Raw genomic sequence first — 70,239 nt, 5'->3', positions numbered from 1 at the left:
CTAAGCCAGATGACAGTCTTGCCTGTCGTTACTCACTGAGGATGATGATAAGTGATCCAGCAGTTTTGGTGAGGAGAGAACAATTTCAATATGTGTGCTTCTCTGTGCTGTTTGGTAATTTCTGGTATGTATCTTGCAGAAATTGGTATTCAGGTTTTGCAGGTTGTAGGTTTGGCAAGACTTATTGTGTCAATGGCATGGTAATAGCAAAACCAATAGGCATCTGTGTAGGGCATTTTGGATTTCATAGAATTTGCAAGAGTACTTGAACAGTTTAATGTTATGTTGAGGTACGGTAGTTGTAACATCATCAGAAGAAAGTGAAGATGACCATGGCAAAGATACTCAAAAGCATTATAACATTTGACAAGGCAAACGTGTCATTTCCAGTTTATATGAACAGTTTCCACCAATATACTATTATTTTCAAAGATTTTCAGAGGAAGTGTTGCTATTTCCATATCAGAACTTAGTGATTTTAAGTTAAAGTTCTCCAGTGAGATATAATAAAATGACTGACATATCCTGAAAGAAGAGTATTTACACAGACTTGATAGTCTTACTCTTGTGGTTTTCAGTTCTCCTTAAAAAGCAAGTGCATGTTTTTTCACTTGTGCTATGCAGTGATTAAAAAAACAATCACCCTTGAAACTTCCTCTGAAATTAGAGGTAGGAGAGATATATCACATTTTCTGCCTCTTCCACTATCCTGCTTTGTCTTAAACTCGTTTGTATCATTATTCTAAATTTTTTGCTTTCACTAGAACCAAGACAACGTAAGAAAATTTTTTCAGGCCGGTTGTCTCCTGTCGGGCAGAGATATCCATGATTGGTCACAGAGGCCTTGCTGCAAAAGCACTAACGGGTGGATGCATGGTTAGTGATGGTTATCCCTAATCAACAGTGCTGTCAGTCATGTCAGTGAATGATGCATTGGAGGGTTTTCAGATCAGTGGTATTTACAGAATATGGTTATTACTGTGGTAGTCTGAGGCTATGAGAAAAACAAAGATTTGGTGGGGGGAAAGGATACTTTTTATTAGCTGATAGATTTTTTTTTACACCACAGTGTTTCTGGGTCACTGATGGCAATCATGGAGGTGCTGGCTGAGATTCTGTAATGGAAATTCTTTTGTTCTGGAACTAAAGCCCAAATAGCCCTTTAAAAATTTTAGTCAGATTACTTAATATGGAAGTATACAGTTTCCTTTCTTAAAACTGAAGATAATTGAGTTAGAGAGAGACCCTTTTTGGAAGTTGTAGTAGTTTGGGGACACAGGCCAGTTTTGGGGCTGGGGCCCTCAGGGGTGGGGGCTGTTTCTGCCCTGTGCCCTTGGCCTGGGGCTCACAGCTGGAAGTGAACTTTCCAAAATCCTGATAGAAAGAGCCAGATGTGGGACCTGTGGCCAAGCTGGTGGACAAGGAGCACCCCTGGCACAGTCTCGGGGCCTGCTGCCAACCTGCCTTCAAATCAGCTCTTCCCAGCTGGACATTGCCCAGGAGTTACTTTGAGTTTTGCTATTCTCCATCAGGAACTATGATACACACCAATCACATCCAGTGGTGTGCCTGTGCAGGGAGAAGACTTCAAGCACTACCGGGGCTGATGGTGACAATTCCCACCAGCTCAGGAAGATGCAGGTACAATGCCATGGAGGGAACACTGACTGATTGTGACTTTTCTTGCAGGAGCAAGGTTTAACAGCAGGAGAGAGGCAGGACAAAAGAACCTATAAGGTCAAAAAATGCATCAAAAAGCCATCAGATGATAGCAGAGAGAGAGGAGAAAGAGATGCAGGTGACAAGGCTGGGACAATGATTTCAAGGTTACATTTGCCACAGAAGCACAAAGACATTAACAGGCATTGGGAGGTCATGGAGTGGGTGAGAAAGGTGCCTGGGAGACAGGACAGCACAGAGAGACAGGAGACAGAGATGGAGGTGTGTCCTGGTTTCAGCTGGGATAGAGTTAGTTTTCTTCTTAGTAGCTGGTAGAGTGCTGTGTTTTGGATTTAGCATGAGAATAATGTTGATAACACACTGATGTTTTCATTCTTGCTGAACAGAGTTTACACCAGTCAAGGACTTTTCAGCTTCTTGTGCTCTGCCAGGTGCATAAGAACCTGGGAGGGAACACAGCCAGGACAGCTGACCCAGACTGGCCACAGGGCTATTCCATACCATATGACATCATGCTCAGTATATAAGCTGGGGGAAGAAGAAGGAAGGAGGGATGTTTGGCGTGATGGTGGTTGTCTTCCCAAGTAACCATTACACGTGATGGAGCCCTGCTTTCCTGGCGATGGCTGAACACCTGCCTGCCGATGGGAAGTAGTGAATGAATTCTTTGCTTTGCTTTACTTGCGTGCACGGCTTTTGCTTTCCCTATTAAACTGTCTTTATCTCAACCCATGATTTTTCTCACTTTTACTCTTCCGATTCTCTCCCCCATCCCACTGCTGGGGGAGTGAGCGAGCGGCTGGGTGGTGCTTAGTTGCTGGCTGGGGTTAAACCACGACAAGGTGAAAAAGACAGGGTGTTGGAAGTCAGGATGCTGCTGCTGTGCCAGTGTTTGTGATGTCACCAGTGTCTGAGTAGCTGATAGAGTAGGAGCATGCACTGGACTTGTGCAGGTGCTTATGTCACTGGTGGCTGACTAGGTGATACAGAAAGAGAATGCACCTGGGTTGTGCATGTGCTTGTGATGTCATTCATGGCTGCATAGCTGATATGGCAGGAGCAGGCACCTGGCTTACACAGGTGCTTCTGATGTCCCTGGTGGCCTAGCAGGTGCCTTTCTTGTGCAGGTTCTTACTGACTTTCAATGAGGTACTCGGAAGCCTCTTTAGTCACTGTCTAAGGCCTTGATGGCCTCCTTTCTCATGTGGTCTCCACTTCCCAAGTAGAATGGGTGCTCCCACTCAGGAGAGGAATAAGAGTCAAGCCCTGTAAGGCAGCAGCTATGCAGAAGAGAACTCACTGAATGAGGTTGCCAAGCCCCCTGGCTTCCCCTGGCATGGCAGGAAGGTGTGTGAATCAGTGCACAGCATAAGATCTAAGACGTGCTGTGGAGCTGCCTGGCTCTGTCCAGGAGAGGCCTTGGAGCCCCTGTCCCTGTACACAGAGGTTTCCCTCCAGCTCACCAGCGACCACCTGCAGAGATCACAGTTTCTTTCTTTCCATGTAGGACAGACACAGTAGAGGCGTGTCTCTGCTCTGACCTCCTACATAGCCCTGCAACAACTTGTGCCTCTCATGGTCAGCTTCAGGCCCTCAGTGACCTGCCCTCAGAGGTGCCTTGCAGCTGAAATTCTCCCTGAGGACTGGCTGCACTCCCGAGGACGAGGGGGACATCAATATGCACGACCAATGCAAGGACAGGATCTTCTGAACCTCTAAAGCTGCAAGAGGGCACTATGGTGTGAGGAAGAACTGTGACTGCTCTCAATGAGATCACAACATCTCACCAAGGGTGAAAAGGAACTCAAATCCAGACAAGAAACTCTGACCATTGTATGGGCTGGGCCTTGGGGTTGCAGCAAGGAATTGAATTTGAACCCACACATGCAGAAAACAATGGATTAGCAGTCCATCGCCTTCACCACTCGGCCACCTCGTCAGCATGCTGCTGCTGCTGCTCCTGCCACTGCTGACACTGCTGCCACTGACACTGCTCCTGCTGCTGCTTCTCCTGCTCCTGCTCCTGCCCCTGCTGCTGCTGTCAAGGCCGCTGCCACTGCTCCTCATCTTGCAGCTCCTGCTCCTGCTGCTCCTGCTCCTGCTCCTGCCGCCTGCACCTTTTTATACTGTTTGACAGGGGCGAGAAGGAACCAGCCTCCACCTTTTGCCTTTTGGGACCGGTCCACTCTCCTGACAGCTGGGCTGAGCTCCAGGGACCTTTGGGAAACAGGGCTCAGTGTTCACATCAGAAAATGACTGAACAGCAGAGCCCCACGCTCCTTCCCAGGAAGGAACATGCGAGAGTGACCCTGGAGTGGCTCAGCGCCTCCAAAGGACTGAGCCTGACTTTGAGATCAATTTGTGACAAATTCCACGTTTCCCCCACATTCTGGAAGGATACCACCAGCTCATATGGGCAGGAGTCACTCACGCTTGACTGGTGGACTTTTCACCAGGACAGAGCATGTGCCTCAGGCTTGGCCGTGGCATCTGTGTGCTGTTCCCCCTGGTGCTCACCCAGGGTCTCATCACAGGCTGCTTCTCTTCCAGCACAGCTCACAGTCAGGAATGAAGAAGGAGCTGAAGGGCACCGGCCCCACTGCACACAACTCCTCTCCTCTTTTTACCTGCCAGAGCTCCAGTGCAGCAGGGAGTTGAAACCACTGCACTGGTCCCCTGAGCCCAGATCTCTCTGTCCCTTGAAGGTCAGACCGTGAGCTGGGGGAAATGGTGCGGAGGCCAGGCTTGCTGCCCCTGGTGGTCCAGTCTACTGGAGTGGTGCCTTCCTGCACTCCCCCAGCCCAGGCCCTAAGAGCTGTTTCCTTGGGAATCATAACTGGCTGCTTCCAGCACTCTGGGTCACCAACCCATGGTAACAGAACTGATAACAATTAATATCTATTCAACATAGAAAGGCTTCCTCAGCACTGCCTCAATACATCACAGAAAGACTTCCCCCCGTGGTGACTCCGAACAATGCAGAAAATCTTCCCCTGCTCTGACTCGGTACAATTGAGGAAGTCTTCCCCCATGGTGCTTCCGTACAACACAGAAAGCCTTCCCCCATGCTGCCTCGGTAAATCACAGAAAGGCTTCCCATAATGCCACAGTGCAGCAGAGTAAGAATTTTCCCCCAGGGACCTGACAGCTCTCATTCGCTGTGTCTCAGAAAGCTTTTCCCTAGAACATCCTGGTGCATGACCCCAAAGAAAACCTTCTCCTTCAGTCTACCATATCAGTGGCCAGGCCACTGCCATTTGCCCGCTGCCCTGACCCATGCTGATTGCTCAGCTCTCCACTCTGCTGCATCTCTGGCCAGCCGCTTACACACTGCCCCACCAAGTGCTTGCAGCTACGATCTGCTGGCCACTGAAATTAGCTTTGTAGTATACTGCAAGTGAAATATGCTGTTGTCATTTTTTTTCTGTCCACCAGGATAACTCTTGGTTTTTTATGCCATCTTTTGAATTGAAATGAGAGAACATAGTATTCTTTGTGGATAACAGAAGCAAATAAAGAGATGAAATGCAGGTGTTGTATCTTTCTGCATCTTTGGAAGCAAAAAAGAAAATAGTGGAAAGAATTTTAAAATACCAAACATTTCTGTAAATGGAAAGGTTTTACTAAGTGTCTTAGAGTTTTATTATAAAAAATATAGTCTTCGATCTTTATCTTAGTTCTTTACTATATCAGGTGCCCTAAGTAAAAGCAGACATAGCTCTGGGTTTTTTTGCCATTGATTTATATCCCCACATACATATTTTTCTTTTTTTTTTTTTGCATTATTTACAATTTTACATGTAGTTCAATCTATCCAGGTACAGAGATCTTAAGGGATCTATCTCAGGCTAATACATGGTGTACAAGGTACCTTTCCAGCTTTGTCAGTTTGTCTCCATCTTGTCTTCACAAAGATACTTTAGCATAGGAAACATTAAACAGCATTCTCTTCAACTGCTATTCCTATTGCTAATTTCCCCTTCTAAAAGCCATTGCATTTCAGCAGATATAAAAGCTCAAGCACACAGCTGTGGTCTTCAAAGAGCTTTTCAGTAAGGGCTGGGAAAACCCAAATCTTAGCATCCTTTTCGCTTAGAGCTCTTCAGTGTAACACTTAGCATTAGCCTGATGTTTACCTGTGCACAGCAAAGGGCTTGAATGTCACGTAGAAAAACTTCATCCCGTAAGTTAGAATTATATCAGTGTTGCCCAGTGACAGGGCCAGAGGCAATGGGCACAAACTGAAAAACACAGGAGGTTCCCTCAACATCAGGGAACACTTTTTCACTGTGAGAGTGACAGAGCACTGGCACAGGTTGCCCAGGGAGGCTGCGGACTCTCCATCTGTGGAGATATTCAAAAGCCATCTGGACACGGTCCTGTGCAACCAACTCTAGATGGCCCTGCTTGAGCAGGGGGGTTGGAGCAGATGACCTCCAGAGGTCCCTTCCAACCTCAGCCATTCTGCGATTCTGTAACAGCTGGGAGTGATCTCTAACTTGCAGGAAGTCTTGTACAAACTCTGGTGTGCAAAGTACATACTCAAGATGAAAAGCACTGATCTGGTATCTCTTTGGGCAGTGTCTGGTGGCCATCTCCACAGCTGGGCAGCCCCAGGGCACTCTCTGGTGGCTGCCATAGCAAAGCCATAGAGTGACATTAGCATCAGGAAGTCCTTGCCAAGGAGCTCCCAGAGCTTCATTTTGAAGCCCTCATCTACTGCTCACCCTAATGAGCCTCCCAGGGCACACAGGGCCCAGAAAGCTACTTCCAGCTCTGTGCAAGAGCAGTTGCCCTTTCGAAGCGGAGTAGCAAGTAGTGCCATGGCTCCCATCTGTTCCCTGTCTTTGCAATGCCTCAGTCCAACTGTCCTGCATGCGGCCCCATAGCACCACTATGCAGACACTGCTTGGGAAGGCTGCATTCAGGGGTGGGGAAATGTCCCCCAGCACAATCCCTACAACAGCCCTTGATGCCCTGTTCCCATCACAGCCCTCCTGCTCTGACAGGTCCCCACCAGCACCTGACCCCTGCCCTGCCATGGCTGTGTCCAACACAGGCGTTTGCAGATAGCCATGACCTGGTGTCCGGTGGGTCTGGGACAGGACAGAGGCTGTTTGGGTCTGGGTATTCAGCTTTGATACAGACACTGAGAACACCAGGAGGACAGAGTTGGCCCTGTCCTGAGGATCCCCAGGGAGGGTGTGAACAGCCAGGAGCTGGGACTCTTCTTTCCACCTCCTTGGCATGGAGTCTCTGCTGCTGGGACTACAGAGAACTGATCACAGAAGGGAGATGAGACAAACGACTTTCTGCAGGTTCCTTTCTTTTGTTTGGGAACACAGGGAGCCTCGCTCCTCATTTGCACAAGTTCTCTGGGTCAGAGAACACAGATAAATATTTAAGGAGAGTCTGGATTAATCAAAACATTTGTATACAAACAAACTTATAGCAGGCAAGATGAGAAAAAAATCCTGTAAACGAACTTGAGCCAAAGATAAGCCTGGCTTGAGATACACTGGAAATCGTTTGTGGAAGAAAGTGATCAGGCTATTTCTGCTGAAATAATGTCCACTCCATTAGTTTCCTATGTGCATATTTGAGCTCCTTGTTCCTCATGCTGTAGATGAGAGGGTTTATTGCCAGAGGCACCACTGAGTATAGGACAGCCCCTGCCAGATCCAGAGCTGGGAAGGAGGTGGAGAGGGGCTTCAGGTAAGCAAACACTGCAGTGTTCATAAATAGGGAGACCACAGCCAGGTGAGGGAGGCATATGGAAAAGGTATTGTGCCATCCCTGCTCAGAGGGCATCTTCAGCAGTTGAGAAGATCTGCACATAGGACAGGACAATGAAAACAAAAGATCCCAAAAATAGCAAATCACCACATATAAGAAAGCCAGCTTCCCTGAAATAGGAGTTTGAGCAGGCAAGCTTGAGGAGCTGGGTAATTTCACAGAAGAACTGATCCAGGACCTTGCCTTTGCAGAAGGGTAGCATGAATGTTGTAGCAGTGTGCATCACAGCATAGAGAAAAGCACTGATCCAGGTGGCTGCTGCCATTTTGATGCAAGCTGTGCTGCCCAGGAGTGTCATATAGTGTAGGGGTTTGCAGATGGCAACATAGCAGTTGTAGGTCATGACACTAAGAATAAAATATTCTGCTGTTATGAAGAAGAGAAAGAAAAAAAAAGACCTGTGCAGCACAACCTAAGAAGGAAAAGATCCTTGTGTTCCAGATTGAATTGGTCATGGATCTGGGGATCTCAGTGACAGAAATGGAGCTAAGGGCCAGGAGAGAGAGGGTAAGGAGAAAGAAATACCTGGGGATTTGGAGGTGGTGGTTGCAGACTATAGCTATGATGATGAGGAAGTACTGCAAGAGGGCAGCTAGGTAGAGTCCCAGTAATGGTGAAAGAAGTGCAAGAGCTGCAGCTCCCTCGTGTCTGTGAATGCCAGGAGAAGGAATTTCATCAGGGAGGTGCCACCAGACACGTGTTCCCTCTGGGCACGGGGCACTGTCAATGTTGTTCTGAAAAACGTTAGGACTTTTCTGAGCAACCCTCTGCCATTTCTCATAGGTGCCCCCTCCACGTGCACACACACATGCACACACATACACATTTGCCCTCTCCTGGCTAGAAGAACCTTCCCTCATCTCCCTTGCTTGAATAGCAAGGAAAAGAAACAGATGTGTGAGGGCAGTGGTGATCCCACCCTTCCTAGATGAGCTGGACCCTCTCCTCACATCCATTTACTACCTGCATCTCTCCAGGCACTGTGCTTCCAAGTCAGCTCCCAAGTGTGGGGCATGACTAGCTCTGCTGTGTGTACCCTCCTTCCAATGAAAGTCACAAAGCTGTTCTCCATCTTTGACAGTTGTTCCTCCAGTTGGTGGGTCTAGCTATACATTCATTTCGTTCTTAAATGCCCCCATCACACCTGGGGAGTGTTCTTTGAAGGGGCTGAAATTGTCTTTCAGTCCTCCTGGTGTAAGCACTAGTGAATCTGCAGAAGCTCCCTATGGCTTAGTGGAAACCTAGGAGACCTGATCTTGACTTGACTGAGCTCGTGGTGGAGGAGTCCAGTTTCAACACACACATCTCCAAACTCCTCTCTCTTTCTCAGGCCAGATATGCAGAGTGTGACAGATGGCATGACATGGCTCCTGACCCAGATGACCAAAGTCCAAAGACTCTGTGACATGGGTGCTGACAACTAAGCAGTGTCTCAGAGCTCTCATTAAAGACAAAGACAGATCAGGATCATTTCAGCTGCCACAATACAACCACAAACATCATTTCCACAGCTTTAGCAACTCTGCAGCTCCTCCACCAGGCTCGCAGGTATCACAAAGATTCTGTGGAAGAGCTGTGCCCTGCTGAAGGGCACTGCAGAACACAGCAGGTCACACCAGTGATGTCTCCTTAAGGAGAGCATTAGCTCATTCCCTATCTTCTTGGGCTGCATTACCTGGAGACCCCCTAGGCTTGGAAAGCTTGCTTCTGTTGAGATGCATCCGTGTAAGGATCCTCAGGATCAGTATATGAGTTGCAGGCAAAAGCTCTGTCCTCAGAGCGCCCCAGAGCAAGAGGAAGAGCAGCATGGACAGGCAGAGAAACAATGAGCAATGCCACGATCCTTCTGCCAGGGGAGGTAAGGAGAGAGACAAGTGCTCAGGAGAGCCTTCACCTGTGCATGATCGCTCCTAGCTGGCAACCATGCAGGGCAGTCACTCTCTGTTAGTGTTTCCATCTAATTCCCTGACCACCACTCTGCTGCCTGAACTGTTTCCAGCCAAGGATGCTGCTCCGAAGTCCAGCCCTGTGAAGGCATTTCTGCACATCCCAGCTTCACACCCTTGCAGCTGTCCACTAGAGACAGTAATGGTGATTACCCATCTCCCTGATGGTATGGCAGGCAATCCCTGGTCTGCAGTACCTGCTTCTGCACACTGTGGTGTGCTAGCTTTAGAAGACCCTGCTGGGAACTTCAGCCACACTGCACAGCAGCCAGAGACTTGCCATATTATGGGCTGTGGAGTTTTCCTCAAACAAGCTCAGCTGTCCTCTGACTCCAGACTGCCTGTAGTCTTGCTCTGTCTCACTCTTCTCATCTTGGCACCTGAGACCTGCTGCTCTTTGCAGAGGACCTGTCTCTGCAGTGCTGCCAGGTTGCTATGGGTTCCCTTAGACCCAGGCACCTGGCTCAGCTCAGGAGCAGAAGAGGCCCAGAGGAAGACATTGCTATCCCTGCCCATGTGCACCTTCAGGGTACCCACAGGGCTCACAGTTCCTGCAAGGCAGCAGAGACACACCTGGGAAAAATTCAGAAGTAGAATAAACTCACCACCTTTGTTCCCTCCGAAACAAGACAGATCCCTGCAACACAATTGGTCCCGGCACAGGATGGGGCTCCAAGAGAGGAGGATTTACTCCCTGCTGCAAGTCCCTATTCCTGTTCTATAAATAGAGAGGATATGTAGACAGTGACAGAGAGGGGGATCATTTATGCATGATTAGGGTAGTGGTTCTGCTGGGTCTACCTTGGCATCATCCTGTGTTCGATGCTGGAGGGGTTACAGCTCCCTCCCATGCACACCACAAACACACAGGAGGGATGTGTCTTGTCCAGCTTTAGGTATGCACAGCATAGATGTCTGCATGAGAGACCCTTGTCTATGCTCCCATATAATCAGTGGAGATAGCGGGCAGAAGTTACGACCATGCAAACACCTGATGACTTTGGAGGTGCCGTAGAGTATTCTAGACACATGCAAGTGGCTGCAAGCTCTCACTGAGCAGTTGTGAGGGACCCACATCCTTCCAGAGTATTAGCTGGGGTCTAGGTGGGGAATATCCTTAGCCACCCAAAGTGATAGCAGGGGCATTAGGGCCTTAGTCCAATAGCTCAGTGGAGGATGGAGAGCTGTTCAGCTGGCCAAACAGGGGTGTGTAGCACTGGGAGAGCTAGGGCTGTCTAGGGTCCATCAACTGTATTTGCTAGAGCTGCCCTGAAGGCAATGAAGGATAAGGCACCCCCTACCTACCCCAACATTGCATGCAAATTTGTAATAAAGTGCAGACACTCATTTTGATGATCTAAAGCCAGGCCTCTATGGCCACGTTAGGTGTCTGGAGTATACAGCACAACCATATGCAGCTGGCAGATATGACACAGACCCTACAAGAAGACCCTGCCCTGAGATGCCACAGGGCATCTCAGATGGATTTGGTGCTTGTGTGCCAGTAACTGAAACACAGCATGGCCATAAGGCAAGGTCTATCCCATCTACCCCTCAGGTAGCAATATAAGAGAAATTACACCCTCTCAAATTGCAGCATACCCTTGTCCTTCTTGCAGAGTGACTTCAGTGACTTCAGAGTGACCTCAGTTGCAGGTCTCAAGATGCTGCAGAGCTTGCCTTGGGCAGCAGACTCCCCTCCTGCCAAGGCTGGTGCTCAGCCCTGGTGCCGCTGTGGAGCTTGGTGCGGTGGGAGAGCCGACTGGAGCCGTGTGGTATAAAAGGGCTGCAAGCATTAGGGAGTGGGGGACTGTTGGGTGTGGGGTGGGCAGGGGGTGGTGCGGTGTGGGGCAGAGCACAGTCAACAGCAACTGATGCATGCTCAAACCGACCCCACAATGGAGGGAGCAGCTGCAGGTGCAGGGCTGAGCCAGGCCTGTGCCCATGCCTTGAGCACAGCAGCTGCAGATGGGAAGGGGCAGTAGAGGGAATGTCACTGGGGTGCAGGGGACAAGATTTCAGATCTAGCCCCTCACAGTGTTTCTGCCATCTGATCGGTGAGACTCTGCCTTTCACTGTTCATGCAGCAGTGATCTCGTGCCTAAACCAATGGCCAAAAAGGGGTTTGGGATCATATTAAAAACTGAAAGAGCTTTCAGTATGATGCCAGAAAGCTTGACTTAGTCCTGCTTTGGGTTTTTACAATTAAATAAAATTAGGCTCAACTTGAATGTCTGTTTGTTTTGTTCTTTTTGCTTTCTGCTTCTTTCAGACCCCATCTATAGGAAGACGCATGCTTATTTTTGCTGTTCTTTCATATGTCAAGGATGACAGGCTGAGAAGCCTGGCAAAGCCAACTAGGCAGGGATGGTTGTTTTTAGAAAGTAAATAGATGACTTTTATGCATCAAGTGTGTTCACCATCTACAGTGTATTTTTTTTCCTAGATGTAAATTTGGGGCAGCCACATTGGAAGGAGTGATTGGTGAGGAATAAGTTGGGGAGAAGAGCTTACTTCTTACTGATCCCCAAGGCTGACTGTTGCTGAATGGTATGAGAGGGAAGCTGTCCTTTCTGTTTCTGAGAGGATAGGGCAGAGAAGCTTGTGGTCTTGGGCTGCCCAGCTGTGATGGAGAGGTTCCCAAGGAGGGCTAGAAGTCATGAAAGCAGATGATGTGCATGTCTGCTTCACATGCAATGTTCAGATCATTGTTCTCCTGTTGTCAGTGTTGCTAGGAGAGAAGCTAGACCAAAGCTTGGTGCTGGGAATGTTTTTTCCTTGCAACTGAGTGTCATCCCACTCTTGCAAAGTGATAGACACTCCTTAAAAAACAGTGTTCAGTCATGCTTTACTGATGATGACCACCCATGTCCACCCTTAATTTTGTGTCATCCTGTGCAATTTTGATCACATCTGGAAAAAAACCTAACAAACCAAAACCACAACGTTCCCACAGGTGTTCTGTTGTGCAGAAATATTTTAGGGCAGAGACTGCTGGTGTGAATTCTGCTCTGTGCAATTTTGTGTTTTTATGAATCTACTGTGATTCATTTTCTGTTTGCCACCCTTCACTTGCCACTTTTCCTTTTATAACCTCTAAGTCATTCCAGCCACTACACTTTCCATTTTGTTTAACATCATTGATTATTTTTCTCCTGACTGCTCCTGCTTCTCCTCTCTGGGTTTTCAGCTCATTCCATGGTGACAACCTTGGAGCCTAGTGCTAGACATACTCCTGGGGCTAGGCTATCACCCACTGCAGCTGCCATAAATGCAGTTTAGTCATTGTCAGTTGTGAAGCCAGCTAGGAGTTGTTCTGTTGTTGTGAATTACCCTAAAAATTCAATTCATTAGCTTTTTGCAAATTGGTCCATTGTCTTAAATCCGTTCATTGTCTCATCTCTGTGGACACTGGTGGACTTCCTGGATCCCCCAGGACTTTATGACTAAGTGCACTGGGTATGCACACAGGTATAGATAGCCCTTTTACCCACCTAAAGCAGAATTGCAACTACCGCATCCTTCTTATATCACAATTAGAACTTAAATCCCATTTAAGTGATCTTCCCACAAACTTTGGAAAGGATGTAAGCAATGCCTGCTTTCACTGAATGGGGTGGGAAAAAGAGCAAGATGTGCTGGTTTTGGCTGGGTAGAGTTAATTTTCTTCATAGTAGCTTGTATGAGGCTATGTTTGGGATTTGTGCTGGAAACAGTGTTAATAATACAGAGATGTTTTTGTTACTGCTAAGCAGTGCTTACACAGTCAAGGCCTTTTCTGCTTCTCACCCCACCCCACCAGTGAGCAAGCTGGGGGGGCACAAGGAGCTGGGAGGCGACAAAGCTGAGACAGCTGCCCCCAGCTGACCAAAGGGATATCCCATACCATATGACGTTGTGCTCAGCATATAAAGCTGGGGGAAGAAGAAGGAAGGGGGGACATTTGGAGTTATGGTGGTTGTCTTCCCAAGTAACCATTACAAGTGATGGAGCCCTGCTTTCCTGGCGATGGCTGAACACCTGCCTGCCGATGGGAAGTAGTGAATGAATTCCTTGCTTTGTTTTGCTTGTGTGCATGGCTTTTGCTTTCCCTATTAAACTGTCTTTATCTCAACCCATGATTTTTCTCACTTTTACTCTTCAGATTCTCTCCCCCATCCCACCAGGGTGGGGGGGAGGGGAGGAGTGAGCGAGCAGCTGGGTGGTGCTTAGTTGCCAGCTGGGGTTAAACCACGTGTCTAGATTTCTCCCCACTCAAGTGTAGTGATCCTCAAGAGGAGTTCGTTTTTCACAGAGTCACAGAATGGATGATGTTGGAAGGGACCTCTGGAGGTCATCTGCTCCAACCCCCTACTCAAGCAGGGCACCTAGACCTGGCTGCCCAGGACCATGTCCAGATGGCTTTTGAATACCCTCAAGGACGGAGAGTCCACAGCCTTTCCTGGCAACCTCCTTCCAGTGCTCAGTCACCCTCCTTTTTTGGAGCTAAGGTTGTTTCTGGGGAAAACAGTGATGCGCATCTCTAAAAGCAATGAGCATCTCCAAAGGTTAAGCAAGCCCATGTACACTGAATAGCACTTTGCAGATGCTGATCCTTCTGCACTGGTTTTAAGAATATCTGAGGGTGACAGACTGGGAATTTGAACATCTCAATTAAGTTCCAAAACTTAGAGACTTAACCTGTAACTATGAGCTTAGTGTTGGGATGACATTGGTCTGTCCCGTGTGTCATCAGAATCACAGTGTCCAGCTGAACGTGTCAAGTCAGGTTGCCTTCATTTTTCAATTGTGGGGAATTTTTGTTGTAATTGTGGGACAAGGGGTGGCGTTTGTGTAAATTGACCACCTTTGTCAATGTCGTGATGATGTTATTTTTACTTCAGCCTGAGGAATTCTTTTTGTTGGTGTAAAAGTGAAGTTTGTGAAGATTGTGTGATGAATGTATATTTTAATGATATTTTGCCTTCATTTATGATATGTTAGGTTGCCTTCACTTACATGAAGAGAAATAGCTGCTGATGGGATGTGATTTTTCTGACCTACTCTGTACATTGGCTTTGGGAGGAGATGGCCTCGTTTTGGCCATGAAATGCCTGTTTCTTTCTACAGACTATGAAGGAACTCTAGGGTTACCAGCTGAGGCACAGCAAACGAATGTCCAAGCAAAGCAAACAGATGCATCCAAAATCAAGATAGCTGACATTGACTAGCAACTTCCTTTCAGGGATCACTACTGGGACCAATGCTGTTTAATATCTTCATGAACAATCTGGATGAGGGATGGAGTGCATACTTACTAAACTGAGGCGGATGGACCTGCTGATACAGTATAGGGCAGGGCTGTCCTTCAAACAGACCTCAACAGGCTGGAGAAGTGAGCCATCAGGATCCTCATGTAAAAGGAGAGGCTGAGAGAACTCATAAAATAATTGGATAATTCACATTGGAGCAGACCTCTGGAAGTCTCTAGCCCAGCCCCCTGCTCAGAGTACATCTCATCAGATCAGGTTGCTGAAGGTCACATCCAGCTGGGTTTTGCATAACTCCAGGGTGGGCAGTGGACTATAAGAAGACACAGTTGGACATTCCATATTGTCAGCAAATGGTGCAGATCCCACAAGCTCCCCAGGCAACCTGATCCAATTTCTGACCACTCTTATAGTAAAAAACAGCTTTCCACATATCTGATTGGAATTGCCCACAGTCCAGCTTGTATCTGTTACCCCTTGTCCTATGTCTGTGCAAGTGTGATACTTAACCAAAGTTTTGGATGAGAAAATGTTACCGTGCCCAACTGAGGCCATAAAACCATCCCTACACCTTGTGTCCTTCTTTATTTGTCAGCTTTGTTCTTTGTCACCTTTGAGAAGAAAAGAACCCAGGTGTCTAGTGGAGAAGGCCAAAGCACCACCATAGGCTGGGATGCCAAGACCTGTGGCTCCTGGTCTAAAAGCATTGTCACTGTCACTCATTGACAGGAAAAGAACCAGCACCTCCACCCAACATGATGATTTATTTGGAGTCGTTCTTAACTTTCCAGTAACACCTTCTTCTTGATAGGAACATCTATCAAGCATCCCTTTGGGGCAGGACGTGGGTACCAAAAGCTAAGACAGTTGCTCCTCAAGTTTGAGGGTCACAAGGAGTGTCCAAAACACTCTAAAGGGTTCTTGTGCAGTACTCGTGCTTGCTTCTTCCTTATCTCTGTGACGTGGCTAAGTGTCTTCCTTACCTCTGTGGCATGGCTAAGTCTTCCCAAACCAGGAGTGCACCAAATGTGGGCTCAGTTCCATGGCCTGACACACTCCAATCTTCTTGTGGAGCCTGCCCCTGTTCTCCCCACCTTATCTTGCTGCACTGTGTAGTAGTTATACGAGATGGCTCAGATTCTTCCTACTATTCAAATTAGATGGGACTAGTTTTATATACAGAGGAATTTAGGCATCTTTCATAGGGTTTCACTTTCTTCTGGTGGAGACTGACAAAATATTTAACAAAATCCTAGTATTTCCATTGTTTTGTAGATAACATGAAAAGCATCTCTTAGTGGGTGGATGAAAGACCAGATGGATGCAGGTCCTCTGTCTGTGGTATTTCCATGTCTTGAGTGAGTCAAAAAATCTTCAAAATATCATCTTGGGTCAAGACGGTACAGGAGGATTGAGGTAAAATAACAAAGCCTATGTCTAGCAGGGTGCTGCTGTGCTCCTTCTGAGGCCAGCACTGCTCAGCGGTTCCCTTAGTGGCCTAGATTGTGGAGCTGACTCTTTACAGATGCCTTAGCATTAACCTAGCAAAGGAACCCATTTTTCTAAAGTTGTGTCTTCTTCCCATGTCCAGGTTTGAGGTTAAGGCAGTATCTAGAAGAGCTAAGAAGTCTTCTGCAGAGGGAGAGATGCTTAAGAAGAGAGTGATGAAGATGAGTGTGAACATAAAAGATAGCTTTAGCTGCTGATTCTTGATAGAGGTTTGTGCTTTTTCTTTTTTTTCACTACTGGTGAGTGCTGAGAACCCAGGCCACAACGGGATGCCTGGGACAGTGGAGTGCACCTCCTGTGCCTCCATTGATCCAGGACAGTAAGACTCCAGTGACCCATTTTGGAACAAGATTCCAGGAGAGTTCAGTGCCACGGACTGCAGCTGATAGTGCTGAGGCACGTTTTGCCCCTGCACACCATTCCCCAGAGTATAACTCTTCACTTTTATGAGTTAGTTTGTGCAGAAGGCAGTAAAAATCCGGGGCAGTCCATCAGCACCGGCTGGCAACAGTCGCGCGGTTACTGCTGGGACTGGCCCCAACCGCCCGCCGTAGCCCCCCCGCCGCGCCCGGGGGGACCGGGCCCCTGCGGAAGTGAGGCCGCGCTGCGGAAGCGGGGAGCGGCTGTCGGCTGGGTGCGGGCCGCGGGCGAGGGGGGCGGCGAGGCTGGGGGGTCCTCGGGCAGCGGGGCTGAGCTGAGGTCTCGGGGAGCGGGGCTGGGGGGCTCCTGGGGCTCGGGGAAGCGGAAGGGGGCTGCGGGGGTGACCCGGGGAGCGGGGCTGGTGTGGCCCCGGGGCTGGGGGGAGCGGGGCTGGGGCGGGGTGAGCCGGGGAGCGGGGCTGAGGGGAGCGGGACTGGGGGTGACCCAGGGAGCGGGGCTGGGCGGGGCTCGGGGAAGGGAACGAAGCTGGGGAAGTGACCCGGGGAGCGGGGCTGGTGTGGCCCCGGGCGTGGGGAGAGCGGGGCTGAGGAGGGGGTGTGTGTGTGACCCGGGGAGCGGGGCTGCGGGGAGCGGGGCTGGGGGGGGGGGGTGACCCGGGGAGCGGGGCTGGTGTGGCCCCGGGGCTGGGGGGTTTCCCGGGGCTCGGGGAGGCGGGGGCTGGGGAGGGAGCCTGGGGAGAGGGTGACCCGGGGAGCGGGGCTGGTGTGGTCCCAGGGCTCAGGGAAGCAGAGTGGGACTGCTGAGGTCCCGGGACTCGGGGAGCAGAGCGGGGCTTCACCTGTGGCCGGCCCTCCTGGCCCTTAGCAGTGGCGGGGTGCCCCAGGGAGCAGCCCCAGCAGCTGCCGTGGGGACAAAGCAGCCCTTTTCTGGAGGAGGGAGGCAAGCGCCAGAGCTGGGCCGGGGGATGCTGGACTGCCCAGCTGGCTGGGAGCGGTGCTGGGGAAGGCATGGGGCTGTAGAGCAGCTGCAGTAGGACAGAAGCCGCCCCCGGTGCCGAGGCACAGATGTGCAACCAGCTTCTGTCCCTTCTCAGTCCTCGTGGTCCCAAGGGAAACGTGCCTGGGCTGGGGAGGGGGGCAGAGATGGTGCCCCAGGGCTGGGGCTGTGCTGGAGCAGGTGCTGTTAACTGAGCCCTGCAAGGGGAACGGCTGCTATCCCCCTCCCTGCTCCTGGCTGAGCCTCTAGCTCTTCTGTTCACCCCTGATTGCTCCTTACACGACACACAGGCCTGCAAGGGTAGCCATAGAGGACTGAGCTGAAGGGCAGAGAGCCAAATATTTGCAGCCTGTAGAAAATGAAGAATGTGAGCCTTATAATGAGGTGATGTGTTGGAAAGTCTCTTTCACTCAGCACATAGCGAGTTCCTGGGGCAAGATTACGTGGGGCTTCTGATGGGCTTGACAGGTAGATGAGATGTAAAATTGGTCTTTAAAGGAAAAAAAAAAGAGCCCACTTTTTGTGCAGTTTCACTCACCTTCTTTCATTACAAGTTCTTGATGAAATGCTTCTGTATGGATGCACTGTACCTGCAGGAAGGGGCTTCTCGTTCCCTGGATGTCACTCTTGTTCCTGTGAGATGCAGAGCTGCAAGCAGGCAAAAGCTGTGGATACAGTGAAAGCTGCATTGGCTCTGGTGCTGTGGGTGGGTGTGCGATCTCCTGAAGCTGTTAGTTCTGCACAGATAGCCACTCTCCACTCACACTAGCCACTGTCTCCAGAAATACAGAGGGTGCAGCCCCAGCCCTGCCGCCGTGACTAGCGCAGCAGGAAGCCCAGGCGTTCCTCAAGTGCCCTGGTTGCTGCCTTTGTTTCTGTGTGGTGCGTATGGGGATACTGCAACAGCCTGCCTTCATATGTCAGCCCTATGCCTGAGGCAGGAGTTGCAGGAAAAGGCTGAGAGAAGTACTGTGGTCTCAGGGAGAGAATTTAGCTTTAAACATCTGTTTTTTTCCAGGGTATTTTTAGCATAGGGTGATGGCAGGAGAGATGAATTCCTGGGATATCCTTTTGGAAGCAGTGGAGGATCTGGAGCTGAACATGTTCAAGAAGTTCAAGCTTAAATTATCGCATATTGATTATGAAGGCACGGACAATCTGTCCAGAGGTTTACTGGAAGAAACCGATGATGCAGTCAGGCTTGCTGACTGCATGTGTGAGCACTATGGACCAGACATTGCTGTGGAGGTAGCCACCTGTGTGCTGGAAGGGATCAATCAAAGAGACACTGCAGCTAAACTGAAGCGAAAGAAACAGCAAGGTGAGGAAATGAGAGGTTATGAATATTTTTTCTTTTTTTCTCTTTAACTGGTCCCTGGAAAAAGTGCAAGTGACTTCTTAGCAGTGGTGAGAGAACAATTTTCAAGTCCTGGGGAAGTGGGAGGAGAGAAATCCAGTGCATTCCTTCCTAGGGGAAGGAACTGCAGGGACTCCTTCCTGCTGCTGCTCTACAGGCCCCTTTCAGGGACTGCTGTTCTGATTCTTCTCTTTCCCCCTGAGGTCCCCCATGCCTGACCCACAGTGTCTGTCCTCAACAGCAGGACAACTCCTTGATCAGATGAGGCGGGTTGAGGCCCACAGCCCAGGCTTTTGTCCTGCTCCAGGAAGGAAGTGTGGTCCTGTGTGGGAGCTGGGGGTCTTCGGTAGGAGAGGGGTTCCCTCCTGATGTGAAGGCAGTGCAGCGGGTGTCTGCTGCCTTCACCCCTGTCTGTCAGAGGGTACTGGGATATGGGATGGATGGTAAGGGTTAGGGCATGAACCCATGTGCTTTCCCTTTGGTTGTGTCTGAGGAGGCTCTGGTTGTACCTGTCTGGGGCCCTGTGCTGCAGGAGTCTGCAGGAGGCCAGGGATGATACCTTTGGCCCCAGGAACATGAGCAGAGAGGAAGGAGAGGCTGTAGGGGATCCCAGACTATTGTGCTCAGCACAGGGGTGGATCCTGATATAGTTTCAAGACAGACGGGGAACAGGCTTCCTGCTTTTGTGACTTTATAACCTTTATGGCCTAAAGTCCAAGGCTCTGATGCATGTGGGAGCTCCTCATGGGGTGTCTCAGGTGAATGGCTTATGAGAAGATGCGGTGCTTGAACTCTGTCTCAGTAGCCTAGTCTTGTGGAAGAGAGAAATAGAAGTTCCCTGGCCTTTGTGTTCTGAGCGAGGCAGGAAGACAACATGGTATGTTTCCAGGCTTTTGTTTTTCTTTGAAACACCAGAATTTGGCACTCTTGGTTTTATCTAGAGAACTCAGGTAGGGAGAATGAAGGTCTAGGGGCTAATCCCAGCCCAAGGCGTGGAGGGAGGTCTTAAACAATGAAAGAGGAAGAATTTTAGCTCGATGTTTTTTCCCGCCCCTTCCCATAAATGACTGCAGAGTGTCCCTTTTACTGGCCTGCCTTTTGATTCCATCATGTCTGCCGGCCTTGCATGCTGTGTGAGCCTCGGAGGCCAGACCCATTCCCAGACCTTCAGTCACAGAGCAGTTTGGGTGCCCACTGTGTGTCCAGCACACAGATGCACCTGCATAGGCACCTTTTACAAAGCCCTGTTGAATGAGCTGGTGTGGAGGGCTTCATGCTGAGCCAGCAGGAGTGGAGAGTTGCACATGGAACTAAGAAAGCTCTTAGAGCAGGTCTCAGCTGAGACCTTCAGGAAAGGCAACATGGAGCAGAGGTGTCAGGCCTGATGTTTCTTTGAGAGAAATAATGGCAGGTTGAAAGAAGAACTCTGGGATCTGCCTGGGTATTCAGGGGGTGGGGAGCATTCACAATGCTGATATGCCAGCATCAGTAGCAAATCACTGACTTTGCAGTGTCCTCTGGGATTTTAGGCAAGCTTAGGCAAAGACTGGGCCCTGGAGGAATCTGCTGCCCCTGAGCATTGTCCATAGGATGCTGCTGCATGAAAATGCTAATACACATGTTCAATTCCTGTTTCAGCTCTGGGTCCTGGAACATCAGCTGAAGGTAAGCGCCACTTCAGCAGAAACCATTGCGCTATGTGATGCCATCTCAGCCAGGAGACAACAGTGCAGAATCATCTGTCCACGTAGGGAATGCAAAGGAAGCTTCAGATTATTCTTCCTTTGCAGAGTTTGAGAGAAGAGAGGTGATTCAATGGGCAATAGCTAAGCAACTTTCATTATCATCTATTTATTGCAGTGGAGATTGGTCAGAGCACTGTTAACCATTCATCTTCTATTTGAGAAATGAAACTGGAAGTCTGCTTCTTTACTAGAGATGCCACAATGCTTTATAGGAAAAGGAGTATGCTTAGCAACTCTATTCCAACTAAATCCTCAGCTGTCTTTCCCATGAAGGCATTCTTTCCCAATGGGTCCCATCCTCTCAACCTGACTGTACCTAATGGAGATGTGTAAAGAGGAGCTGGTCGCCCCCACCTTCCTTAAGTAAAGCATAGAGATGCCTGTTCAGGGGGGTGTTCAGCATGAGCCGTTGTTAAGGTCTTTGGAAGTCATGTAAAACAAGTGCAGTCGAGTGGTAGTGTGTCGTTGGAATAGTTTTAATGACAAGGATCTAATGGGAAATCTGCACTTACTAGGGACTTGTACTTACGTTTCTTACTGTTTTAGATTACAGGAAGAAGTACAGAGACAATGTAGCAAGAGAGTTCCATACATTTAAAGAGGTGAATGCTTCTCTGGGTGAGAATGTGACTCTAAGCAGTAGATATACGAAGGTAGTGATGATTACGAACCCTCTGGGGAGAAGTGAACGAGAACATGAAGTCCTGGGTCTAAGAGAAAGACATGCAGAAGTCAGAAGGGAAGATGCTCACCCTGCAGTTACTATAGAAACACTTTTTCAGCCTGATGAAAGAGGTCAAATGCCACAGATCGTTGTGCTGGTGGGTAGCGCAGGGATTGGAAAGACAGTGACAGCAAGAAAGATCATGCTAGACTGGGCAAGAGGAGCCATTTATGCACAATTTGACTATGCTTTCTACATAAACTGTAGAGAAATCAACCTTTCCCAGCAGGCAGATATGCTGAGTCTGGTGGATCTGATCTCAGCTTGCTGTCCTTGTGGAAAGGCACCACCTGAAGCAATCCTGGCTAGTCCCGAAAAGCTCCTGTTTGTCATTGATGGCTTTGATGAACTGAGGTTTTCCTTGGATCAGCCAAAAAATAAACTGTGTTCTGACTGCGTTGAAAGGAAGCCAGTGGAAATCATTCTGAGCAGTTTATTTCAGAAAACTCTCTTGTCTCAATCCTCCTTGCTCATCACTACAAGACCAACAGCTCTTCAGAGGCTGGGGCAGTGTTTAAAGGAGGAGCGTTATGTAGAAATAATGGGCTTTTCAGATGCTGAGAAGGAGGAATATTTCCACAAGTTTTTCAGGGAGGAAGAGAAAGCAATAAAAGCCATTACCTTTGTCAAAAGAAATGACACTCTCTTTGCCATGTGCCTTGTACCCATCATGTGTTGGACCATCTGCACTGTCCTTGAACAAGAACTTAATGAAGGGAAAGATCTTGTCCAGACTTCTAGAACAACCACAATGCTGTACGTGCTGTACATTTCCAGCTTACTCAAGTGTGGGAGTGACGATCTGAAGCAGGATACGAAGAAGTTCCTGAGCAGACTTTGCTGCATGGCTGCTGATGGAATCTGGAAGCAGAAGATCCTGTTTCATGAAAAGGAGATTGAGGTGTATGGCTTAAATCACCCAGTCCTTCTCTCCCTTCTTCTGAATGAGAGTGTTCTAAGAAACCGTATGAAGTGCGTGAGTGTCTACAGCTTCCTTCACCTGAGCTTTCAAGAGTTTTTTGCAGCATTGTTCTATGCACTGGAGGACAATGAGGAAACGGGAGAATTGAGGACACCAGGAAAGGATATAAAGAAAGTGTTAGAAAAGTATCGTGAGTATGATACAAATTGGATATTAGTGGTACAATTCCTGTTTGGCTTGTTAAATGAGGAAACAAGTGAGTATCTGATGGAAAGAACTGGTTGTAAAATCTCATCTAGAATTAAGGAAGACTTATTGAAGTATATTCAAATAGGCCAAGGAATAACTTCATGTCCTAGAGGAGTGATTGACAACTTGAATGTATTTCACTGTTTGTTTGAGATTCAAGAAGAAATGTTTGTGAGCAAAGCATTGGAACATTTCACTGGGCTAGTTCTGGAAGACTGCAACCTGAGCCAATATGATCAAATGGTTCTTTCATTTTGTGTCAGACGGTGGACTGGACTGGACTGCTTTCATCTTCAAAGCTGCTTAGTTGCACTGGAAGACCATGAAAACGAGTTTGTTCCAGGACCTCCAGATAGGTCACATCAGTAAGTATTGCTGGCGGCCACAGGGGTGGAGTTTCTTGATTACATAAATTGGTGTTCTCCCCGTTTTAAAAACTAAAAATGGTTGGAAGTCTTTCCATTATAAAAATCTCTGTGAAGTTAATGCTGATGAAGAGAATCTTCCTGCTCTCATGCTAACAGCATTCCCCTGCTCCTATCCCCTATCCATGTTATTTATTTTTTTACTGATTGACTAAGCCTATTGTGGAGACCACATGTGGAGGCAGGACCTGCTGTGCGAGCAGTTGCATAAAGGAGGAAGAGAGCAGTGAATGCAGATTTTCTCTTCAAAGCCTTTGCTCCTAGGTGAGGGCAAATATCAGCCTGGAGTGATGTTTTTCTGCAGGAAATACAAGCATCTCTCTCCCCTGTACTACTTTTATAGAGACCCATTCTCTGCAGAAAAGGTTTTTAAAGGTATAGTCATTTGCCTGTCTTTAAAATACAAACCAGTTTGGCTCATGCTGTGGAGGGCTTGTTAGGAGTTGGGTAAAACATCATTGTAAAAGTGCAGTTTTCCTCTATGTCCTTCTCATCTGTAGGGTGCAATCTTCTTATTGTGGAGAGGCTTTCTTGTGATACTAGATGACTGTCAAAGCACAATCCTCTACGCTTTGAAAGGAGAGAGGCCTATGACTGTGGAGCTGTCAGCCCAGCAGGAGTGGTCCCGGTGTGGGGATAGAAAATTTCTTTGAAAATTACACCTTTGCTTAGAATTGTCCAAAGGTGGAACTTGGACTGAGACAGAGATGAAAAGAGGCAGGTAGTGTGCTGTGTATTAGAGGAAGGAGCAGTACAGTTATTTGATGTGTGCTATTTCATCAGTGCGCTGTTTTAAGTAATAGTTTCTTTGTTTTTTAAGGGACAGTTAATATTGAGGCCAGTTACAGAGAAAGTCTCCCACCTTCCTAGACTTGCAGAACCCAGCGTACACAGTATCAATGGGATACTGAAGACAAATGCTGAGAAGTTTTTCAGCTTTGGTTTTTCAATGTCTTGCAAATGAAGAAAGGCTGAGGGAGCTGGGACTTTGCAGCCTGGAGAAAAGAAGGCTTAGGGGGATCTCGTCAATGTAGATAAACACCTGAAGGGACAGTGCAAAGAGGACAAAGCTAGGTTCTTTTCAGTGGTCCTTAGTGACAGGACCAGAGGCAATGAGCACAAGCTGAAACACAGGAGGTTCCCTCTGAACATCAGGAAACCCTTTTTCACTGGGAGGGTGACTGAGCACTGGCACAGGTTTCCCAGGGAGGTTGTGGAGTCTCCATCCTTGGTGATATTCAAAAGCTGCTGAACATGGTCCTGGGCAACCTGCTTGAGGTGGCCTGAGCAGGGAAGTTGGAGCAGAGGTCCCTTCCAGCCTCAACCATGCTGTGAATCTATGATTTATGGTCTTTCAGAGATCCACTGTCTCTCCACCACCGCCTGCTTCTGGCTGAAATGTTGCCTTTTGCAGCAGATTTGTGGTAGTGTCCAAGGATGTTCTCAGCCCTTCTACCACAAAGGTGTGGTCCTGCCATTCACTATGTGCTTTGAGGATCAGTTTGATTGATTGTGTGAGATTGCATTCAATGATGACAATTTACTGTTGCTACTCTTCCAGATTTCTTTCAAATTACGGTGGTAGGTGTCTGTTAAACTGGAAAAGCTGCTGCTGCTTTAGGTGTGGCATTGTTAGTCTTCCACTGGAATAGGGTGCGTCAGAGACGTTGTATTCTAACTAGAAAGATTTGTGTTGCAAAGCACAGCTAAAGCTAATGCATTTCTGAAACAAATGATCTGTGCTAAAGATGCTCTTTGAAGTCTTTTGAAGGCCTTTCCCTCTAAACGCAGCTCAGGCTGTCTTGCACTGAGGTTGCAGTGCAGATCTATAGGCAGTGGAGCCCATCAGCAAGCAGTCCACTGGAGATATGCCTTTTCTTCCCGCTGGCTGTCCTCCAAGGGTGTTCTCAATCCTTGCAGCACATAGGCTTCAGCCCTGTTCCTTTCATCCAGGTTCCAGCTACTAGACATCAAATTGATGGCTTGTGTGGGAATCTAAATGTATTCAGTGGATGTTTTTTGCTGCTTTTCAAGGTTTCTTTCACTGAAAGTGTCTCTTAAATTGGAGAAGCTACTCTAATTTGGGGCCTGACATTGGGACTGCTCCACTGGAAGAGGGTGCCTCAGAGGGGAGTTTTTCTTCAGAATTAAACTTTTGTGCATCTAAAGTGCTCGTGTAAGTAAGAGTTCAGAAAGAAAGCTCTGTGCAAAAGATGACCTCATAAGCTTTCCAAGGCTTTTTACCCTGAGGCTGTTTGACATAAAGGCTGCCTGGTCAGAGCTACAGCATTGACTCCTGCCACTGAGGTTTTTAAGTCAGTCTTAACCAGATTGGTGAGTCTTGTTTGTCTTGTGGGCTTCTCACATATCCTCATTCTGAATAGGGACATGCTGTGCACTGCACTATATGAGAGACAGCACTGCACAGGACCTCATGGCTCAGGGGAAGGGGTGCTGAGCCCATAGCTTTTCTTTCTGTTTCTCTGCCCAGCCTTTTTAAAGAAAGTCCCTATCCCTTATCTTGCCTCTGCCTGTCATAAACTCCTTCCTCCCACTATGAGAGCTAAGCTTAAGTGAGAGGCCATGCAAAGCCAGACTGTACTGGAGAGATCCCCTGGCTCAAGAAGACACCGTGTAGATGTATCCAGTTCACCCCCTGCCCTTTGGATGCAAAAGCCCAAGATACGGCCTTCTGCAGCCCATGATTACATGCTCTCCACTTCTCCCTAGGGGTGCTGTCTTCCTGCTAAAAGCTCTGATGGGTGATGTGACCATGCCAGAGTTGATCTGTGCTGTAGAACCCACCAGTGGCATCTGAACACCTGCTGTGGTGGCTCAGCCTGCATTTTATCTCACAAAGCAACCCTGTACCTGTGACTTGGGATGGTACATGGGTCTCTTTTCTGTATCTGTATTTCCACTGTCAGTAGCGTGACTGGTAAGGAGTTTGGGAAGGGATGGTGGTGGTGGTACCCTCTGGGTGTTTCCCCATCAATGTTAGGAAAAAAGCTCCTTTTGTTCCCTCATCACAACTAAGAAAAAGAAAGGAAGCTCCTGGCAGCACAAGTCTGGCACAAGTAGAGTGAAAAGAGCAAGTTTATTGTCCTGCTCCAAATTACACTGATCGAGAGCCTGGCTGCCCAACATGTAGAGCCATACAATGGTTTGGGTTGGAAGGGACCTTTTAAAGATCATCTAGTCCAACTCCCCTGCCATGGACAGGGACATTTTTCACTATATGAGGTTGCTCAAAGCCCCATCCAGCCTGCCCTTGAACACTTCTGGGTTCGGGACATCCACAACTTCTCTGGGCAACCTGTTCCAGTGTCTCTCCACCCTCATCATAAAAGATCTCTTCCTTATGTCCATTCTATATCTACCCTCTTTCAGTTTAAAACTCTTGCCCCTTGTCCTGTCACTACAGGCCCTGGTAAAAACTCTTTCTGCATCTTTCTTATAAGCTCCTCTAGGTACTGAAAGGCTGCCGTAATGTCTCCCCAGAGCCTTCTCTTCTCCAGGCTGAACAACCCCAGCTCTGTCAGCCTTTCTTCATAAGAGAGGTGTTCCAGTCCTCAGATCATTTTCATGGCCCTCGTCTGGATCTGCTCTAACAGGTCCATATCTTTCTTGTCCTGGGGACCCCAGAACTGGATGCAGTGCTACAGGTGGGGTCTCATGAGAGCAGAATAGAAGGGCAGAATCGGCTCCCTCAACCTGCTGGCCTTGCTTCTTTTTATGCAGCCAGTGATATGATCGGCTTTCTGGGCTGCAAGCGCACATTGCCAGCTCATACCCAGTTTTTTCTTCCAGCGGTGTCCCTGAGTGCTTCTCCACAGGGCTACTCTCAATCCATTCATCCCCCAGTCTGGATTGATACTGGGGATTGCCCTGACCCAGGTGCAGGACCTTGTAATTGGTCTTGTTGAAGTTCATGAGGTTTGCATGGGCCCACTCCTCAAAAGCTCCCCCCCCCCCCCAGGATGTCTCTTTGGACACTGGGCTAGACCCTGGCTCTGACTGCTTTCCAGATCTGTGCAGCTGCAACCCTGAGGGAGGTTCTTGGTCTTATACCAGGGCAGCGGGCTCCTGCTTATAGTACAGTTGGCATTACCCAATGGGCGCAGCTGGACTTGGTCCCTTGGGTCCTGTCTTTAGGAGTTCAGTGCTGTCGTGGTTTAACCCCAGCCAGCAACTAAGCACCACCCAGCCGCTCGCTCACTCCCTGCCGGTGGGATGGGGGAGAGAATCGGAAGAGTAAAAGTGAGAAAACTCACGGGTTGAGATAAAGACAGTTTAATGGGTAAAGCAAAAGCCGCGTGCACAAGCAGAGCAAAGCAAGGAATTCATTCACTGCTTCCCATGGGCAGGCAGGTGTTCAGCCATCGCCAGGAAAGCAGGGCTCCATCACGCGTAACGGTTACTTGGGAAGACAAATGCCATCACGCCCAATGTCCCCCCCTTCCTTCTTCTTCCCCCAGCTTATATACTGAGCATGACGTCATATGGTATGGAATAGCCCTTTGGCCAGTCTGGGTCAGCTGTCCTAGCTATGCTCCCTCCCAGCTCCTTGTGCACCTGGCAGAGCACAAGAAGCTGAAAAGTCCTTGACTGGTGTAAACTCTGCTCAGCAAAAACCAAAACATCAGTGTGTTATCAACATTAGTCTCATCCTAAATCCAAAACACAGCGCTCTACCAGCTACTAAGAAGAAAACTAACTCTATCCCAGCTGAAACCAGGACAAGTGCTCAGTGGGGAGTTTTTCCAAACAGTATTGGTTAATGTGCAGAGAAGGAACACAGCTTATAAGAAGGGGTTAACACCAGAAGTGAAGGCTGTGAATGTGCTCCGGTTCCTGTCACCTGCTTGGGGACATTGTTAGTTCTCTCTTGCCTTTACAGCTGGAGCAGTTTCTCTTCTTCAGCCCCTGAATTCTCAAAAGAATCTGTTTCTTGGATTCCAGAGGAGCCTTTTGATCTGATCAGAGCTGAGGCAGTTTTGGAGACCTCTGTTGAGGCAGCCCAGTGCATTGCTCCTTGAAGGTTTGCAGATGAGTGTGAATAGCACCAACCCATCTTCCCTGGGAATGCTTCTTAACAGACTTGACCACAGCTAACACAATCTGTGTACATGGACAGCAAAACTAGACGTGTCTCAGGTAGCCATATGCAGTGCAGCGTTTGTGATTACTGTGAATTTCATGTAAATCTGACCTAGCATTGTACAGTATGAGACACATCTGGCTTTGGGTGGGTTAGTTTTTTTTTTTTTTCAGTAAACTGGAAATATACACAGTCATGCTTTGAGTGGGGTGTTATGTTCCCTAACATGCTATCTTGATGTTGGTGAATTAGTTACAAATTCAGCTTGCATCCTCTAATGCAGATCATGTCTTCTCTGACTTTTCTAGGCACACACCCCAGGCAGAGGAGTCCAGTCCATCACCTGTGTCCCTGCTCTGTCAAGCTTTAGGAAAACCAGGGAGCAAATTAAAAACAGTCAAGTGAGAAAACTATTCTGTTCCTTAGAGACAAACAAACAAAAATGCGACTCTTCTCTCAAATAGGCAACTCACTCTGTTTACCTGTATCCTGCTGGTGAAGAAGTCCCTTTGTTTGATGCTGTTAAGCCTACTGCTGGTGGCCAGGTGTTTGAGAGGAGGCTCCTTTCACAGCCTGATACAGCTTGTGTTCACAACCCTCATACCGTAGACTAATATCCAAGGGCCTTGCAATGGGCCATTTAGGGAAGGGGATTTTCCATGGCTCCACTGGAACTCTGGGAACTTCAACTAAGGATGGGGAGGGGGTGGAGAAAGAAACCTTAATTTCACATTAGGAGTCAAAATGCTTAGGAAGCAAGGAGGAGACTTGCTCTTCCTCTGCTCTTCTTTACTTCGTTAGAGACAGGATAAAACCACATCAGGGTCAGCCAAGCTGTTTCCCACACCAGACGAGGGGATAGCAGAGTGCAAAGTGTACATCCATGGAGGGGCATCCACAGTAACACCTAGGCCCAAGATCAGACTCTAGTGAATCCCGCAGATTCTTGTGGGTTTCCCTTCCTCCCCAGGAGCACAGTCCAAAGGCAGGGCTGTGGTGGCTGAGGCAAGGCCTGGCAGCTGCCCGCTGCCCAGGCCTGAGGGCAGAGCTGCTCTTTGCAGGAGTGGTCTGGGACGTCCCACAGAGCAAGTGTGGGGCTGGGGGCAGTGGGGAGCCCAGCAGCCTGCAGGGAGCCAGGCCCAATGCCAGGGCAGGACAGCCCCATGGCTGCCTGCAGGCATGGCCAGCTAGGAGGGGGTGTGTCCCTGTCCCTGTTCCGTCAGCACAGCTCCGATTGCCCCACAATGAGTGGAGGGGCTTCGTGGTGCCATGGCTGGCTGGGATTAGTGGGTGGAGAGGGTGGGGCTGTGGGGAGCCCTCCCCTGGGCTGCATCCTGTGCGACCAGAGCAGAGCTGTGGGGCTGAGCATTGGGTGCAGCCTAGGAGGGCATTGACTAAGGGGAGTGGGCAGTGGCTGCGGTGCTGGGCCCTCATTGGCCGTGGGGTGGGCATGTGGTGAGTGTGGGCAGGGTTTGTGGCCATGGCTTATGGTCATTAGCCCGGTGAGGGCCTGGTGGCTGTGACGACCCCACAGCTCTTCTCCCTGTGTCTCCCCTGCAGGTTGTGGTGGTGCCGACTCAGCAGCACCATCTGTGGGGACCTTGCCAGAGTGCTCAGCACCAGCCAGAGCCTGAGAGAGCTGGACGTTGGTGATAATGAGCTGGGAGACCTTGGATTGCAGTTGCTGTGTGAGGGGCTGCAACATCCTTCCTGCCAGCTGCAGACACTGCGGTGAGGGACATGGGACTCCTCAGGGCTTTTCCCAGAGCCTTTCCCACTCCAAGGTCTCCGTTAACTTTTCTTGGCTCTATGGGAAGGCAGCACTTCCCACTTCAGTTTACACTGAGCTGAGCCTGTTCTGTTTAAAAGGTGGCTTTGTTCCTTCCAGCTGTCGTATTGAGGGAGAGGTCCCATCAGCAGGTGAGCAGAGGAAATGGGAGCTGCTCCTGGCTCTAGCACCAAGATAAGCACTGTGCAGGCGGAGCTGGCGGCTGTGCCCTTGCGGTGCTCCTCAGCCAGCTCTTCCAGGAACCCTAGTTGCAGGGCTGCCTGCCTGGTGTGTATCTTCTCAGCCCCCACTGCTGGGAGAGGCAGGAATGAGGCTGCTGGGGCAGGGACTGGCTGCGGCCTGCTGGCTGGGCAGAGCTGTAGGGTTGAGGGGTACTTCCTCAGAGGAGATTGGTTGTGGGGTGGACGTTGGTGAGGTTTGTGGCCATGGCTTATGGTCATCATCTTGGTGATGGGCTGGTGGGCAAGAGCATTTGTCCTGGTGGTTGTGATAACTCAGTGGATCTTTTTCAGATTGGTGAAATATCAACTCACCAGCACTGTCTGTGGGCACCTGTCCGTGTTGCTCAGCACCAGCCAGAGTCTGAGGGAGCTGAACCTGGAGGGAAATAAACTGGAAGACCCTGGAGTGCGGCTGCTGTGTGAGGGGCTGAAACATCCTTCCTGCCAGCTGCAGACACTGCGGTGAGGGACACGGGGCTCATTGGGGCTTCTCCTTGGCTGCCCCATGGGTGGCACTCAGTGTGGCTTGTGGCTGGGGCAGGGCAGCTCCTGCCTGTGTGCAGGGATGGCGAGAGGCTACCTGTGAGGTGCATTGTCAGGGTGGGGTCCCTGCTCATCCTGTGCTTGTTGCGTGCCCTGCCAGGACAGCAATAATAGCTGTGACAGATGTCTTGCCTAGGGACCTTCTGCCCCAGCCCTGGTCTCTGTAGTACTGCAGGGGGATGCATGCCGCTTCTGCTTCTGCTTCTGCTTCTACTGCAGTAGAGAGGCAGGGCTATCCTTTTGATGTTTCCAGTGGGACTGAGCGGGAGAGTCAGTCCTGATCTCCTGGGTGCAGTGTCTGCCTTTGCACCGTGTGCCCATGGCCATGTGTCAACACATGTCCTGGGGTCACTCAGCTGCCATTCCAGTTGTTCTGTTTTACTCACATGGCCATCCAAGCTGCCATTCCCAATGTCAGGGTTCTTGCATAGATGCTGTCTCGTCACAGTGAGCCCCAGGGGGATGTTCGAGTCGTATGGGGTATGTGCCATGGCAGTGGGACCCTCTAGGCAGACAGTGAAATCGAGCTGTGCCCGCCCCCATGGGGCAGTGGGAGCACTTGTGTGCACGCTGATGTGACTGTGTCTGGGGAGAAGACAGAGTTCAGAGAAATTCCCGCTTGTTGTCTCTAGCCTTTGGGGGTAGCCAGTCAGTGGGGAAGAAGGTCAGGGACAGGAACTGGTGGGAATTAATCAAGAAGGTTGGTGGATTGAAAGGGTGTATTCACCTTTGTAAGTAGTGTTGAGCCACGAGGATAGATGCACAGGGCAGAAGTGTTGATGTGGAGGGTGTGATGATCACACTCTGGATGTATTTGGGTGCTTTCCCTTTGGCTCACCTATGGTTTGGTTCCCTGGACCATAAGCCTCTGACAGCTGTAGTATAGTAGTTGTGCTTCTGGAGTGCAACTTCTGTGCCCAGCTCATCTCAAAGAAACCTACTGGGAAGAGACCTCTCTACAGTGTGACCAGCAGACAATAACTGGGTGCACTCTAGGGTTCTACTTCAAAAGCATGATCCTGATAAGAAGTCTTGTGTAAATGCCCTAAGGAAAAGATCTAGCCATTGCTGTTTCCTTCCACTCCTTGCCAAGTTCTCTGTAGGCCAGTATATGACCCCTTGCTACATCAGCTTCAGTTAGCTAGCTGCAAACATACAGCAGCACCTTCAGCAGGGATGAAGAACACTTTAAACACTCCAAGCCCTCCTGTCCTGATATACCTCTCTGTCAGAGTCCCTGCTGAGAGAATAGTCTCTTGGGACTCTTTGGTGTGGGAAGCTTCAAAAGCCAGCCCAGAAGAAAGGTATTCCTTCACAGTGAGGCCAATCTTCCCCTCTTCCCTTTTGGTTCTCTTTTCTCTAGGCTCTGCTGCAGCCAGTGCAAACCTCCATCAGTCCAACTGTACCTGGGAGCTAGGGGCAGGGGGCACACAGGCAGACATACTGCAGTTCTGTGCAACACACCTACACATCCAGAAATGTATAACATTGGCAGGTATTGCCAAGCCCTGCTTAGCATATTGGAGGCTTTGTTGTAATGTTGCTTTAGTCTCTTTGCCAGGGCTGCTGCTAGGTGAAGGGATGCAGGGCAGGATATTGTGGGCTTCCCCTCCCAATGCCATGGGGCCGTGCTGCTGGCAGTGAACACAGTTCCAGAGTGACCGACTGCTGCACAGTGTCAGGCCTCTGTCTCTCACTCAGCCACGATTCCTCTCCTCCATTTTCATCTGCCAAGTGATGCTCACCTCTCATTGTCCTGCCTGAAGTGCTCTCCATTCAGTTCCCATAGTTCTTGGCCATGTATGCTCTCTGGGACTGTTCTTGGTTGTGAGGGAGGATCTCACAGGCACTGTTGGTTTTCCTGCTCTTTGCTGTGTCCTGGCTTGTAAAGAAGACTTACCACCCCTTTGGGTGAAGCTGTTCCTCTGTGTGCCATGAGAAAGGGTAGCAACGCAGTTCTCCAGGCTTTTCTTCTGGGCTGTGGAAAGAAGCAGAGGAGGCAGCCCTCTGGTTTCTGAGATCTGTTGGTCCCGTTAGCTGAAGTGGGGGGTGATGATGGGCACTGGTATCCTAGACAGTGTGGGGCAGTGTTTCTGCCCATTGTTCATAAGTATTGGTGGGGTAACAGGCTGGTGAGTGGGTCCATCTGTTATTACAGCAGTGACAAGCCTCTTGGCTCATATCGATGTGTCCATGTATCTCCACTGCAGGTTGTTGAGTTGCAAAATCAGCAGCACTTGTTATGGGGATCTGGCTGCAGCGCTCAGCACGAACCAGAGCCTGAGGGAGCTGGACCTTATTGATAACCTGCAAGCCTCTAAAGTGCGTCTGCTTTGTGAGGGGCTGAAACATCCTTCCTGCCAGCTGCAGACACTGTGGTGAGGGACAGGAGGCTCCTTGGGTTTTTCCCTAGCTGCCCTGTGGGCAGCACTCAATGGGGCTGGGACTGGGAGGCTGCTTCCTGCAAGACTGAGGGAAAGCCATAAGCCAGGTGAGTCTGCAGCGTTGGGTCCCTGCTCATCCTGAGAAGGGAGTACTGTGCAGGTGGAGCTGGTGGCCATGCCCTCCACAGTGCCCCTCACTGAGCTCTTCCAGGCACCCTGGTTGCAGGGCTCCTTGCCGGGTGTGTGTCTTCTCAGCTCCCTGCTGCTAGGGAAGTGTGGGGTAGGATTTGTGGTGACAGCTTATGGTCATTGGCCTGGTAATGGACTGGCGGGTAGTGATGAGCCCTGCAGCTCTTTTCTGTGTGTCTTCCCTGCAGGTTGCGGTGGTGTGAAATGGACAGCGCCTGCTGTGGGGACCTGGCTGTGGTGCTTAGCACCAGCCAGAGCCTGAGAGAGCTGGACATGCAGGGAAATAAGCTGGAAGACCCTGGAGTGCAGCTGCTGTGTGAGGGGCTGAAACATCCTTCCTGCCAGCTGCAGATGTTGCGGTGAGGAACATGGGTCTTCTTGGAGTTGTTCTCCAGCATCTTTGTGGGCACCAAATGATGGGGTGTATGGCTGTGTGGATCCCTTCCCAGGAATGGTGCCTGCATGGCTGCGGCAGAGCTGTGGGGCCAGGGGGCTCTTCCGTGCCTCCTGGGAGGGGATTGGCTGAGGGGAGGCCATGGGGGTGTCCTTGGATTGGGTGGCGGCTGCAGCACTGGCCCCTTATTGGCTGTGTGGTGGGCACGTGGCAAGTGTGGGAAGGGTGTGAGGCCATGGTTTATGGTCATTGGCCCATGGTGAAGCACTGGTGGGCGGTTGCATCTGCCATTGAGGTTGTGATAAGCTCCACAGCACTTATCAATGTGTCTCCCCTGCAGAGTGTTGTGGTGTGAACTCACCAGTGCGTGCTGTGGGGACCTGGCCACAATGCTCAGCATCAACCAGAGTCTGAGGGAGCTGGACCTTGGTGAAAATGATCTCGGAGACCCTAGAGTTCGGCTGCTGTGTGAGGGGCTGAAACATCCTTCCTGCCAGCTGCAGACGCTGCGGTGAGGGACACGGGGCTCCTAGGGTTGTTTCATTTGCTGCTATTTGCACATATACTGGTTCATTCAGCTTCCTTTCCAGTCAGTCCTTTTTCCCCCAAAGCCGGCTCTGTGTCTAGCTACTGTTCCAGCATTGCTCATATTCACAGAATTGTAGAATGACAGAGAAGTTGAATTTGGAATGGATTTCTAGAGATGTTGTAGTCTAGTCTTTCTGCTCAAAGCAGGGTCACTAGGGCAGATTGTTCAGGCACTGCCCCGTCAGGTTATCAGTATCTCCGAAGATGGAGACTCCACAACCTCTATGGACAAAAAAACCCCAGAGGGTTTCACCATCCTCACCATTAGAAAGTTTTTTTTGTCTTATATTTAAATGGAATTTACTGTATTTCATTTTGTGCCCATTGCCCATTCTCTGTTCACTGGAACTGGCTGAGAAGAGTCTGTCTCTCTTTTCTTTACTCTGATGAGATGCCCTTAAGCCTTCTCTTTTAGTGGCTAAACAGTCTCAACTCTCATGGCCTCCCCTTCTATGACAGATCCTTCAATCCACTAATCATGCTTCTCTGGATTTCCTTCAATATGTCCTTGTCCCTCTTGTACTGGGAAGCCCAGAAGTGAACACAGCACTCCAGATGTGGCCTCACCAGTGCTGAGTAAAGGGTGAATGCTTGCCTCCTCTGAACATCTTGTAACACTCTTCCTAATGCTACTGAGGATGATGTTGGCCTTCTTTGCTGCAAGGGCACATTGCTGGCTTATGTTCAGCCTGGTGTCCACCAAGACCCCCACGTCCTTTTCAGCCAAGCTGCTTTCCAGCAAGTCAGCCCCCAGTCTGTACTGATGTATGGAGTTATTCATCTTCACATGAAGGACTTCAGATTTCACTTGTTGGCCTTTGAGGTTCCTGTTTACCCATTTCTCCAGCCTGTCTAGATCTCTCTGAATTGCAACTCACTCATCTGGTCTATCAATCACTCCTTTGATTTGTGTCATGTGGAATCTTACTGAGAGTGTGCTCGGTCCCATTGTCCAGGTCATTAATGAAGATGTTAAACAGCATTTGTCTAGTGTCGACCCCAGAGGTACACCACTCATTACTGGCCTCCAGGTGAACTTTGTCTGATCAAAATCCTTCAAGCCTGGATGTTCAACTACTTCTCAGTCCTCCTTGTCTACTTTTCTAGATATTAGTCATTGCTTTTTCTATGAGGATGGAGGGAGGCAATGTCAAAACCCAGTTGTGATAAACAACATCCACTGCCCTCCCCTCATCCATCCATCCAATTATTTCATCATTGACAGGTTGGTCAGACATGATTTGCCCTTTGTAAATTGGTGCTGACTACTCCTAGTCACCTTTTTGTCCTTTGTATGTTTGGAAATGGTTTCCAAGATTATTTTCTTCATCACCTTCCCAGGGTGGAGGTGAGGCTGATCCTTCTTCTTGGCTTTCTTGAAATTAAGGGTGACATTTGCTTTCTTCCTGTCCACAGGAGGAAAGCCTGATAACCTTGACCTTTCAAAGATGGTTGAGAGAAGCCTTGCAGTGACAATGACTAGCTCCCTCAATGCGTCCCATCAGGCTCCATGGACTTGTTTATGTCCAGTTTGTTTAAATATTCTATAATGTGATCCTTTCCACTGAGGATGAGTCTACCCTTGCCCTGGACTTTTCCATTGGTCTCAAGGAGCTGGGATTGCTGAAGGCTAGTCTTATCAGTGAATACCAAGGTGAAGGCAGCATTTGGTACCTTGGCCTTCTGCATGTCCTTTGTGACCAGGTCCCCATTCCCATTTAGCAGTAGGTCCACATTTTTCCCTGGTCTTCCTTTTGCTACTGATGTACCTGGAGAAACTTTTCTTGTTGCCCTTCACGTCCCTTGCCAGATTCAACTCCAGGTTACCTTTGACTTTCCTAACTCCTTCCCTGCACACATGACAATGTCTCTATATTCTTCGCAAGTCACTTGCCCCTGCTTCCACCTCCTTTTTATGACTGAGTTTTGACAGGACTCCTTATTCATCCATGCAAGCCTCTTCCCACCTTTGCTTCTTTTTCTCCTTGTTGGGATGGACCATTCTTGAACTTGGAGGAGGTGGTCCTTCAATATCAGCCAGCTCTCCTGGATCTTGTTCCTTTCCAAGACATAAAATTCTTCCTTGCAGATCTCTGAACAGGCCAAAGTCATCTATCCTGAAGTCCAGGGTTATGATCTTGCTTTTTATTTTTTTCCCTGTAATTTTTTTCTTTAATTTTTTTAACCAGTCCTTTCAGGATCCTGACTTCCATCATCTCACAGTCACTACAGCCAAGACTGTCCCCAGTCTTTACATCTTTGATCAGTTCTTCCTTGTTTGTAAGCACGAAGTCCAGCAGAGTGCCTCCCCTCGTCAGCGCCTCCGTCACTTGTATCAGAAAGTTGTTGTTGATGCACTCCAGAAACCTCTCACCTTGTTTGTTTCCTGCTGCGTTGTTCTTCCAGCAGATACCAGGTTTGTTCAAGTTCCTCATGAGGACCCGGGGCTTCCAGTTCCTTATCAGATTGTCACCCACCACAGTCTCAGCCCTCTTGGTCTGCTTTTTAATCCTTAACCATAAGCTCTGCCTCATTGTCCATCTCTAGGCAAAACTCCATGCATCTCTGCGGGTCTCACATAAAGCACAAGTCCCTCTTCTGGCCTTCCAGGCTTGTTGTTGCTAAAGAGCCTGTATCCATCTGTTACAGCAGTCCAGTCACATGAGGAATTCCAGCATGTCTGACTGCAGTGAGATCATAAGACCTGCTACTGTATGCACACATCTAATTTATCTTGTTTGTTCCCTGTGGTCATGCATTACTGTACATGCACTTCAGAGATGCACCCAGCCATGCTGATTTCCAAGAAAGGATTTGAGAGCTTTCCTCATAGTTCGTCTTGTGGGCAGTTCCTTATGTATGTGGATACACTTGGGGTGGGCACCCCTCAGCCCTGCTTTCTTGATTAGAAGGTCTCTGAGTTTAATTCATCCCAAACACTTTGCTTGCCAACCTTGTCCAGCACTTTCCCACTTGATTTTTGATCATCCTCTGCTTTCCCAATTGTTCCTATTTTAAAGCTCTCCTTAGCCAGCCTATTCGAAAGAATGTTTTTTTCCCACTTAGGCAACTGGATCCCATCTCTTTTAAAGCACTTATCAGTCCTCAAAGATAATCCCACGATCATGAAAAAACAAAACACTATTGTCAACACCGGTTGTGCAACCCATTGTTGACCCATGGGGTTCCTCCACGCCTCCTCAATCCTTCCCCGTCACAAAAGGATCAAGGAGAAGATCACCTGGGCCCCCATGCCCCTGACTGTTGCCCCCAGAGTCATGTTTGATACTTTTGAGTTCACTCCTCTCTGTACAATTGGTGCCCACAAGGAAAAGCAGTAGGAGATAATGGTCTGGGGACCAGAGGATCCATCACTGCTGCCTTGATTGGTCCAGCATCAAGTCGGTGGGACTGAATGGGCTATGTGGTGCCATGGCTAGCTGCGATTGGTGGGTGGAGAGGGTGAGGGTGGAGCCATGGAAAGCCCTCCCCTGGGTGGGTCCTGCATGTGTGGGGCAGAGCTGTGGGGCTAAGGGGCCCTGCAGAGCCTCCTGGGAGGGGATTGGCTGTGGGCAGGGCAGGGAGCAAGGCAGTGGCTGCGGTGCTGGCCCCTCATTGGCCTTGGAGTGTGTGTGGTGTGATTGTGGGCAGGGTTTGTGGGCATGGCTTATGGTCATTGGTGTGGTGAGGAGCTGGTGGGTGAGAGCATCTCTTCTGGTGGTTGTGACAACTCGATGGATCTTCTTCATTTTTGTCCTCTGCAGCTTGCAGCGTTGTCTGCTCACCAGCACTGTCTGTGGGGACCTGGCTGCGGTGCTCAGCACCAGCCAGAGTCTGAGAGAGCTGGACCTTGGTGAAAATGATCTTGGAGACTCTGGAGTGCGGCTGCTGTGTGAGGGGCTGAAACATCCTTCCTGCCAGCTGCAGACACTGCGGTGAGGGACACGGGGCTCATTGGGGCTTCTCCTTGGCTGCCCCATGGGTGGCACTCAGTGTAGCTTGTGGCTGGGGCAGGGCAGCTCCTGCCTGTGTGCAGGGATGGCGAGAGGCTACCCATGAGGTGCACTGTCAGGGTGGGGTCCCTGCTCATCCTGTGCTTGTTGCGTGCCCTGCCAGGACAGCAATAATAGCTGTGACAGATGTCTTGCCTAGGGACCTTCTGCCCCAGCCCTGGTCTCTGTAGTACTGCAGGGGGATGCATGCCTCTCTGGGCATGCTTCCCTCTTGTACTGCAGTTGAGAGGCTTGTGGGCAACCAGCGGAAAGGCAGGGCTATCCTTTTGATGTTTCCAGTGGGACTGAGCGGGAGAGTCAGTCGTGATCTCCTGAGTGCACAGTGTCTGCCTTTGTACAGGGTGGCCATGTTCATGTATCCAGACATTTGCTGGGTCACTCAGGTTCTTTTCCAGTGTTACTGAAATGGATTTGGTTACATTTTTCTTCTAGTTAGTGCATGGGTATCAGAAAGAAGGCAGCAGAAATACACACTAGCCCGCAATATTTTTATTATAAATAATAATCCTTTTATAATAAATAATTGTTTTATTGCTAGCAATAAAGGTTCCTCTTGGCTGGGAGCATGAGAAGGACCCTGTGTTGCAACTCTTGATTCCTTATATGCAATCTTAAGACTAATTATGTATTCGTTTTTACATTTTACATAACCTATTGGCTTTGGCTGTGATATCATCTGTTACCATTCACTTTTGGGTATTTGTGTACACAAACCCCCTGTGCAGGTGTGCTTTATGCATAGCTATTAGTTGAGTTTGCATGATTTTGTTGCAACTTTGTCGCTTTCAGCCAGTTTATTCTAGGTCGGGTTTACTGTAGCAGCAAACCCACTTGTGTAGGCGAGGTCACTGTCAGTCAAGTTCTGTTGCACATGTCTTCGAAGCCATCTTTATATGGTAGCTTTTTCTTATGTAACATAGTCAGTCCTTTTACCCTCAGACTCCTCCTGGCATCCAGCTCTGTTGGCCCTTTTTCATCTCTTAAGCCCTGGGTGGCTGTCCAAGGAACTTTGGTATTGCAAAGGGTGCTCATCAGAGGCAGGAGCTGGGCAGAATTTGTGAGGGGGAGTGACCTGCTTTTCCAAGGTCATTGTGCAGATGCAAGTCGTACTAAGCTTGTGGTCCCCCCTGTTACACCAGAGCGCAGGAGCAATACTGTGGAAGCTGGGAGGGTTGCGTAAGAACATGTGGAGCCATGCAGTAAATGGATCATGAAACACATGCAGTTGGACTGGGGTATTAAAATGGTCTTGTCTGCTCTCCCACCTGTGCATGTGGAGAGCAGCTGGGCAGCAGAACAATGCAGGGCAGATACTAGCAGAGATCTTTATGTCAGCCTTTGCCTGGAGACTTTGAAATGCTTCCAGGAATGAGCAGCAAAGATTAGATTGACCGAGTAGTAGTTACTGATGCTGGTTTTTCTGTCAAAAGCTTGCATCCTTGGGCTTGAATTGTGAATGCAAGGAGGGTCTGAAGAATTGTCTGAAGGTCTTCATAGACCTGTTTTCCAGAATGCCTGTCGCTCTTCACATTTGCAGAAGGGTGGCTAACCAGGCCCTAGGTCATCTTTTGCCAAGCGAGTCTGCTTTATACCTGCTCATGGCCCAGCCTGTCCTGTTGTGTGGAATTATGCCATGTTTCATGGTCACATTGTCTTTCCAGGGGACATTATTACTGAGGATATCTCTTTCTTCCAACTGCTATCAGTGTTGCCTCAGTGCTCAGGGTATTTGCTCTCCTTTCCACTTTTCAGACTTAGTTAAGCAAGAACTTACATTTCTTCTTCTCTAGCTTTTCCCCCTCTAAATCTCTAGCCTGCTCTCCCCTCTCTCCTGTACTTGCCCCTCATCTCTGACTTTTCATGGGGTCCTTAAGCCACAGAGTGCACCAGAAGTGGCCTCTCTTTCTTTCTTCTAGCTGGGGCTGTGCTTTCTTTGTCACTCTCCTCCCTACAATTGTATACCTCAGATCCCCATTCACCAACATTTCTTTTGATTTTCAGGCAATTTGCATAATGTTTTCTTTTGGTGTTGAAATGAGAAAGCTCCTTTTTCATGGCTTCATTGTTAAGGAGGGCTTTTGGGAGTGCTTTTTCCCTATCCACTCTTTAAACACATGAGGGGCAGCTCACTGTAAATTGAGGTGGGAAGTACTGCTTTTCCCTGGATCAAAGCAAAGTTAAAAAGAGGCATTGTGCTGGGAAAGGCCCTACCAAGGGAAGGTTTTCTTGCTCATGGTGGAACAAAACATGTATAAGCACTCAAAGCAGAAGCAAGAAGGCCTGTTCTGAGAAGCTGCTGGCAGTATCTGGAAAGTCTTGAGCAAAAACTGAAGCACCTGAATGGACAAGGTGACCTGTGGCCAGGTGTCAGGAGCATGGGGTGGACGTGGGGTGAGTGTGGGCAGAGTTTATGGCCATGGCTTATGGTCATCATTTGGTGATGGGCTGGTGGGCAAGAGCATCTGTCCTGGTGGTTCTGACAACTCGATGGATCTTCTTCATTTTTGTCCTCTGCAGCTTGCAGCGTTGTCTACTCACTAGCACTGTCTGTGGGGACCTGGCCACAATGCTCAGCACCAGCCAGAGTCTGAGGGGGCTGGACCTGGAAAGAAATGAGCTCGGAGACCCTGGAGTGCGGCTGCTGTGTGAGGGGCTGAAACATCCTTCCTGCCAGCTGCAGACACTGCGGTGAGGGACACGGGGCTCATTGGGGCTTCTCCTTGGCTGCCCCATGGGTGGCACTCAGTGTAGCTTGTGGCTGGGGCAGGGCAGCTCCTGCCTGTGTGCAGGGATGGCAAGAGGCTACCCGTGAGGTGCATTGTCAGGGTGGGGTCCCTGCTCATCCTGTGCTTGTTGCGTGCCCTGCCAGGACAGCAATAATAGCTGTGACAGATGTCTTGCCTAGGGACCTTCTGCCCCAGCCCTGGTCTCTGTAGTACTGCAGGGGGATGCATGCCACTTCTGCTTCTGCTTCTGCTTCTGCTTCTACTGCAGTAGAGAGGCAGGGCTATCCTTTTGACATTTCCAGTGGGACTGAGCGGGAGAGTCAGTCCTGATCTCCTGGGTGCAGTGTCTGCCTTTGCACCGTGTGCCCATGGCCATGTGTCAACACATGTCCTGGGGTCACTCAGCTGCCATTCCAGTTGTTCTGTTTTACTCACATGGCCATCCAAGCTGCCATTCCCAATGTCAGGGTTCTTGCATAGATGCTGTCTCGTCACAGTGAGCCCCAGGGGGATGTTCGAGTCGTATGGGGTATGTGCCACGGCAGTGGGACCCTCTAGGCAGACAGTGAAATCGAGCTGTGCCCGCCCCCATGGGGCAGTGGGAGCACTTGTGTGCACGCTGATGTGACTGTGTCTGGGGAGAAGACAGAGTTCAGAGAAATTCCCGCTTGTTGTCTCTAGCCTTTGGGGGTAGCCAGTCAGTGGGGAAGAAGGTCAGGGACAGGAACTGGTGGGAATTAATCAAGAAGGTTGGTGGATTGAAAGGGTGTATTCACCTTTGTAAGTAGTGTTGAGCCACGAGGATAGATGCACAGGGCAGAAGTGTTGATGTGGAGGGTGTGATGATCACACTCTGGATGTATTTGGGTGCTTTCCCTTTGGCTCACCTTTTGGGGAAATGAGCCTTCCAGTTGCTTGCAAGCAAAGGGCTGCAGCCGTGGCCTGGGGGCAATGGGCATGGCACTGAGCTGTCAGTGTCTGCTGCCCTGAGTGGGCGGGACTGAATGGGCTATGTGGTGCCATGGCTAGCTGCGATTGGTGGGTGGAGAGGGTGAGGGTGGAGCCATGGAAAGCCCTCCCCTGGGTGGGTCCTGCATGTGTGGGGCAGAGCTGTGGGGCTAAGGGGCCCTGCAGAGCCTCCTGGGAGGGGATTGGCTGTGGGCAGGGCAGGGAGCAGGCAGTGGCTGCGGTGCTGGCCCCTCATTGGCCTTGGAGTGTGTGTGGTGTGATTGTGGGCAGCGTTTGTGGGCATGGCTTATGGTCATTGGTGTGGTGAGGAGCTGGTGGGTGAGAGCATCTCTTCTGGTGGTTGTGACAACTCGATGGATCTTCTTCATTTTTGTCCTCTGCAGGTTGTGGCATTGTCAACTCACCAGCGCTGTCTGTGGGGACCTGGCTGCGGTGCTCAGCACCAGCCAGAGTCTGAGAGAGCTGGACCTTGGTGGAAATGATCTTGGAGACCCTGGAGTACGGCTGCTGTGTGAGGGGCTGAAACATCCTTTCTGCCAGCTGCAGACACTGCGGTGAGGGACACAGGGTTCATAGGCGCTTTTCCTCGGCTGCACCATGGGCAGCACTCAGTAGGACTGCGGAAGGGTTTCTGCTTCCTGCAAAAATGGGAAGATGCTAAGACCAAGATATCTTCAGTGCTGGCTTCCTGCTCACCCTGTGCTCCCTGCCTGCCATGCCAGGAGAACAAGAAGAGTGTGTGAAAGAGGTGCCCCTTCAGCCACCTCCTGCTCTGGCTCAGGTCTCTGCTGACCAAGGGGCACAGAGGCCCAAGTGAGCAAGCAGTGGAAGAGGCCAGAGCATCCGTCACCATGAAAGGTCTCTTCTGTCAGGGCTGACTCCTCCTTCCAGTGTGTGAATCTAGGGCACCCTAGGGGGATGTCCACCCCTTTGGGGTGTCTTTCTGTCTTGCAGTAGTGCAGAGGCCTCTGTGTGACCAGCTGAAATGTAGGGATCTCTTATGGGACTGGTCCTATGGGACTGAGGTGGAGAGTCCGTCCTGGACTCCCTGCGTGCACAGTATCTGCATTAGCTCACTGCCACTACTTGCGAGTCAGTGTGAGCTGGGTCACTCAGCTCTTTCTTTAGGGAGAATTCTCTTTTTTTCTTTTCAGGCTCTCTTTTTTTTCTCACATAGCCCTCCAGTTACCCATGCATGTTGGCCCTGTGTTTAATCTGCAGGCTCCAGATTGCTATCCAAATATCCCCTTTGTCTTAAATGAGACTGGATCCCTTTGTTATGGCAATGGAATTCAGCCAAACATCTCTCATGACTGAAATGGGAGCAGTAGCACTGAGCTGAGAAATCACAGTCTGAAAAACCATGAAGCATGCCTTTTCTTCTCAAGTGATCTCCAGCACTCATCAGAATGGGCAGGGTCAGCATAGACTGAGGCGGGGGGGAAGGAGTCTCAGCACTGAAAGTGTTTGGGAAGCTGCTTATTGAGATCCTCTGAAAGAAGAAAGAGAACTGCCACAGGGCTCCCTGGAGGTGCTTGACTGAGATCCTGCACAGAGACAGCCTGTGCCAGCTGAGATGACCTGCAGGATGCCCTGATGCCTGTGTCCTTATGCTGAGGGGCAAAGGTGGGCAAGGCTTATACCAGAGAAGAGACTGGGGAACATCTAAAGCCTCTCAGCAGAGAGGAATTTTCAGATGGGCAGAACTCATGAAGTGGGGGAAGCCATATATCACTTTTACAAGGTCATCAAGCAGAGGAAATTGCTGCTAAGCTTTTGGTCCCCACTTTTGTAGTGGGATTCAGGAGCGATACTGTGGAAGTTTGAAGGGGTTGTGTAAGGATATGCAGAGCCAATGCAAGAGGAAGTGGATCCTGAAACACACAAACATGGGTGAACTGGGCAATTAATATAGTCTTGTCAGGTCTCCCACCTGAGCCAGGAGAGTAGCTGGGCAGTGGAAGGATGCAGGGCAGAAGCTAGTGGAGGTCTTCGTCTAGAGATTTGAAATGTTGCCAGGAATGAGCAGGTCCTGCAGTAAGGATTAGATTGGCAAAAGCGGAGTTACTGTTACTATGTCTTCTGTTGAAGGAGTGCCTCCTTGAGTTTATATCGTGAATGGAGGGAGGGTTCGAAGGACTGTAGCAGTGTCTCCACAGACCTCTTTTCCAGACTATCCATGGCTCCACCTATTGCTAGAAGGGCTGTCAGCCAGCAGGGTATTGCCCATACCCAGAATCATAACATGATTTAGGTTGGAGCGTCTCTGGACCCTTGGTGACCACACTCCTGGTTAAGAAACTTTTCTCAAATCTGACTAGAGTTTCCTGTGTTCTCAAATCTGACTAGAGTTTCCTGTGTTCTCAAATCTGACTAGAGTTTCCTGTGTTACCCAGCCTGTGCCCATTGGCTCTTATCCTTCCACTGTGCATCTCTGAGAAGGGGCTGGCTGAGGGTTCACTACAAGCTGGACTGGGAATGCATGGTGGCTCCAATACTGGTCCCTCATTGACAGAGTGGTTGGCATGTACGTGGGGTGTGGAGTAGGGTAGGCATAGCTTACAGTCACTGACCTGGTGGGAAGGTGCATTGGTCATCACAGCTATGGTGAGCCTCACACCTCTTTTCGATGTGTCTTCTGCAGGCTGTGCATGTGCAGACTCGCTGGCACCTGCTGTGGGGACCTGGCCACTGTGCTCAGCACCAATCTGAGCATGAGAGAACTGGACCTTGGTTTTAACAGCCTGGGATGCTCTGGAATGCAGCTGCTGTGTGAGAAGCTGAAACATCCTGACTGGCAGCTGCAGAAAATGCGGTGAGGACATAGGGGTCCATGGGGCATTTTTTCAGCTGCTGCATGGGCAGTACTCAGTGTGGTGTGTCACTGGATCTGTGTGGCTGCTTCTTTCAGAGAAGGCTGCGAACAACGTTTGTTTGCAGCACTGGGACCCTGGTCATCCCATGGTCCCTGCCTGCCCTCCTTGGAGAGCAAGAATAGCCTGTGAAAAGGGTGCCCCTGTAGGCATCTTCTTTCCTAGCCCTGAGTCCTACAGGCTGGCTAAGTGTCACATGTACCTTACGAAGAAGATGTATTTTCACTTGATTCCCAGTGAACTTCTCTGATACCTGTCATCATTGCTTTTGTCCAGCTGTCTGCTTCAGGCCTTGTTACTACCTTCTCTGGAGAACTATATCCCATTTCTAAAATTACCAGTCAGGTATCAATCCCTTCCTCAAGGTTGTTGATGTCATAGGAGTCGAACTGGTTAGAATTACTGCTTTTCTTTCTCATGGTATAAGATCTGGGGTCAGAATTATACGGCTATTCTTTCACAGCCTCCAAGGAGCTAGGACTCCATCTCTTAAACCCTTGGAGATCCTCACACTGCAGTTTTTGATGGATTGTGTCTCCTTTCAGTGGAAGGGGTGTTTTATAAAGAAGGCCTTCATGCTGAAGGAGACCCGGCAGAGACCAGGGTCCATAGAGAGCTGGATCATTCCTAGGTCTAGTGAGGTGCTTTTCTGAAGACCACAGGTCTTGCACTGTGCTCTGTAGCTGAGGAGGCAGCTAAAATAGGCACCCCGCTTGTTTCTTCTGACTGAAACGCAGTTAGGTCTGAATTACTTGTAATTAAGTGTGTGCTGAATGGGATTTGTGTGCTCTGAACAAGAAGAAATTGTCTTGGTGAAGGGCCTTCATGGAAGCAGAAAGACAGACCAGACCAGGCTTTTTGATCTTCACTGCCTTCCACATGATACTTCTGGGCTATGAGAACAGCAGCTGGGGAATGGGGATGACAGCAAGGCTGGGGTCTGGCAGGCTCAGGAGCATGATGTTGTCAAGGAGGAATGGTATTTGTCTCTATTGTGCAGTGCTTTCAAGTGTCAGGCAGTAGACAATATTTGAGGTACATTTAACAGTTCTTCTTCCCTTCTTTTCTCCAAAGGTGGATCAGATCATGTTTAAATGAAGAAACACAACAGAAGCTAGCTCCCTGAGAGAAGAAAAGACCAGATGGAATAAATGCTACATTTCTTAAGCAGGGCTCTCTGCAGCCAGACTCTCTGGCCTAGTGATGCCATCACTGCTTTTGGAAACTTCCTGTGAATTTATATGGTATGCTAGGTGCTTGGTATTTTGCTGGATTGGGTTCTCTAAGAATAACCCAGTTAGGGATTTTGGGATCAGTGAAGTTTGCAAATAGATGTGTTCTTTAATAGAAAATCTGGTGATCATGGAGAAATCTTTTTCACTAGAAAAGAAAAAATAAATATATTTGCTATCATGCAGTTTTTACATTCCCCTGTGCTGAGGGCTTTCTTCAAGATAAGGAACACCATTGCACAAAACAAAGCTGGTGAGACCCTGTGATATCCCACCTGGCATGTGGCTCTGCTTCATTACAGTGAAGGTCTCCCACAGGCCCTGTATTATGCCTCCCAGTCCCATGCAGATGCCTCTCACACCTTAAAGTGTCTAAAATGGCCCTTATGTTCAGGCAACTGAACTTCTCTCCAGCTGCCTGTATCTCATACACTTTTCTAGACTCTCCTTAGCAAAGAGGACATGATTTAGGTAATCTGTTTTAAACATGGTGAAACCATGCCTTAGAAATTTCTGTTCCTTTTCACTGAGTATAAAGGATGACTACAGGACATCTGTAGTGTACAGGCCATAGGCTGCATGATGAGTTTCATCATCAGCTGCTGATGGTGAAATGAGGTTTGAGTATGTCTTAGCACATGGAGAAAGTAATTAGCCAATTACACATGCTTGACAAGTGCATGATTGAAGGAGAAAAACAGGAAGGTGTATGATGACATGCATGAGTATGATGTGATGTATGTAAAGAGGAACATTAACTGAATACTGCTTTTTGGACAGATGTGGGGAGCCTGATTAAAAAAGGCCTAACAGTCCCTTTGCTCTAGGTTTTGAAGTGATATGGCTCACCTCTCCTGTGCTAAGGAGACCTGTGAGTCATCTACACATGACAGGTACCACCATAAAGGCAGCGACATCAGGCACTCCACCTTCCATTTGGATGCCTCTGTTCCCAAAGGCGCCAGCCACTTTTCCCTTTCACATGGCCAGGATGTGTTTTAAATTTTATATCACCTTGCTTAAAGTTCACAGTTAATGGATATGAGCGAATTCAAATGCTCATGCCAAAAGCTGCCTTTATAGATGGAGCGCAGCCCATCTCAAGTCTGACCACCCTTCTGAAACACTTTTCTTTTGCCACTGGTAGGAATGGCGACCTGCAGTGATTCAACCTGAGATAGGATGCCCATGAACCGAGAGCCCAGAATTCGTTGTGAATAATCTAACAGACTTCCTGCAAATCTTTCACTAATTAGATTGCTCAAAGCCCCATCCAGCCTGCCCTTGAACACTTCTGGGTTCGGGACATCCACAACTTCTCTGGGCAACCTGTTCCAGTGTCTCTCCACCCTCATCATAAAAGATCTCTTCCTTATGTCCATTCTATATCTACCCTCTTTCAGTTTAAAACTCTTGCCCCTTGTCCTGTCACTACAGGCCCTGGTAAAAACTCTTTCTGCATCTTTCTTATAAGCTCCTCTAGGTACTGAAAGGCTGCCGTAATATCTCCCCAGAGCCTTCTCTTCTCCAGGCTGAACAACCCCAGCTCTGTCAGCCTTTCTTCATAAGAGAGGTGTTCCAGTCCTCAGATCATTTTCATGGCCCTCGTCTGGATCTGCTCTAACAGGTCCATACCTTTCTTGTCCTGGGGACCCCAGAACTGGATGCAGTGCTACAGGTGGGGTCTCATGAGAGCAGAATAGAAGGGCAGAATCGGCTCCCTCAACCTGCTGGCCTTGCTTCTTTTTATGCAGCCAGTGATATGATCGGCTTTCTGGGCTGCAAGCGCACATTGCCAGCTCATACCCAGTTTTTTCTTCCAGCGGTGTCCCTGAGTGCTTCTCCACAGGGCTACTCTCAATCCATTCATCCCCCAGTCTGGATTGATACTGGGGATTTCCCCAAGCTGAATTGTTGTACTTCATGAGGTTTGCACAGGCCCACTCCTCGAGCCTGTCAAGGTCCCTCTGGATGGCATCACTTCCCTACAGCGTATCAACTGTACCACTCAGCTTGGTGTTGTCTGCAAACTTGTGGGTGCACTCAATCCCACTATGTCATTTATGAAGATACTAAATTGTATTGGTCCCAGTATGTTGATTTGGACATTGAACCATGGCCACTCTTTGGATGTGGCCATCCAGCCAGTTCCTTATCCACCTAATAGTCCATCCATCAAATCTATATCTCCAATTTAGAGGCAAGAATGTTCCAGTAGGAATTACTATTAACTTTCCCATGCATCCTTCTGTAAAAAGTATAGAGCTATAAAACAAGTTTCCTCTGGGTAGGCTACAATGGGGTGTATATGGTAGTCTAGAATAATTTTTTCTAGTGTAAGCCTTCTGTGAGCTTTATTCCTTTGTATAACTCTCATAAACAGACAGATGATTCATCTGTTCTAAGAATTCTCATCAGGGTGTCCTTGACCCCTGTGTTTCTCAAGCTTTGTATCTCAAGCTTCCCTTGTTGACAAGGAAAGGGGAGTGTACTAAATCTGGCTGAGATGGAGTTAATTTTCTTCATAGGAGCCAGGGTGCTATGCTTTGGATGTGTGACTGAAACATCATTGATAACACACCAATGTTCTGTCTACTGCTGATCAGTGCTTGCACAGTGTGCAGACTTCCTCTTTTTCATACTCTGCCTACCCAGCAAGTAGGCTGGGGATGGGCAAGAAATTGGACGGAGACACAGCCATGACAGCTGACGTGAATTGGCTAAAGGGATACTGCATACCATATGGTGTCATGGTCAGCAATAAAAACTAGGGTAGAGGAAGGAACAACGGGGTGGGGGGGGAGGCGTGTGTGTGTTGTCTTCCAGGCTGCTGTTGCTCGAAGACTGGCTGGACATCATTCTTATTGTGGGAGGTGGTGAGTGATTCCTTTTATATCACTTGGGTTTTTTTCCTCTTTCCTTCACCTGTTAAACTATTTTTATCTCAACCCAAGAGTTTTCTCATTTCTGTTTTCGCTCTTGTCTTCCCCCTGTCACTGCAGGAGTGTGCAGAGGGAGGCAGTGAGCAAGCAATTGTGTGGATGCTTGCCTGCTGGCCAGGGTCAACCTATCACACGTTTTGAAGATGATCAAGAGCAGCCTTGCAATGATACCAGACAGCTCCCCTAGCACCCTAGGGTGAATCCCATCAGGTCTATGGTGTGTGTCCAGCTGGCATCAATGCTTCCCAGCTGCATCAGCTTCCACTGTGGTTGAAGCTTCACTGCTACAGATACTACTAGAAGATTTCACCAAATCACAGAATGGTTGAGGTTGGAAGGGACCTCTGGAGGTCACCTTCTCCAACCTCCCCTGCTCAAACAGGGCAATCTAGAACCAGTTGCCCAGAGCCATGCCCAGATGGCTTTTGAGTATCTTCATGGATGGAGACTCCACAACCTGCCTGGGCAACCTGTGCCAGTGTTTGTTCCCCCTTACCATAAAAACGGGTTTCCTGATGTTCAGAGAGAACCTCCTGTGTTTTTAGTTTGCACCGTTTGCCTCTGATCCTGTCACTGAGCACCAGTGAAAAGAGTCTGGCTCCGTCCTCTTTGCATCCTCCCCCCTCCAGTAGGGGACCACATTTCCCTTAGCTCACCAAGCCTTCCTTGTGCTGCCGAAGCCTGTACAGAAGCCCTTTTTGTTGCCTTCCCCATCCTTCACTTAGTTCCAGCTTCAGCTGCGCTTTGGTTTTCCTGGCTCCATCCCTGCACCCAAAGGCCATGCCTTATGTGCCTCCTGAGTAGCCTCTTCACCCTTCCACACTCTGTGCACATCCTTCTGGAGTCTGAACTCAGTAATTCAGGGGTCCCTGTTCATCTGAAGTTAGCACTCAGTCACCAACGCAAGCAGCTCTAGTGCCGGCACGATCAGCAGTGGAGCACTCTAGTGCAGTGTACAGGGCGCTTTCCCGAAGCAGGGGAGCCGAGAGACCCGGCAGGAGAGACCCGGCAGGAGAGACCCACCAGGAGCCTGCAGCTCGCATGACAGCGGCTGATGAGACCTGTGCGGCACCAGGAGCAACGTCAGCGAAGCCCCCTTCCTACATATAAAAGAAGCCCGTGGAGAGTGGTAGCAACTAGGAGTGCTGCGAACAGGGCAGGCAAACAGGGCATGGCACGTCAGCAAGGGCATGGCACAGCAGTTTGCACAGAAAGGCATGCAAGAAGGGCACAGAAGCCCTGCCAGCTTGACCAGGGAGCAACGGTATCCACCCAGCAGAAAGCCATGGCCTCTCTAAGCTCTGCACCCACTGTGACTGATGCAGCTTCCCAGACAGAGCTCCGGTGGGAACATGCTGCCACCCAGATGTCACGCTGCAGGATGTGCCTTGCAGTATCGGATGGCAGCAGTGAGCACACCTGTGGGAGGTGCACCCAGGTAGAGGAGCTCCTCTGCTTAGTGACAGCGCTCTGGGAGGAGGTGAGTAGGTTGAGGAGTATCAGGGAGTGTGAGAGAGACAGACTACTGGAATTGCACCCTACCTTCTCCGAGACAGGCCCAACAGGCAGACAGCACATATGATACGGAGGATTCCCTATACTCTCTCCGCCTGGCTGAACACAGTGACTTAAGGGACAGGGGGCAATGGCGACACGTTCCTGCCCGGCACAGCAGGTGTGTCTCCTCTGTGACTGCCCCACCTTCCCAGGTGCCCTTGCATAATGAGGGTCTCCAAGTGGAACTGAACAACGAGGAGGACAATGATACACCTAGCTCGGAGGTGTCACCGAGGTTAAGTCGGCTTATGCCCTGCGTTAAGACCACTTCCACAAAGAAAAAAAGATGGGACATTGTCATAGGAGACTCTCTTCTGAGGGGAACAGAAGGCCCAATATGCAGACTGGACCCACTTCTTAGCAAGTCTGCTGCCTCCTTGGGGCCTGGGTTAAAGACATGAAGAGAAAGCTTCCTACCCTGGTACAGCCCTCAGATTACTATCCATTATTGATTTTTCAGGTAGGCTGTGGGAAACAGTGTCAAAGGCTTTACTAAAGTCTAGGTAAACAACAGTCTTCTACTGGAAGCCATGTTGGGAAGAAATTGCCACAGGCTCTGTGGACCAAACAGTAATGGAGCCTGAGGATACAGACTTTGTTTTATAACAAAGCTTTATTGAGGCACTAAGAAAGGTGTGCAACAACGCATCTATATGGTGACTCCTCTGATCACCAATACCAAACGCAGGATCTGATGCTGTGGCTCCTTCGCACTGCCAGGGACACTTAGTGTCTGGGTCATCTGGCAGCAGCAGCCAAGTGTGCAAATGCCTCTTGAATGCGTGTAAGCGTTGTGCCGCCCCTTGGCTCCAACAACGGCAGTGTGATTTGAGGGAATCGTACCTTACACAGACAATGTGGGCAAGCATCCTGCGTACACTGCTGATGTTGATCAAGGGACAGGGTGTCAGCGGGCAGGGTGTCAGAAGCAGATGCTTTAAACACAGCCCCAGATGCGGTTTTCCAAACCCTTGTGGTGTTCGAAGTATTCACATCTGCAGCTTTGTGGAGGCTCTCGTTATAACTCTCTATAAACTCTGACAACACACCAATGTAGTGAAGTGTTGTGTGGTGTAAAATATCTCCATATCTTGGTTTTGAGCATCCTGTTAAAATGCTCAGTAAGAGAGGCTTTTACCTCACTATTGGTAACAAAACGGTGAACGTTACACTGCTTTAACAGCTTCTTTAAAAGGCTGGTTTAAAAATTCTTTTCCATGGTCAGTCTGTTAAAAATTGCTTTAAGAGCTTCGATAATTTCAGAACTAGTTTTGCCTTTTAGACCATGGCCCACCCATGCTTGGATAGTATGTCTAGCACTGTTAAAACGTACTTAACACCATCATTGTATTTGGAAAACTGTTGCATATCTCTGCCAAGTCTGCCTGCCATTGTGCATCCAGGTCTGCCACAATCACCTTGTTTCTTTCAAAGTGCTTTCTTGCAGCCTTGTAAGCATCCTGGATTGCAAGCCAGATTTCCACTTGGCTTCTGTTCAGATCGGCAATGTGCCTTTTAGCACCTTCAGAAAGGGGATTTATACAGCCAAAGCTTCCCCACCTCCTCAGGAGCACTGTAAGTTTCATTTAGCAGAAGCGGTGGCATAGACATGTCTACTGACATACTGCTACTTTTGTACAGAACAAAACACTAGAAAGTAAATTAACTCAGTTACAGAGAAGATTTACTGACAGGGTATGAGGGGAGTTGGTTGCTAGTTAGACTTTTCCAGACCTTCTTCCTTTTTTCCTTGAACTCCACTATCACTTCTGTGCTCATCTTCTTTACTGAGATGCTGCCAGCCCAAATGGTAAGGCAGAAAAGTTCCATCACATTCCTGACTTCTCCATTTTGTCAGTCAACCAAAGCTTTCTGAAATGTTCTACAAGGTCATCAAACCTAAGGACAAGGAAATATAAACAGCACCAGCCTGCACCCATAATGACGTTACAGGTAGCTGTAAGATGCCCCACAGTGAAGCGGAAAGGGAGCTCCCTCACCACCACCTGCCCTCTCTGTGTGACACTGACCTCGAAATCCAGTTTGTGGTTCACAGACCCATCGGCCAGTTCTTTTTTCAGATTCCTTCCAGGTCTTTTCCTTATTGTTCCCACATGCAAGTTCTTCTGAAGTTGGCATCCTGTTTTGGTTTTCCATTTTTGCAGACAGTGTTGCCTGTTCCTTGCAGCACTGTGCAAAGCCCAAAGTCTGCCCCAGCAATACCGTATGGTCATCCTGTAGGGCTCGGATCGGATGCAGGGGCCTCTGAGTACAGCTCACAGGACTGGCCTCTTCTTTGCACAGGATAGGATTTGTTGCTGCTTTCAAAGGTGAAATGCATCAGTTTTGAATTTGGGCAAGTGGCAGAAATCCTTCTTTCTGTCTCTTTCATGAACCTATCCATTCCCTGATGGAAAATGTGCTTAAAAACTGAAAAAGTAGGAAAAAAAAAAGTTTTTTTTCCCCACACACTTTTAAAATGTTTGGTTTGTTTGTTTGTTTTGTTTTTTTTTTTTTTTCCAAGTGGCAGCAGTGCAGAAATGCTTATTTGAGCACAGATTGTGTTTGCAGAGTTTGGGACAGCTAATCTAAATAGAAAAATTACTTTCTTTGTTCTGAGTCCCTGAAGTGCAAAGCTAGAAAAGGGCAGAATCTGCATCAGGGGAGCACCACAGAGACTTAACCTGCCATGAATACAGTTCTGTTCTGTATATTTTAGAGATCTTAGCCTCATTAAAAATTAATTTTTTGTGTGCTAAAGGGTCACTTCAAACAGATGACTCTCAAGGCCAATGTGGATATTACCCCCTGTTAAGCACACACTGGAACAGACTAGGGAACAGATTTTTGGAGTGCCAACTCTCCAGCTCTCTTTGCTTTTTCTCAGCACTTCACAGGAAAGCATAGCCTTGGAGGTTTTAACTGAGAACTGAAAACTGATGTTTAAAACACTCTGGCAGGCAAATTTTTTTTTTCCTTAAAAATTGAAGGGATGTTTATCAATAAAACCTGAACTCCAGAAAATCCTCAGCCCTTCCCATGATTACACAAAGTATCTACTTAACTTCACAACATCTTTAACAAAACTCAACCTCAATAAACTCTCATATATTATTATTCTGCCCATTTTCATGCAAACAAACATTTGGTCATTGCCTCAGTGTAGGGCTGAGCAGACATAGTTTTGCCCACTGAAGTTTCAGAATATGGTTCATAGACTGAGTTTATCATGCTGAAGCTCTGTAGGACCTTTAATGTACTTCAAACAGTAACTTCCACTGTCAGCTCTTCTTTTTTCAGGGCCTAGAAAGAGCTAGTAGAAGTCTTCAAGAGTGGCAGTTGTGTTTGGCCTATATTAGTATCTATTGAACAGCTACAAACCCAGCTTAGGTGAATCTGATTGTTCCAGAAATTGCATCTGATCAGGATTTTAGATTTTGAGTAGACTTCACATGAGCTGCAGCCACACTGCACTGGACACTGTAAAACACATCTCGGAACAGCTTTTACCCAGAGAGCTAACAGTATAGATCTGGTGCTGCAAACACAACTTCTCTAGGTAAGAGCTGAATTTTGGGATTCCTCCACTGGCCATATTCCTCTATTGCAGAAACTCACCCAACCTCTACACACACTGAGGCAACCATTCCCCTTTTTCTCCAGGAAAGATTATGAATATGGATGGAAGCATCTCAGTACTGAGAGTTGGCACGTGGGATGACTGTTGGATCATATCCCAACCAACTCTTTAACTTTGGAGGAAAAACAAAGAGGTGAACTTGCCCAAGGTCGCTTGACAGAGAAATGACGCTGGAGTCCAGGTCTCTGTGTCATTGAATAATTCTGTCATAAAACACAAACCTAGTTGGTTTATCACCTGAAAGAGAATGGGAGTTGTCTGAATGACTTCAAACTGAGTCACTAAAATTAATTGTTTCCAAAGGAAATGCCCCTAAGGAGATTAAATCACTTCAGAGCAGTAACGAAAAGGCTATGGGAGTGGATGAGCTGAGTTAGTGAACACGGCTTTCTCATCTTCATTTCTCTGACCCCTAGTTGCTGAAACTATAGGACATTTGAAAATTACAGCCCTACTTTGTTCAGATAATGACTCCGCTTAGCTTAGGACTTAAGCCCTTGCTAAGGGATAGTGTTTATTTTATTTTAGAATTTAATTGAAGGCTGTCCCTGATTTCAGAGGAAGACTTTAAGAACAGTAAGTGTTGGGACACATTTGGAGCAACTGTAAAAAGAGGACTTTTCTAAGCTATAGACCCTTCCCTCAGACCCATGCCCAAAGGGCAGCAATGGAGACAGTGATGACTAACTGAGCAGCTGGCGGGTGCCAGTGGGGAGCAGCAAAGCAGTGGTGGGGAACTGAGTCATCACAGAATCACAGAATGGCCAAGGTTGGAAGGGACCTCTGGTCATCTAGTCCAACCCTCTGCTGAAAGAAGGGTCAGCTCTAGCAGGAATTCCTCTAATTTCTAATTTTTATTTAATCTCAGAAGACCTCTCCACACACTTGGAGGCAGTCTGTGGGAGGGCTTGGAACTCAGGGCAGAGTCCCCTGTTCCATCTCCAGCTTCTTTACAGTCAGAACATCAGCCAGCCTTGCCATTCCCAGTACTCCCCATGGAATCACTCTCCTGCCTCCAATCCAGTTTTTGTTGTATGTGCTGAAACTTTTTGCTACTGGTTCCTCACAACCTTCCTGACCTTGAAAGCTGCAGATAAGAAGTTGGTAGGAAAGGTGCACCAAAGAGAATAATTAATAACCCACCTCCTGGTGTGAGGTTTCGGTTTCAACAGAAAGGGTGGAGGACACCCTCAAATGCTGCTTTTGTTACAGACCCTCAACTGCCTCACACATAGTGCAATACTTTGCACTCCAGAGTATATATATTTTTCTCTTTTAACCTGGAAAGGTGCTTCTCTTGGAACCCCAGAAGCTCACCAGTGTTGAGTGTATAACTTCCACTAATGCCCATTTATCCCAGCAGACACTGGCCAATTTTTTCAGCACCAGTGTCTCTTCCCATTGTGTTTCCTTCCACCTTGGACCATCTGTAGTCATTTTAATCTCCTATCTCCCACTTGAAGGAGATCACACCTCTGAGTAAAACAGAACAGGAAAGCTGAGGAAACCCACGCTGGGAAGAGACACACACATCACCCAGGAAAATTCTTCTCCATGTCAAGAGTGACCAAGACAGGTTACTGCACTATCAATGGGGGAAAAGCACCTGGTAACCAAGTAGAGGATACTGGGACTATGCCCTGGCTTCAACAGAGCCACTGCCAAAAAAGAAACCAGCTAACTACCTGTTGGAAGGAATACAAAATTCCAGTTTGGACTCACCTCCCAGAAGAGGGAAATGCACTGGTTTTTTTTTGTTCTAGAACATATGTCGGAGGTATGATACACAGAAGAGAAGCAGTCACCCTGGCAGTAATCCTGCCAGCAGAAAGTGGAGCGAGTTCAGCTCTTGTCTCCTCCCTGGTGAAGAGGAAATGGCCTCAAGTTGCACTGGGGGAGGTCTAGATTGGATATTAGGAAAAATTTCTTCAATGAAAGGGTTATCAAGCATTGGAAAAGGCTGCCCAGGGAAGTGGTTGAGTCACCATTCCTGGAGGTAGACATGGCACTTAGGGACATGGTCTAGTGGTGGACTTGGCGGTGTTAGGTTAACAGCTGATGATCTTAAGGGTCTTTTCCAACCTAAATGTTTCTGTGGGTCTATGGAATGGTGGCCCAGAGCCCTGGGGAAACTGAAACCCCTCTTCATTGTGAAGTGTACTAACAAACAGCAATTTTGAGCTTGCAAAGTATGGCCAAGAGACCAAAAACTTGTCTCTTTCATCTGAAAGGTCTGGTTTGCATTTTCTCCTGGGTGAGAGCACAGTAATGCATTAGAGTACAGCAGTACTCTGCTCCCTCCTCAAAGCAATGGTCATTTGAGATGTCATGTCAGATTGTGACAGAAGACTTTAGTACCTTCAGGCCACCTGAATGTGTTGTTCACATCTTCCCCTTCATGGGGAACAGTACTGGGTCTGACTGGAATTAATTTTCACCATTGCACCCTGTATGGTGCTGTGTTTTGGATTCATGACTAAAACTGCATGTTTTAGGCTAATGCTGAATAGTGCTTACACCGCATCAAGGCTTTCTCTTTTTCCCACTCTGCCTCCTCCCACCCCCTTCCTCCCCCTAATGGCGTAGGCTAGAGGTAGGCAAGAAACTGGGAGGAGGCAGAGCCAGGACAGCTGACCTGAACCGACTAAAGGGATATTCCATACCATATTATGTCATGCTTAGCAAAAAAAGCTCAAAGAAAGGAGGAAGAAGGGGGATGCTTATGGTTACCTGTGACTCAATGCCCACATTCTTACTGAAGTTCTTTTTTTTTTCTGCCAGCGTTATCAAAACTCGCAGTGTCCAGAAGTGCCTTTTGTTGGACCCATGGAATCTGGTCAGAGCTCTTGATGCCCTAACTAGTTGTTAAATGAGAAAATTTATCTAATCCACTTTCTGTAGCCAGGCAAGTGCCAGCTGATGTTTACAATGGTTTATTCTTCAGTTAAAGGAGGCAGAGTTCTCTGGATTGCTTTCTTCAAGAGAAGGCTGTGTATCTCTTCCGTGGAGTTGTCCTATGTATCGTGGTTTAACCCCAGCCAGCAACTAAGCACCACCCAGCCGCTCGCTCACTCCCCCAGCAGTGGGATGGGGGAGAGAATCGGAAGAGTAAAAGTGAGAAAACTCATGGGTTGAGATAAAGATAGTTTAATAGGTAAAGCAAAAGCCATGCATGCAAGGAAAGCAAAGCAAGGAATTCATTCACTACTTCCCATCGGCAGGCAGGTGTTCAGCCATCGCCAGGAAAGCAGGGCTCCATCACGTGTAATGGTTACTTGGGAAGACAACCACCATCACGCCAAACATCCCTCCTTCCTTCTTCTTCCCCCAGCTTATATACTGAGCACGATGTCATATGGTATGGAATAGCCCTTTGGCCAGTCTGGGTCAGCTGTCCTGGCTGTGTTCCCTCCCAGCTTCTTGTGCACCTGGCCAAGCATGGGAAGCTGAAAAGTCCTTGACTAGTATAACACTACTCAGCAAGAACCGAAACATCAGTGTGTTATCAACACTATTCTCATCCTAAATCCAAAACACAGCCCTATACCAGCTACTAAGAAGAAAATTAACTCTATCCCAGCTGAAACCAGGACATACGTGAATGACAAACTCATGTTTTGCAAGCACTGATTACTGAAAATATGCACTGTGGTGCTATTATGTTCAAAAACGTCTAATGGGGAAAAAGGAAACACCTTATATGTAAAGCCAAGGATTTATTCTTAGTAAACTTAAAATCAAGTCTAATCAAAGAATTCTTATTAGTCCAGAATAAATTACTGGGGGGGAGGGAAGGGGGGAGAAAAAAAAGAAAAAGTAAAAAAGCAGAAGAATAGTACTATGGAAAACTTTTGTGTAATTCGACACAGCTAAGATGGGTATACACACACTTCCCAGTGCCTCTGTCTCTCTGTGCTGTTGTGCCCACCCTTCCGCTGCTCCGCTGATTGCTGAGGTTGATGCTATCTGTCTGGTGGAGAAAGGTTTGGCAAGTCCTCAGCACTGCCAGTCCTTCCCCAGGAGGAGTGAGCTCGTGATGGTGATGATGATGGATTCTTCCGAGGATCCTCTCGGTCTCATTTTTATATGTTTGCTAACATACGTTCACACCTTGCTCATTCTGCACTTGTCTGCAAGTTCGTGCTACATCTGCGGGTACTGTACATGGTGCATTTTGCATAGGTTGGTCCCTTGTTCTCTTTGTTACCTCCCTGAAACTGGTTTTCTCCAGCCCCAGGACTGCATGTCTTTCACTGTCCAATGGTGAGATGTTTTTGGCTCCTGGTGTCCAGGGCCACCCTGTGCCCCATCTCGCATCCTATGCCTGTTACTCCTCCACGCTGCATGCCGTGTTCCTCTTCTCAAGGCCTTTGCTGTCTCAGTCTGGTATTCCTCTACATTGTGTCATTACCTGAGTCCTGAGTGTCTCATTCCACACAGAATAGCTCTGTCATTGTTGTAATAACAATATGACATTACAGGAGCAACAACAATGCAATAATACAACTGAGTTGTATTCTTGCAATAATACAACTCCCTAACAAAAAAGAGGGTTGTACCATACAAAGTGAAACAAAATTAGACAGCCACCTGGTCATTAGGAAAACTGTGGTTACAGCTAAGCCACGTGGAAACAGAGCTCTGGGCAGGTCGAGACGATTTCATGCAAAGCAAGCTTGGCAAGCCCGAGCCTGGCACACACAGTGCCAGGCCGGTGGCCCCTTACCAGCAATGGCAATACTGTATTTGTGGGCTACGCTGCATGGCTCGGCTCTGTGCTGAGAGGTCATACCCTGCCAAGATGCCTGTGGAGAAGACGGGGTGGAGGGCTGGTGGTGTGGCAGCACAGGGGTCCGTGGAGAACATGAGGAGCAGAACCACCCTGGCCTTACCAGAGGTGTGGGCTAAGGTGTCAAAGGGGTTGAAACATGTGAAGAAATTTCAGCACAGGCCAGAAGCTTGCTGTGGAGTCACCAGCCAAGAATTGTGCCACTCAGGTGTGCCCACCAACCCCTCAGATTAAACTACACACCCACATGTATATGGGTAAAAAGAAAAGCATGAGAGCAAGCCGTGGCCATGATTGCCTCAAGGTGTTGAGGCACCAGTCGGAGCTCCAGCAGAAGTTTTAACTGAAACCCAAATGAAATGAAGCAATGCCATGTTAAAGCAGCCAAAGTGTCTCCTCCTCCAGGGTGAAGTGTGGTGGGGAAGGATTCAAAGAGCCAGCCCTTTCTTAAATGAAGGGCAGGGAGCGAAGATGTCTCCCAGACAAGCTATCTTCACTCACAGAAAGCGGTGTCCCAGCACCTTTTCCAGCTTGCTTTCTGTCCTTTCTAGTGTGAAATATTGGAATGTGTCCATGGGCTGGGGCCAGAGAAGGGGCTCCTGTGTATAAAATCACAGGGGGAGGGGAGGGGAGGAGAGAAGAGGCAAATGGTTATGGCAACAAACATAAAAAACCCCAAGGCCTTTTTAGGCCACGGAGCATTGTTAGGGCTGTGGCCACTGCTTCCTGCCCTGAAGTGTTCCCAGGCACAAACCCCAAACCAGCAAGAAAAGCCTGTTCAGTCCGCGATACGTGCCTGCCCTCTCCGTTCCCTTCACCCTTGCTTGCTTGCTGCAAAATGCAAGCTCCCCCTGTGGCACCTCCTCTTAGGGAGCCATGTCCTGTGAGCCTGGAGGTGACCGGGGGACATTCTGCTGGGCCTCGCAGCATGACCAGCTGAGCTGGGGGGCAGCATGCCTGCTGTTCTTCAGCTGGAAAGACCCGTGTTATGCTCTTACCTGATGGGGAAGAAGAGGAAAAGAGAAAAGGTGTGTCTGCCCTCTCCGACAGGATGGTAGATCAGTTGTTGGAAGGGACAGCAGAAAGAGAGGAGAAGAAAGGCTGCGCTTTGCTCCTGTGCTGCTCCACAGCTTCAGTCTGTGCAGCCCACTTGTTAGAGCACTCGTCCCGTAACGACTCGCCAAGAATTCAAGTCCTGGTAAAGCCTGCATCCTCTTACATCCTATTACACGCTCTAACGAACGATGTTTGCCAAGCACCCAGTTCCAAAAAAAGCTGTGGGTACGGGTGGAAGTTGAGTACAGCCCTTCTGCTCCTCCCTCCCTCTGCCCTCCCTGCAAAGTGCAATTCAGGAACCTCGCAAAGAGATAAAAGCCAGGACAGAGACACCTTTTCTCACCCCCACCTCCTTTCCCATTAGATGAGAGCATAACACAGCTCTTTCTGCCTCAAGGCCAGCAGGCAGGCAGTGCTGTATCCATGCTGACCCAAGCTGAGATTGGCTGTTCAAGGTCAAACTGCCCAAGAGATGCCTCAGGGAAGCTTGGGTTTTGCGGAGGCTGAGCAAAGCTGAGGGGAAAGGAGAGAGCACACCTCTCTACCTAACTCAGCAGGCTTGGAGTGCCAGCTCTGGGCACACGCCTGGAAACCCTTGAGGCAGCCAACCCTTGTTGGCCTGACTGAGTTCCCAGACACCTTCCCCTTGGCGTTGAGACTTGGCAGGAGGAGGCTGTGAGAGGGGCAGGCCTGAAGAACAGAAGTGGATCGCAAGTCTGTGCATGCTTCTCCTCAGCCACCTCCTTGTCAAATCCATCAGGGCAATTTCATACCTTTAAAACAAGAACAAAAAAGCCCAAATCAGGAAGACTGCACTCCCTAGCACTTTGGATATATTCTCTGGTTTTCTGCTTCAGCTGCCTTAGGGCACTTGGTGGAACCAGCAGCGCAGAGCACTGGCAGATGTTTCCCTGGCTTCTTCACAGGTATTGTCACCCTGATAACTTCTGTTCAATCTACCTTCACCATGAAAAATGTTCTTTTGTCACGCAGACCTCCTCTCATCACATGCAGAAATTTTTCTGCTTCAGGTTTGCGTGTGTGCATGTGTGCGTGTGTGTGCACACGCATCTGTGTGTGTGTCGAATATCTCCCCTCCCTTCCATGCACTAGTATTCCAGCAGGGAGGCACAGAATGAGATCAGTGTCTAATGGGAGCAGTTAAAGCTCATCTGTTTAAAACTTGCCTTGTCAAATCTAGAGCAAGCAAAGAGGTTGTGCTCTTTGGGGATGGGGAAGGACACCCCCCCATCACATCTATGAAGGGGACTAAATTCAGAGGGATTTCATGCGCTTGCTTTTTCAATTATGGCTGAAAATACAACTCTGGCCCCTGCTGCGACCAATCAGGAGATGACAGGGGCAAGACCTGTGAAGCCGGGAGCCCATGGTACTCACAGGGTTGCTGCTGCTGCATCCCCTACCACACAGAGCCAAAGCGAGAGGGAAAGGTAGGTAACAAATTCTGCACTCCAGCCGAAGCGTGAACTGGCACCTGTGTATGACAGCAATGAGAACAGAAGTCAGGTTGGCAATGGCCTCTGGAGGTCATCTGGACATTGGTCCCGCTCAAAGGAGGGCCACAGGCAAAGCCTGATCAGTTTGCCAAAGGCCTTGTCCAGCTGAGCTGTGAACGTTTCGCAAGACGGAGGTGCTGCAGTCTCTCTGGAAAGCTCGTGCTCCTATTGACTGGCTTTTGTTGTAAGAGCACTTATTTTCTCATGCCCTTCCTGCAACTTGCAATCATTGCCTCTTGTCCCTTTGCTGTGCACGTCCCAGAAGAGTCGGGTTCCTCCTTTGCTCTGCCTCCCTGTGGGCACCTGAGGAGAACCACAGTGTGCCCTCCTCAGCTTTCTCTTTTCAAGGCTCAACAAATACCCTGGTGGGTGTTTGTTTGTAACTTAGGGGTGATCCCAGAGGGTCTGTTCAAACAGCCTCCTGTCTGTTCAAACAGCATGCCATGTGCTCCAGACCCTTGGCCGTCTTGATGGTCTCCTCTCGTTGCTGACCACTTTGTCAGTGTCCTTCTTAAACTGGTGGTAACAGAGCAGACACAAGACACTGAATGTCATGCTGAGAAAACCTAGAGCGGCAGAGGGGGCCAATGATCACTTCCCTTGACCTGCTGGTTGTGCTCTCCCTTTTGCAGCCACTCGGTGAGTGGCCTTCATTGCTGTGAGGCTGCACTGCTGATTCCAGCTCATCTCCGTGTTCACCAGGACGACTCAGATCCTTTCCTGCGGGGCTGCAGCCTGGCCAGTCGGGCTTTGTCCTGCACCATTCCACGGGGTTGCTCTAAGTAGACTGCAGGATGTCACATCTGTGTTGTTGAACTTTGAAGGTGCCCCGCCAGCCCTCTCTTTTGGATTCTCAAAGCCCCCCCTGAAGGGCAGCCCTCCCCTCCAGTCTTCTGCCCCTTTGGATCTGCCCCAGCTTGCTGTTGTCCATGAACTTGCTGAGAGTGTTATCTGCCCCACTGTCCAAGCTGCTGATGGAGACGGGAAAGGAATCAGCATCAGGCTTGACACCTGAGGAATGGCACCTGTAACTTGGCCTGGAAAGCTGGAACAGTATGCAGAAGTGCAGCAGCAGTAGCCAGCCCCGATTTCTCAGAGCAGCTGGTGCGATCATCAGGCAGAGTCACGCCATGCACAAGGCACCTGTGGAACTGCTCCCTGCAGGTTGCTCTGGGGGCCAGAGGCCTCTGTGGGGAGAGCAAGGGGAGAGGGCACATCTGGGTGTTTTGGAAGAGGGATCCGACTCTCAAGAGGGACAGTCCCAACCCTCCCCTGGGCCACACGCATGATCCCTGGAAGCAGGAAAGGAGATAGGAGGGTGGTTACAGGAGGGGCTGACACAGCCCCGATTGTGGCAGAGCCACGGCTCAGTTGTGGGGGCAGGACGGCCAGGCGTTCCCTGTACCATCCTCAGTCCTCCTTCCCTGCTTCCTTCGGGCACTCTCTCCAAGCCCAGGGAAAGGCTCAGTACCATTTGCTGTGAGTGTCTACATGCTTGTGGTGCCCATCTCCTTCCCTCTGAAGCAGGCTCCTGAGCTCCCCAGGCAGGAGCCCTCCCCACCTCTGGTGCTCTCAGACTGTGACCTGAGTCATTGTAGAGTGCTCTAGAAAGGCACTGGCACTTGTCCCTTTTCAGCTTCTCATGGCCTGTGTTTTTGCTGGGGCCCACCGCCCTGGGGCTGGGTGGCTCTCCATCCTTGGGGGTGGGAAGGTCTGGTCTCCCCTCATCTTGGTGCTCCAGTGCTCAGGATTTGCACTCCCTCTGCACCAGCCTGAGCTTCAGTCCCAGCCAGGGAAAAGGGTCCTTTTGCCATGCGGGATTTCACCTTTCTCCTCTGTGAGCAGCGCTGCCCAAATTTGGCTCAGGTGTCACAGTCCTGCCCCTGGTGTCAGCAGCCTTTTAGCACTGTTCGCTGCACATCAGTCTCCTGCTCTGATGCACAAGAAAAGCAGCTTCCCACATTTTTGGTCTTTGGGCTGGGACAGATTGGGGGAGGCCTCCGCACCTTTCCCACAAGGGGCTTAATGCAGTGGGGGAGCATGTGTGTCAGGATTCAGCCTGGGAAAGGTTCTGCCTTGCCCACATGGCCCTCGCAAGCGGGACCCTGCTAAAGGCACCTTGAAGAGCAGCACCTAAGTCGGCCAATCCTCTCCGGCCCCTACCATGACCCTCCTGCCTTCACTTCAGTCCCTCCTTGGAGGCCTGACTGGCTGCTGCCTCCTCTTGGCTGCATCTTGGCCCTCACTGCACACATCCTGCTCTGCACTGCAAATCCCTTGCCTGCCTCACTAAACAGGTCCTGGTGCCACCCCTCCATGCTACAAGCCCTCAGTTACCAGGAAGGACCCGGCCTTCTCTCCTCCTCCTCCAGCCTGCCTGTGTCTCCTTCATGCGCTCCGGTAAAGGAGTGCAGAAGGGCACTGGGCTTTTGTGTCCTTCCCTCTAACCTCCCATGTGTTTTTCCCTGTGCCCCCAGGGACCCAAAATGCCTTGTGAGCAGAAATGTTCACAGCAAAAATGAAGGTCTCAAGGCTCATCTACTTTCAGTCCTTGTCAAGGGTAGGATTCAAACCAACCCCCTTGAGAGACTTTGCCCTTAGGCCAGCACCTCTGACCTGCTTTTGGCTGGACTGTGCATGAGTGAACAACGGACCAGGCCTGTCCTCGGGAGCACAGCGGCGTGTGTCGCACAGGTGCTGTGGAAGATGCGTGCTGGATTCCCCAATGGCAAGGAGGTGTGGAAGGGCTGTTCCCTTCCTTTTCGCAAAAACAAAAACCTTTGGGATCGACCATTCATTCTAGCCCAAAGTGCCCTGGGCTGCCACGCCCTCCAGTAAGGACTTGACTCTTCCAGTGCGGGAGCAAAGGGGAACAAAGGGGGAGACCTTTTACTCTCTGCTTTGAGGGGACAGCTCTGCCTTCTAGGCTGGAATTTCTCACCTCGCTTTTCCACACCAGCACATTGCAGCTTTGTTGTGCCAACATCTTTGTTGTGCCTACAGCAGTAGATTGTGATGGATGCACTCGACTCCTTAACCAAACTAGCGGTAGTTTGGTACAGGCTCCAAAGGCGCTAAAGGCTTAAGCCATAATTGGGCCAAGAGCTTCTCTAGTTCCAATCCGTTCTCTGGAAACGCACAAAGGAACAGACTGACACGGTGAGCATCGATGCGTATGAGCTTGGAACACCGATCATGCGATTAACACAGGAATAGCAGGTGGCTTTTCCAAGACTCATTTATCAAAGAAAAAAGGAAGTTCTGGGTACAAGGAGTCTCATGCATACCTTTTCCATCGCATGTAATTTGGCTACAAGCCAGCCACTTTATTCCATAAATATGACAGCCTAAGTGAGCTGCTTTGAGCTCTCCCTGCTAAGCAGATGGCTGCATGGTGGTGATCTCCCCTTGAACTGGCATGCCTCTTAAGGTTGCTCCTTGAGGCAGAGAGACCTCTTGCCAACTGCAGATCTTTGGTATTACAGCATAACCTTGTATTACAGTGCGCTAAGATTCTGTATTGGTAACTTTGAATCGTTGTTATATCCTTTGTGCGGTAGAGTAATAGAGTGAACCTTGCCATCAAACTTTGTTAAGGTGGACTTTTACAATACCATATTTCAATAAAACCGCTTTTGCTGATACCTTTGACAGTGATTCTTTAAGTGGTCTAAGTCGACCATTGACAACAGATTCACACATCATGGAGACAAAGAGGAGAAGTTCCTGCACTGTTGCAATCTTAGACTGTTCAAAGGGCTGGTGTGAGGCATGACTGGAGTGCTGCTGTGGATGTGGAGAAGCTCTTCAGAAAGAACAATGAGGGAAGATAGAGGAGAGGTGGTTGTGCTTCCTGCAAGGAACTGGCCTCAATGCACAGAGCTTTCCCATGGAATGGGTGAGGATCCCCTCAGGAGCCTGTTCCTCAGGAATGGGCGGGAAGGCCACCTGGTCAAGAGAAGGACATGGTCATAGGAGGTTAAGCAGCAGAATGACAAACCTGGGAGCTCGTCAAAGCCTTGAAGCTTCAAGTTTCGAAACTCAAGAGAGCTTGGCTTGTTCAGAGTACTGGTAGGCAGCATCCTCTGTCTTGCCCCTAGAGACTCACACACAGACCCAAAGAGCCCCGCCCTGTGGGGTCTCTGGCAGTTGGCCACGAGCCCCGGTTGCCTCCTGTAGCCAGCTCCTTCTGTGACCTCACCCTTAGTGGAGCACACCCATACGTGGCTCCCAAGCCGCTTTACCCACTCGCTGCATCATCTGGCTTGATGCTCGAGAGCAATCACGCACTGACTTGCATACCCTCACACGCTCCACTTGCGGGCACATTATTTCCACTCACCCTGCTCTGTCCCGGTGCCGGCACCCCAGACAAACAGCCCCAATGACCTCTGCTCCCACGCCAGTGACGCCCACCAGCGGGACAGGAACCGCGGCGACCCGTGGTTTGACTCCAGTTGCTGGCCCCTACACTTCCATACGCACACATACACACAGAACAGAGAGCCCCTCATCAGGGAAAATAGTCAGCAATAGAACTCAAGAAGAAGACAGGACAGGCTGCACTGATCAGAAGCAGGGCATGGCCAGGCAAGCATCCTGAACAGCAATCAGTTCTTGAGTGACAGCCATGTCATCCCATCTTCCCTCTCTTTTCTCACCTTTCTTCCTCCAGTACCACCCTGAACCCTCCTCTGGTTCCTCCTGAACCCCACCTCTGGTTCCTCCTGAACCCCACCTCTGGTTCCTCCCCCAAACCATCCCATACATCCCCCAAAACATCCCGTACTGAGTCTCGTGCTGTCCTGTGCTTCTCTTCCCCTGCACTCATCACCGTTGTCCAGAACTTACAGGCCGCTACAAAGAGCACAGAGACTCTCTCTCAACCAAGAGTCACATGGAGAGGCCAGGGAGAAACCGGGAGAGGTTTCACCTTGAGATGAGAAAGACATTTTTTACAGTGAGAACAATCATTCACGGCAACAACCTCCCCAGGGAGGTGGTAGAGTCGCCATGACTGGAGGTTTTCAAGATGCGATTGGACAGGGTGCTAGATAATCTCATCTAGGCTCCCCTTCCCATGAAAGGATGGACCAAATGATCTTTTGAGGTGCCTACCAATCGGGGTGATTCTATGATCCTATGAATCCGGGAACTACGGAGAAACCCAGAGTTCGACCAAGGGAGGAACTCTTTTGGATACTCCGCTGGTTGGGATTGGAGAAGAGGGGAGAATGAAACATGACTCTCTCACACAGCTGATGCCCAGTGTCTTTAATGAGAAAGTCAAAGGGAAATGGAAAGGACGAGAGCTTAAGCAATGCATTTTGGAGGCTGAGTAGAGCTCAGACAAGTGCAGCCATCTGAAGGAAAACCTCCACGCCAGGGATGCTTCTTTTCCACTTCCCCTTCAGGGCTCTGGCAATCGTGTATCACCTAGACACATTGCTACGGAAGGAAGGAGAAGGTATTTCATGGGGAGCATAAGGTAAAGCAGAGCAAGAGGGGGAAAGAGTAAGGCTGCCTCCAGGAACAGCGGTGGGAGTTTGGCCCCTCTACAGAAAATGGCCGCGCTCTCAGGGCTGGCTGCAGGGCTTTCCTCGAGGCTCCTGGCGCTCGGCCACGGGCAGGCAATCCTCCACGGGCTTCAGCATAAGAGATTGCCCCGTCCCAGAGGCCCGCAGAGCCCACGGCCCAGGCCGGACCACCCAAAGCCCCCCAGCCCCAGGGAGCCCCCAGAAGCGATGGGCACACTGCCAGCGCTGAGAGAGCTCCCCACGGCAGCCGACGCGGTGGATCCCACGGCTGTGCTCTGAGGGGAGGAGCTGAGGATTGGGCCCGGCAGCGTCACCAGGACTGGCGGGGGCTGGATCGTAACGCTGGAGTCGGCGCACCGGATGACGCAGGGCTCGTTGCAGCTGTTGGCAAGCGGGGTTGGGCCACAGGCAGCTGGCAGGCACGGGCTGTAGCACGACATGTCTCGCGGAGGGAGGCGACCCTGCAAGACCGGGAGAGAGCAGAGGACATTAGCTGTCGGGCCCTTTTTCAGACCCGCAGCTTGGCTCCTCTGAGAACGAACAGTGCCTGGGTAGGGCCAGATCTCCCTGGGAAGTTCCTTTCCGTGCCAAGAGAGACCAGGGCCTGGCGCTGCGCTATGGCTGGGGTGGAAGCACCTGGTGACCGCTTAGACGGTACTGGTCGTCCAGCCTCAGACTTCAGCAGAGCCACTGCTACAAAGGAGCCCAACTGACTCCCTCTCTCGGAAGGGAGCAAAGCCTTCCCTCTTCCCTCACCAACTCACCTCCCACAAGAGGGAAGCGCAGTGTATTTTCAAGCCTGGACCACGTATCAGAAGGACCCCGCACAGAAGGGAAGCAGTCCCCCTGACAGAAATCCTACCAGCAGGAAGAGAAGGAGTGAGTTCAGCCTTACCGAGTTCACCGTGGAGAGCAAGGGAAGAGATGTGGACGGAAGGGCCTGGAGTGGCACAGGCTTTTTATATGGTGAGCCAGCGCCTGAGGAGACCTGGAACACACCTTCTTTCTGAAGCACGTAAACAAAGGGCAATTTGAGGCTTACAAAGCGCAGCCAAGAGATGAAGAACTTGTCTCTTTCACCTGAAAGGTCTGGCTTGCCTTTCCCTCTTGGGTGAGAGCACAGTGATGCATTACATGCTGGCCCCTCAAAGCAACGGCCCTTCGAGGTCCCATGCCAGTTCCCAGGAAAGGGTTTCAGTAGCTCCAGGCCCTGCGTGCGGGTTGTGCACATCCTTGCTGGGGAACGTGACTACCGCTGTCAGTCAGGCCTTCATCTGTGGAGCACTCCTGACGAAGGCCACTCACGTGGGTCTCCTGTTGAAGGGCTGAGGCTGACCCTGAGAAACACAAGGCCCCGCAGGGCCACGGAAGGGCTCAGCAATCAGCCAAGCCCTGTCTGGATGCCTGTCCGGCCGAGGGACACGGAAAGGAGGGGACTCCCATCCCCAGAGGTGGTTGGAAGCTGAAGGCCAAAGAAGGCCCCTCTGTGAGATGGAGAGAAGAGCCACTGTGTGAAGGGCTGGGGGCACTGGGACCATTCCTAGAGGGGGCCAGGTAGCTCTGTGGTGTCCTCAAAACAAAGGAAAAAAAAGGGGAAAGGGGAAAAAAAAGGCCTCCTTCTATGGAAATCTGTCAACTCTCATTCTCAAGGTGGCTACTCAGTCCCAAGGGTTCAAGGTGAAAGTGGCTGAGGAGTAACCTCACAGGCATTTGACTGAGGGTGCTTTTCAGTTTTGGTTGCCTTGCCAGCCCCGGGCAGGACATGTCCTCTTGTGGCTGCAGTTCAAAGCAGAAGGCATCTTGTGGAGCAAGGATGGGCCTGTGCTGTCCACTTCCTGCCCTCAGGTGTTACCACATGCCTGCTGAGACAGGTGGATGCATGCGCCCACCCCGCTGCCTCAGCTTTGCTCAGGTGCAGCAAATGCCAGGCTCCTCTTGCGGTAGAGGAATGCCTCCCCACCCTTCCCACATCCAGCAGCACGGCAGGATGGCAGGCCAAGGAGGAGAGCAGCCCAGCGATGATACTGACTGCCTGCTGTAGCAGAGCTGTGACGGGCTGTGTCATGCTCCTGTCTGGTGGCAAAGGAGGCTACGTGAGGAGCAGAGTGTCTGTCCTGGCGTCTGCTCCTCTTTGCACGACCGACCTCTCAACTGCCAGAAGGGAGAGCAGAGAGGGAGGAGCAGCAAGGCTGTGCTCAGCTTCTCCCCTTAGCCACCGCGGCCTTTGGCGTTTGCTGGGTGCACATCAGTAGTTTGAGCAGTCATCCATTAGTGCACCGGCCGGGAACAGAGCAGCCATAGGGCAGGTCATCCGATTCGGGGAGTTTCCCTCGGGGCTGGTTCCTGCTGGCAGCTTCCCCCGCGGAAATTGCTGTGGGCAACGTGTGCCTCTTCTGACTTCATACTGACTCCTGAGACCTGTTTCTGCCTGTACGGAGGGAGCAGTTTTCTGCTGTGAGCTGTGGCACTGGGTCGACCGTGCCGGCAGGAAGGCACAACAGCCCCAGAGCATGGCCCTGCTGGAAATGACAGCAGAAGTGAGACAGAGCCATCAGTCCTTTGCAGGAGAAGGCAACACGCCCCTTCCAAGACCCTTCCCCCAAATCGCACGGCTGCCCGAGTGAGAGCGTGGCCCATCTTCCCAAGCAGCATGGGCTTCTTCCAGGCAGCTCTCGGGGCCGGCGACACCCAGACCTTTCCAGACCAGCACAGTCCCCTCCATGTCTCATAGGGTAGCAGGGGGCACCATCTGGTACCACGCAGTGGCTGCAGCTTCAGCCCGGTGGTCTGTCACACCGGTCCGTCAAAAAGCAGACTCCCCAGGCCCTGGACACACAGGGGCGGCAACTTTCCTCGATTTGGTCTGTGCTCCAGACACGTCCGGGAGTGGGAACGTCAGGGCACGTCCGTGCGGTCTTCCTTTGGCTGCTGTTTCACCAAGGAGCATGACAGGATCTCAAGGAGTCACCAAGCGGTTGGGCAAGGCGCTAACAGCCATGACAACACCGTACAAAAAGCTGCATTTCTGCAGGAATGCGGACATGAGGTTGCGCCTAGGGTGCTCTGCACGTCTGAATCCATTTCCCGCAGAGCCCCTGATGCCAGTGCATGGATGATTCGCACCGAGGTGGCGCTGAGGTCTCTCATAGTGCCTCAGCGCTTTTTGGTGACTCACAGGTGACTCCGAGGTGGTCTGCTGG

The 70,239-nt window shown here is 49.7% G+C and overlaps 1 protein-coding gene across 6 annotated transcripts; it reads left to right on the top strand.

The window, feature by feature from the left end:
* The first annotated feature begins 16,754 nt into the window (after positions 1–16,754).
* On the top strand, positions 16,755–50,188 carry LOC104022814 (NACHT, LRR and PYD domains-containing protein 12-like). Of its 6 annotated transcripts, XR_015703338.1 has the most exons (18): positions 16,762–16,814; positions 18,154–18,263; positions 18,340–18,439; positions 18,576–18,878; positions 20,553–20,579; positions 21,206–22,919; positions 28,389–28,481; positions 29,641–29,811; positions 30,382–30,552; positions 32,844–33,011; positions 33,395–33,565; positions 33,941–34,111; positions 37,953–38,123; positions 40,719–40,889; positions 42,280–42,450; positions 44,541–44,711; positions 45,844–46,013; positions 49,004–50,188. XR_015703338.1 is itself a non-coding variant. In XM_087751216.1 (17 exons), the coding sequence occupies exons 4-17, from the start codon at positions 18,596–18,598 to the stop codon at positions 45,893–45,895; spliced, it is 3,705 nt and encodes a 1,234-aa protein (XP_087607342.1). In that variant the 5' UTR covers positions 16,762–16,814; positions 18,154–18,263; positions 18,340–18,439; positions 18,576–18,595; the 3' UTR covers positions 45,896–46,195. The 6 variants fall into 6 exon arrangements, 5 of the variants coding, with proteins under 5 accessions (XP_087607345.1, XP_087607346.1, XP_087607342.1 ...); XM_087751216.1 differs by lacking the exon at positions 49,004–50,188 and having other exon boundaries at positions 45,844–46,195; XM_087751217.1 differs by lacking the exons at positions 16,762–16,814; positions 49,004–50,188 and adding an exon at positions 17,789–18,025 and having other exon boundaries at positions 45,844–46,195.
* The last annotated feature ends 20,051 nt before the right edge of the window (positions 50,189–70,239 follow it).

This window comes from Nipponia nippon, unplaced genomic scaffold (genome assembly GCF_047370975.1).
Source record: "Nipponia nippon isolate SJK-2023a ecotype South Korea unplaced genomic scaffold, ASM4737097v1 scaffold_14, whole genome shotgun sequence".
Lineage (NCBI taxonomy): Eukaryota > Metazoa > Chordata > Aves > Pelecaniformes > Threskiornithidae > Nipponia > Nipponia nippon.
Note: the sequence above shows the minus strand (reverse complement) of the source record. Positions and strands in the feature narration are given on the sequence as shown.

Excerpts from the sequence above, each read along its gene's own strand:
- LOC104022814 (XM_087751219.1), top strand. The coding sequence starts at position 18,596 with ATGGCAGGAGAGATGAATTCCTGGGATATCCTTTTGGAAGCAGTGGAG. Across the intron at positions 33,012-33,394 it reads TGCCAGCTGCAGACACTGTG|GTTGCGGTGGTGTGAAATGG; the intron begins GTGAGGGACAGG and ends TCTTCCCTGCAG. Across the intron at positions 40,890-42,279 it reads TGCCAGCTGCAGACACTGCG|GTTGTGGCATTGTCAACTCA; the intron begins GTGAGGGACACG and ends TGTCCTCTGCAG.